This window comes from Chelmon rostratus, chromosome 11 (assembly GCF_017976325.1).
Source record: "Chelmon rostratus isolate fCheRos1 chromosome 11, fCheRos1.pri, whole genome shotgun sequence".
Lineage (NCBI taxonomy): Eukaryota > Metazoa > Chordata > Actinopteri > Chaetodontiformes > Chaetodontidae > Chelmon > Chelmon rostratus.
The window spans coordinates 17,255,496-17,326,815 of record NC_055668.1 but is presented as its reverse complement, the minus strand read 5'-3'; the positions used below and the strand labels follow the sequence as shown (position 1 = coordinate 17,326,815).

At 42.0% G+C, this 71,320-nt stretch overlaps 5 protein-coding genes across 6 annotated transcripts in view; all 5 read right to left on the bottom strand.

Annotated features, from left to right (window-relative positions):
* LOC121614065 (carbohydrate sulfotransferase 15-like) overlaps nucleotides 1-3,495 on the bottom strand; it is a 12,347-nt gene extending 8,852 nt beyond the window's left edge. Inside the window, exon 1 of the mRNA XM_041947836.1 lies at nucleotides 3,368-3,495. The gene's annotated coding sequence lies outside the window, so the exon portion shown is untranslated. The remainder of the gene's footprint in view (nucleotides 1-3,367) is intronic.
* A 3,495-nt stretch (nucleotides 3,496-6,990) lies between these two features.
* Nucleotides 6,991-14,769, bottom strand: LOC121614291 (carbohydrate sulfotransferase 15-like). Its single transcript, XM_041948106.1, has 7 exons — nucleotides 14,425-14,769; nucleotides 13,290-13,629; nucleotides 10,719-10,856; nucleotides 9,375-9,543; nucleotides 9,040-9,196; nucleotides 7,440-7,587; nucleotides 6,991-7,267 (listed from the first exon to the last, which is right to left on the bottom strand). Exons 1-7 carry the CDS (start codon nucleotides 14,767-14,769, stop codon nucleotides 7,077-7,079), a joined length of 1,488 nt encoding a protein of 495 aa, XP_041804040.1. The 3' UTR covers nucleotides 6,991-7,076.
* A 9,261-nt stretch (nucleotides 14,770-24,030) lies between these two features.
* On the bottom strand, nucleotides 24,031-34,694 carry LOC121614242 (carbohydrate sulfotransferase 15-like). The gene is made up of 7 exons (XM_041948058.1): nucleotides 34,608-34,694; nucleotides 33,489-33,828; nucleotides 32,357-32,500; nucleotides 30,465-30,633; nucleotides 30,129-30,285; nucleotides 25,953-26,100; nucleotides 24,031-25,780 (listed from the first exon to the last, which is right to left on the bottom strand). Exons 1-7 carry the CDS (start codon nucleotides 34,641-34,643, stop codon nucleotides 25,590-25,592), a joined length of 1,185 nt encoding a protein of 394 aa, XP_041803992.1. The 5' UTR covers nucleotides 34,644-34,694; the 3' UTR covers nucleotides 24,031-25,589.
* A 5,704-nt stretch (nucleotides 34,695-40,398) lies between these two features.
* On the bottom strand, nucleotides 40,399-51,930 carry LOC121613576 (carbohydrate sulfotransferase 15-like). 2 transcript variants are annotated; one of them, XM_041947039.1, is made up of 8 exons: nucleotides 51,810-51,930; nucleotides 49,530-50,064; nucleotides 48,383-48,722; nucleotides 47,355-47,498; nucleotides 45,463-45,631; nucleotides 45,128-45,284; nucleotides 42,545-42,692; nucleotides 40,399-42,372 (listed from the first exon to the last, which is right to left on the bottom strand). In XM_041947039.1, exons 2-8 carry the CDS (start codon nucleotides 49,914-49,916, stop codon nucleotides 42,182-42,184), a joined length of 1,536 nt encoding a protein of 511 aa, XP_041802973.1. In that variant the 5' UTR covers nucleotides 49,917-50,064; nucleotides 51,810-51,930; the 3' UTR covers nucleotides 40,399-42,181. The 2 variants fall into 2 exon arrangements, with proteins under 2 accessions (XP_041802973.1, XP_041802974.1); XM_041947040.1 differs by having other exon boundaries at nucleotides 51,806-51,895.
* A 2,046-nt stretch (nucleotides 51,931-53,976) lies between these two features.
* LOC121613578 (carbohydrate sulfotransferase 15-like) lies at nucleotides 53,977-69,635 on the bottom strand. Its single transcript, XM_041947042.1, has 8 exons — nucleotides 69,534-69,635; nucleotides 60,040-60,567; nucleotides 59,265-59,604; nucleotides 58,228-58,371; nucleotides 57,415-57,571; nucleotides 57,044-57,200; nucleotides 56,143-56,290; nucleotides 53,977-55,970 (listed from the first exon to the last, which is right to left on the bottom strand). The coding sequence occupies exons 2-8, from the start codon at nucleotides 60,400-60,402 to the stop codon at nucleotides 55,780-55,782; spliced, it is 1,500 nt and encodes a 499-aa protein (XP_041802976.1). The 5' UTR covers nucleotides 60,403-60,567; nucleotides 69,534-69,635; the 3' UTR covers nucleotides 53,977-55,779.
* Nucleotides 69,636-71,320: the final 1,685 nt, after the last annotated feature.

Here is a 71,320-nt window from a genome sequence, read left to right as displayed (position 1 = left end):
CTAAAGACTGAAGAGGACACCAAGGGTAGGAGGACTAATTACAGACAAGACATAGCTATGGGACAAGAACTCAGCATCAAATTGAGCTAGGAAAAAACTAAAGTTACAAACAAAACTAATAGGACCAGCGAGAGAAAAGGGCTTACTGACAGAGACTGAGACAACAAAGGCATTAGATGCCTTTGTTGTTCTAATGACACGTTAACATGACTGATCTGGTATCAAAGCCTGAATGAGACGTTTCTCATGTTATTGGTGTAATGTGTCTGGTTGTGTCTTGGTCAGATTATCTGAAATCTTAAAGATCTGAGGCTATGCAACTACGAGCATAGTACCATCTACAGTACTTTCATGTGTTGTGTTTCTATCTTCTCCTATGTAGCCACTGTATTGGCAAATTTTTTCTCCTGTATTACTCTACAGTCTCCGAGGCTACAATAGCTCAGACTGGCTGCATTTCTATACTGAAAGAAAGAAAGTAGTTAGAAAGTAGAGGACTGACATATCCATCCACAGAGCCATGCTGCCAGTGTGGCTGAAAACCTTACACAAATATAATACTAAGACAAAATTCCCAAATGCACACAGATGTCTGTTTCTTTTCACAGTGATTTCAAGCCTCACTAATGAAAGTGGGGCCTAACAATGGTAATGCTGGTTTAGACAGTTTTTCAGTCTGTTCAACACCAAGTCACAAATCATAACATGTTTTAATGGATATTGATGGTCCCCAAATATTTATTCCTAATCAGTTTGTCAGGCCAAACTTTTCCACTTCTGGGAAATAAATTTCGAAAATAAATGTGCAGGTCGCTGTGGAAATTAGACAGCACAGCTATGCTTGGAAAGGATGATTGTTTTCCCCATTTTGAACACTTTCAGACTGGAAGGGAATTTGTCGAATCTGTGTGACTGGGTAAAACCATTTGATTTTATTCACAGACTGTTTTTATTGCTAACGACACTGTGACGTCAAGACTGCAAGAGCTGCGATTTCTGAAAATCTATTGCAGTTGAAATAAACCCAGGTCTTTTTTCTAGATCATTCACCTTCTCATAAAACCCACTCCTCTGCTGTTTGTGTATTTCATCAAACCACGACTGCAAGTTTTTCCCCATAAAAAAAACAGCTAGAAATTATATGTTTTGTGATCAATATTTTGAAAAAGTTGCCCACCCTCTTTTTCTTTTTTCTGTATCTTTATCTGGGATTTTTAACATTGCTTATCATCTGTCAACAGGCCTACTGGATAAAGCACAAGCTGGAGTCACAGGTGAATGAGTGTACCAAGTCCAGAGAATTGATTTTGTTGCCACAAAAACTCCTTTTTAAATTTTAGATGAATAATGCATTTTCAATATCTGTGAGGAAGATATATGTTGCTGATGCTCATTTATTCACTCACATTCATGTAAAGGATGATGAATAAATGACTGGATGAATTGATTAATTTTCATGTTATAATAAACCCAGCCCCGGATAAGCGGAAGACAATGGATGGATGGATGGATGATCCAACCCAGTGGGATTTCATGACATGTAAGTTGATATCAACACGACATGTATTTGTATTGGCAGTATCAACTAAAGAGTGGAAAGCATTATACAGGCTAGCAGGAAGGAGGACAAAACAGCATCACCAAGTCATCAACATGCCTACTCGCTCACTGTGAATTCTCTGGACAATGACCTGTGTTAGTCACACACTCGCTTACACAGACTTTGTACTCGGGAGCAGGTGAGGTCAAGTCTGTTTAACGGCACTTGTGTTCACACATACAGCTGCTCCAGGTAATGTCTGGAAAATGAGTGTAGCAGTGCATGTGTGAAAGGGGCTACAGTTAGGCTACTGATATTTCAGATCCATGCTCAGGGCCAGATCCTAATTTGTACAAACCTCAGTAAGAGATTCAGTTAGTCAGGCGGACTAGACTAGATACATATTCAGCCAAAAAACGTTGTGAAAAAAGGCCAACTTCCCAGAGCCCAAAGTGATGTCCTTCAACTGCTTGTTAAAAACCCCAAATCATTTCAATTATTATCATATATAATTATTATCATATGTAATAAAAATTATGTTCAAGACGCTGTAACCAGCATTTGTCATTTGTCATTTGTCATTTGTCAGATGCCAGACGGGTTGTTGTGCATTGACTAGATTTGTTCATTGAAATTCTATTTGCCGTGCTAAATGCATGCTCTTTACTCTACGCTATTCTGCCATTTATTTTATCCCTCTCTATTTACTCCTCAGGACAAAATGATACCAGTCAGCCTCAGCTCATTCTATGCTGCCGACACCAAGACAACAAATAAACAGCAAATGAAAATCAACATACTCACAGAGGTCTTGCACAGACAAAATGCTACATGATGTCTGCATGATTCCAGTTCTGGTTAGCATCAACGTTATGAAAGAAAGATGATCCAATGCTCCCACAATATCAGTTAGAGAACAGTCGGCTCCATGAGCCAGCATTAAGTTTATTTACTTTATTGATCCCAAGAATGGGAAATTATTCTCTACTTTTAACCAATCACTGGGGAAACACACACACATGCAACATGCATCATGCGGTGAAACACACACAGGAGCAGTGGGCTGCAATCAAGTGCCTGGGGAGCATATTGGGGGGGCCGGCTAATGGAGGGGGAGGGAATACTCCACCACACACACATTTTTCTCCAACCTCTAGGCCACGGCTGCCACCCTCATTCAGTACACACACATACTGTCACCTCTCCTGAAACAGGTTTTAATCATGCCTTCATGTCCTGTCCTTCATGTGTGAACACACCCTGTCCCTGTACAGTATGTTCTGTGACTGAGACTTGGATGAATTCCAGCTCTGAGAAATGAGAGGCACCAATCGGACAAAAAGAAATAAAACATTCAAAAATTAACAAAGGAAGTATTAACGGAAGAAGTATGTTTTTGGTCCAGCTGCCTTGAAGGCACTTTTTTCAGGAACGAAGCTTTCCAAGTAGGCAGGTAAAAGCTCAATCAGTGATACAGCTAAGAATTTGTTATTCAACAAGCATTCAGAGAGAAGCTATGAAGCTGGTCAAAAATACAGTCGAAAGATGCTGAAGGACTTTGGAACTTGGCAGACTTCATCAATACTTGCCTGCTAGCTGTGCCCTGGAAATATTAAGTTAAATATAAAATATAAATCTGCTTGACTGGGCAGCTTCCAGATAGAACCGCCATGTTTCAAAGGAAGGTCAGTAAAGACATTCCCAGTGTCAAGAGGTGAGTCGTGAACTGCTTGTGGACATTTGTCCAATGAGCCCTGTAACACACATCTACCTTCCTACTGCACTGACGAAGAACTGGATACCCACAAACCATGAACACACACCTACCTGTGAAACAGCCAAACACTGGAGTCACCAATCACAGATGAAGTCTCACCGCTCCTCTGTTGTGAAGCAGGTCTCTTTTTTCGTTAACAACTGTTTGAGAGCTTTAGCACCAAGACAAGTGATACCAGACAAAGAAGATGAGTCCTATAGTGTTCAAGCTTATTTAGGGTGGAACATCGTTGTCAGTTTAGCACCGGCCTTCAAACAGGTTTTGTGACCAGTCTGCCCACGTGTCATCACTCTGTACATGCTGTTTCTCTGCCATTTATATTTAGACGTCAGATGAGCTGCTGACTGCTTTCATCTATGGTATGCGTTGCTTAATTGCACTGGAAGGCTCAGTCAGACAAATGAAATGTGACCAAGGTAACAATTTTGGAGGTGCTTTGTAGGAGCTGAATGCAGCTCTACTGGAAGTTGGTCCTGAGGCACTGGAAACCTGTCTTGCAGGAAAACAATGTGATTTTGTCTTGAACACACCTCATGCTGACGTGGATTTTCTGCTGCCCTGTCAGGGACCAGATTCTGACTGGATCAGGTTCAAATTCTGTTTCTCAACCTAATTCTTTATTCTTAACTGTATCATTTTTATCTTAAACATTCTAAGTCTCAGAAGAAGTCAGACTTTCTTCAGAAAATGCACAGAGTCTGAAATGAGAGTCGGAGACCAGAAGAGTTGTGTCCAGGGAGCTTTATTCTCTTTACAGATCACAAAGCCTGAGTATGCCCTGCCGAGCAAAACCGAAACATCTCCTTATATACTATTATTGGGGGCGTGGACACAAGGTCAGGCCACGTCCCCATATTCCCTTGTTCCCTCTCTCTCATCTTAATTCTACTGGTGTCTCATCAGCTGTTGTTTTCCCTTGGCACCCCTGACTTCTGTATCTATTGGAGTCTGATGGTTTCAGGACACCCCCCTATGTGTGAGCTGTCTTACTGTTGATGTTTTATTGGTGTCTGGGCAGGCCCTGGGTCTCCTTTTTTTTAAAAATAGAGCAAAACACAGGGCAAAGCAAAACAACAGAGGGCAAAGCAAGCCAGAGAGACCAGAAAGCACCCTAACTGAAAAATGACTCATTAGGTGAACAGAGACGTGCCTCTCTGAGATAAGGGTTTGCTTTGTCTAGTCCTGTTTCCAAAGTGTCCTCTTCATGCACCTGTGTTCCCAGGCTCCTCGTGCACCCCCACTCCCACACTCTGGAGCACAGGATAGACATTCGCACTGAACCAGAGCACAGGCATGCGCATTCCAGCCCTCAGATTGACACTACAATGCAAGTTCTGCTTGAGGACTGTGGGAACGACAGACAAGGCCTGTAAAAATGTTGTCAGCTCTACACTCTCACTCGGCTCTGTAAACCCAGTGATGCTTCCCTGCGGTCTTTGTTGAAAAAGGCTGCTTCAATCATAAACAGCCACTCTCACACAACTGACAACCTTAATGATCCAGAAATCTTGGAACCACTCACTCCTAATCGTCTCATCTCCATGAAGGTCACCACTGTGCTCTGTGAATGTTTTGGTGTTTGATGGGACTCTGGAGAGTGGATTTCTCCTGCTGCCTCCCTGTGCTACAACGGTGGTGGTGGAGCTCAGCAGTAGTGGCAAGTGAAGCTAAATGATGAGGCGATCCTGAGTCTGAACTGTTGTGGTCTTCTGGAATCTGGCAGGACTGGTAATTGCCAGAACAGGAAAGGACACATTTCATAGACTGCAAAAGTGATGACTGTTTATTGCTAAAGGTAGTGATAAAATTGTTGAAATTATTGTTTGAGTCTGTTTGTGGATGTTAAGTGACACTATCCCTATAGGAGGTTTTTTTTGTGATGAGAGGTTTGAAGGGAATGAAAAGGTCTGAAAAGGTGTGTTTTAAATAAAGAAAAATGCTTTATTTCATAAAAGCAACCATGGTGTGAGTTAACTTGCAATCATGTAACTCCTAAACAGGTTTAAAACAGTTTTGAAAATAGGCTGAACAGATTAAAGAAGGGACCGATAATCATCATTTGTTCAAGTGGTGTTTGTTAATACCCATTGAGTAATTTCATTCCCAGAGGGATTAAATATATATTGACTAGGTGTCTCTGTGTTATTTTAGTTGTTTTTACTGAAACAACGAAAACAGTGAGACTTTTTTTTTTGTCTTGAAAAAAAAAAAACGATTTCAAAGTGAACCTTTCGTCTCTGATGTGCTGGTCCCAGTGGTTACTGATATGTAGATACAGTCTCTATGCCACCCAGTAACTAATGCAGTAAATTAAAGCAGAGCACGGTGACAATAGACACAAGATAAAACACAACCAAGATCTGTGGGGAAGAGACTCAGAGAGTGTGTCAAAGGACACGTCTCAGGAGAGGAGATAGAATGACTGCCTCTCTTTCTTCATCCCTGCTGCTCCTGGAGCTCCAGCAGTCTGTCGTTATGGACGTAATGTTACCAAAAACTCAAGGTATGATAATACCTGGTTGAAAAGTCCACCATTGGATATTTATTGCATATTTAAAAGAAAGAAAAATGCCTTTTGTCAATAAATTAATTGTGTACAGTGTATTTTATTCATATTACAATTTGTTTATCAAAAAAAGTTTTTAACTTAAAGTGCGTGAGCTGTCCTTCTTTCATTAATATAAAAGTAGCCAGCCATGACCCAAACATATGCAAAAAATTGACATGAATCGTCTTTCATAATGAATGACTGAACCATGTAAAATTTCAAAACAGAAAGAATGCAGAAAGCAGTCAGTGGCAGTCCTTTTATAAAGTAGTTAAAAGAGCTGTTTCATCATGTGAACACATCCACAATCAGTTTATGTTCTGGCAGGTTTATGGGTTGAGGTTTTGGTTTGTTGACTATTCTTGGTACAGAACTGGGATCACTGTGACTAAAGTGTGGCCTTGATGTCTGAAATCCATCATTGTCCACGGCCTTAAGTCTTTGGATATATATTATGCCATGCATCTTATTATTTCACATTTTCTCTGGTTGCAAGTGTAAATTATTCATTATTTAAAAATTAATGGGACAGGAGATATTTTTCGATATAAAAGGTCAGATAGTGCCATCAGCACGTGATTTTCACCATAGCCTTGTCAGCAATAATAACATGAAAACGTCATCCAGATGTGTGGATTAGTGAATTTATGGGAATGTAACACTGTATTGAAGTTTATCAGCCAGGTCCTGCTGAGCAGTGGTATGATGATGATGTAGGAAGAACTCCGCTGATACAAGCTTGAGTTGAAGAGACCTTTATTAACAAGCAGTATCAGATCAGATGCCGGCCATCCGAGAGAGCTTCAGGGTCAGATCAGAAGACTCTGCCCTTAACATACAGACAACACAATATATGGCCTGACTGTTTATCTAACTCCACCCATACCTTTCCCATCTTAAAGACCAGATCATGATCTGGGCATTGTCCCACTGAGGAATGTTCTCCTTTGTGACAGTCTGTGTCTACATCTATAGTAAAAAGTCCTAATAGCCCCCTCTATAAACTTAACCTCCTCTGGTTTATCTTTTCCTTATCTGACCCTACGTGGCCTCACAAACCACAACTAAAAGTGGTCTCCATTCCAAACTTGAGTTTACCCCTGATCATGCTTGATCTGACAATATGTTTGATATTTGATTGATCTGATCATATACCTCAGTATTTTAAGGGTTTCATGTGTTCATTCACAGCCGTCCACACTCATATCCCTCTAGGGGTAACTCCACAGGAAGGCGCTGTCGTCCAACACACTGGCCAGTTTATGGTTGAAGGGCTGGTGAAATTCCCTGAGGAGGTCTCTGGTGGCTGGAAGCATAGGACCTAGTTCCCTGTCTGCCTTCCGTCGGCTGTTTGACACATGCTTTTTCATTACTTCTTCCTCCAGCTCCACTGACAGAGGACCTGCAGGGAGGAGGGGAGATGGGAGTCCAGTTCAATACAAAAGTCAAGACTTGAGGGAGAAACAACCAGATGAATACAGGACGCAGCCAGGAAGATATTGGCTGTTTTAGACTGATATTTTAAAGATCTTAATGTAGAAATTGTATGTTGCTGTAGCTTTTTGGACGCTTACTTAGACCAAGAAAATCAAAAGCTTTCTGTAATGTCGCTCTCTTGTCAGCTGCATAGTCCTCCAGTCGTAGAACTAGAATCTGGTCCCGATGGAAAACTGTCAGCCAGTCCAGTAAGAAGACAACGTACAACCCCACATGTAGCCTCAGCTGTGGAAAAAATAAAATAAAAAATTAAATTCAAGTCAACATTACAAATGTCCTGAGGTGAGAATATTTTGTCAAAGTAAACAGCAGACATACAGGCGTTGGACGAAATAGTGTAAACAATGTACGGAAATCCAAAGGGATAAAGCTGGGAATTTTTTTTTGTTTTTGTTGCTCTGAAGAGACCAAAATATTTGTGTCCAAATTGCAGGTGAATCAATCAATGAAAACATTGTTCAGTGTGTAGTGAACAGGTGCAAGAACTTCAGAACTGATACACACGGAAACAAACTGTCGGCTCATGACTGGTATAAAAACACTGTTTGATGTGCAGGGATGTTTCAGCATGCTGCAGGTCAGACCAGTGAATTTGTAGCTGCAACAACAATGACAGTTTTGTGACTTTAAGGTCTGAGTACTTCATGAAGTCATTGTTTAAAGGCATACTGTGCAGGATTCTGATTGTAAACATTCAAACTTGGCCCCTCTTCCCCAGCTCACCACCACCAGAAGTACACATCCCCTTCTGCTCATCCCCAACCACAGCTGCCACAGAATAGTGAACATAAGGCAGCAAGTCGAGAGCGGTGTACCTGACTACCTGCAGGAATTTGAATGAGGAGGTATTGCAAACATTTTCTCACTTAGGTGGCATGAAAATAACATAACGAGAAAAAAACAAGAAAATACAGGCAGAGGGCAGGGTCTCTGCAGATACACTGCCACACACTTCTAGTGGGTCACAAGTGATGATTGTGAGATCTTATTTTTGTGTCTCTTCATTGCTTTTAGGAAAACCCTGCATAGTATACCTTGACTGTCTGCTGATTGAATGGTAAAATGAACAGTGAAATATATTTAATCCAGATTCACTGACACCATGAGGCCTCAGGAGGGCAGCACAGTACAACACCAACTGAAACTAAACACGTGCTGTTTGTCTCAAGCAGAGCTTCATCTTCATCTCATCCAGAGCAGAAGAGTAAACAGAAACAATATAATGGTTCACTGAATGACTTTTGTTAGATTTGAGACAGATTCTGTCTTTGTTCTCAATGGTTTCAGGTCCAGCTGATTGTCACGTTTTACTGTCCTGAATCTCTCAGGATAACAGTGCTGTCATCTACATGTTGAGAATAGAGGTGACAACCGACTCATAACTGAGCTCATAACTCAGGTCAGTCCTGTGGGAGCACTGGCTGATGGAAAATATGCTGAAGGGTCTGAGGTGACATTGGGCACCTAGTTGGTCATGTTTGTCCCTGCACAGAACAAGACGCACAACAGTGCAGAAATATTCATTTACAACCACTTGTAGGACAGGTGCAAATTCCTAGAGAGGAAATTAGGTGTTTATCGTTGTGTATAACTAAATAGATTTGTACAAGTTGTAATTATTCGTATATATATTGATATCCAGACAGTTAAAAGTGAGAACATTTAATTTCATCTCACTGGCATGCCGCTGAAGAGGCTTCTGTTTTGGACACAGGAACGAAGTGACCGCCGAGACAGACAGGACTGAAACAACTGTACAGACTTCATGGCCTTCTGATGGAAGTCCTTTACTGACTCTTTGTCCGTCCTAAAATACAGGTAGTCAGAATAAAGCCTGGGAACAGAGTGAAACAGAGGTGTAAGCCACTTGGAAGTATGGAAGGACTATTCACTGGATGTACAATAGGAGTTATGAATTAAAACAAATGTGTGAAACCCCTTAGAAACAAAAGCAAAGCGAGTCAAATCTGTGTCTTTTCAGGCAGATGGGTGGATGCATTTCACCACAGTACCTCTCTACTGGATCTCTCAGGATGATAATGAGTTTGGCACCAGGCTGCAGTGTGTGGATGAAGTCCTGGGTCAGAAAAACAGGTTCTGCCTCCTTCCTGCCTCTGTTGTCCCACATAGTGGATGGACTGGCTTCAAATGTCAAGACATTGTTCATCTCAGTGCCACCTTCTGTAACAACAGTGTGTAGGAGTTAGGAGGATCTACTGGCAGAAATGTAATTGAATAATCAGAGATAGAGGGCCTTTCACTTTTAACATAGCAGGACGGGGAGGCAAGAGTATTCATTTGGTTGCAGTTTGCATCCTCCCTGTTAGATGCGACTAAACTCTCCACACTGGACCTTTAAGATGCAGGGAATAGCGCACACTCTCAGTTAAAGTTGAGTTTTACTAAAATATGCACGATATGATGCAAACACTCTCCTCTTTCAGGAACATCATGCCCTCCTGACCTTCACTTGAACAGATTTGTGACAGAGCAGGTGCAACTATTAAAATTTTAACTATCTGAACCCCACGTTTTCATGTTTTCATGAAATAATCGGCAATTTTACAACATTTATCATAGCCAGAAATTATGAAAACAGAAATTATCCTCGTATTGTCAAATTTCCAACAGTTCCTGAACTGATAATGACAAATGATAATTCATCAAGATCACTTTATTTGACATGTCTCATTTAAAAATAAATTGTTTGTGCTAACCATATTCTGTAAAAACATTCAATTCTGCACTCCTCAGGACAACTGAGAAGCCTTGAATGGTTATACTGAGACGAACAGTCAAGCGACAGCAATTCAGCTCAAAGTCGACTGAACTGAAGGAGGTGGAGATGAGGAGAGATTGTTTGTAGAGGCTGTAAAAGGCAAATATTTCACCATGCATAGCATGTGGTGCCTCATATTTTTTAAATGTTGGTAAAGCTCGCAGAATTCTTTTTTTTTTTTACAAATTTTGGAAAAAACAATTCAGCACCACAATTTGCATTCTTTTGTCCTTTTTACAATTTTACCTTTTTTGTCTGTGTTGTGCAACACAAAAGACATTTCTGAGTTCTCTTTACTTCTTGCCTAAATTGTTCTGTTTCCACAGAGATGCAGAACTTTGCAGGAAAAAATGAGTCAACATTGAGTAAAAATGTGACAGGAGCAAAAAACACATCTGAGCACCACTGTAGTTCTCCTGAGGCCAAAGCCACTTATGGAAAATCCATTGAAAATGAGCGAGGCCTGATAATAAAGGAAAGGGAGACAAGAAAAAGAAAAAGAGCTGCAACTTAAATCTTTTGACACTAACAACACCAAGTCATGCCCACCCTCACAAACACTTTCACATGTGTTCACCTGTTACGAACTGGGTTATGTGGTGGTCTCCAGATGAGTTTCTATTCATTTTTTCTTGGATGTGTTGGGCAGCCACATCAAACAGATCCAGGTAATCTTCCACAGGAAAAATGAAGCCATCTTTGGAATGGAAATGACCTGCATTCCCAAGTACACCAAAATATCACACATTGATTTCACATTTACAAAACCTGAGACCAGTGTAAATGGGGAAGATCACTTCTCAAACAATATGATGCTCAAAAACGTCTCACCACCCTAAATGACCAGCAGAGGGCAACAGAGCTGAATGACTTTTATTTAAGATTTGAAACCCAGGACTTCTCCTCTGAATGTGAGGAGGTCCTGAGGTCGATTTCAGCAACTGAGCAGGACCCAAAGCTGGTGATTCATCCTCATAGGGTCCAATCCATGTTCAGGTCTGTTTGCACTAAAAAGGCCACAGGACCAGATGAGATATCTGCTTTTCTGCTCAAATTCTGTGCAGAGGAGCTTACAACAGCTTGGTACTCCATCTTCCAGAGATCTGGGGATTCATACACCATCCCCAATCTCTGGAAAAAATCAGTAAACACTCCGGTTGCTAAAAAACTATGTCCTATTACTTCAGCCCTGTGGCTCTAACCTCCATTGTCATGAAGTGTGTCGAGAGGATGATGGTGACTCTGCTCAGGAGGGAAGTAGATACACACTTGGACTCCTTTCAGTTTGCCTATAAGCAGGGTCGAGGCACTTATGACACTGTTACAAGCGTCATTCATCTGGTCAGCAAACACCTTGACGACCCCAGAGCTTATGCACGTGTGTTGTTGTGATTTCAGCTCAGCGTTCAACACCATGCAGCCACACCTGCTTATGGGAAAACTGAAGGAGATGAATGTGAATTGTTACATTCTGAGGTGGTATCACTCCTTCCTGACACAGCGCACACAGCAAGTCAGGGTCAACAGCGCCCTCTCGGAACCAAGATTGATAAGCACAGGCGCCCCACAGGGCTGTGTCAGCTCCCCGGTCCTCTTCACATTGTACAAAAATGATTGTGTAACAACACACTCAGAGAACTTTATTATAAAGTTCTCTGATGACACAGCTATCGTCAGCTTGTTGCATGCTGACGGTAGCCCACTGGACTATTTCTAAGAAATAGAGGAATTTGTCCAGTGGTGTGACCAAAATCATCTTGTGCTGAATGTGGGAAAGACAGAGGAGATGATATTTGACCCGAAGTCCGTTGGGGACGACAGGCTGGTGGTCATTAAGAACCAACACATCAGTCAGGTGGGTTCATACAGATATCTGGGGGTCCATATTGACAACACACTCAGCTGGAAGGTACATGTTGGAAGCCTCTGCTCCAAACTCCAACAGCGTCTCTACTTTCTACGCAGACTATGGGTCTATGGAGTGGAGCAGAGGATCATGTTGCTCTTCTACCAGGCTGCACTGGAAAGTATCATCAGATACGGCAACCTGACGGTGCAGTCGAGGTCACAGATTGCAAGTCTGGTGCGGACTGCTATGAAGATTATAGGGGTCAGGAATCGTACTCCCCTCCAGTTGCTTTATGAGCAGTCCGTCACCAGACTGGCACAGAAAATTGTGTCTGACCCGACTCACATTTTACACCATAAGTTCCAGTTTCTACCTTCCGGCGGGAGACTCAGAGGGTGCCCAGAACCAGGCTGAACCGCTATAAAAACTAATTCCTGCCAACATCCATCAAAATGCAAAACAACCAACAGTACCTCTTAGTGCAATAAGACACATGGTGCAATAAATTCCTATCTGTGCAATATAATCTGTTTACATCTTTCTTGTATATAGGTGTGTATATGTATATATATACGTGTGTGTGTATTTATATATTTTTAATATACATATTAAATATATATATAATATTTTGTTTATATCCATATAAATATATATTTACTTCTGAGAAGTATGTCGCTGCTGTTTTTTACTTCTTGTTTGGTCATACTGTCTTGTTTGGTTCTCTCTTTTCTGTTTACACCTGTAAACTGCAGCTGGACGGAGTCCAGGAAAAATTTCCCCACGGGGACAATAAAAGTATATCTTATCTTATCTTATCTTATCTTGATTGTTTATGACTGTTAAATTATTATATGTTATTAGAAGCAAATAAATTGGGGTGGATTTCAGTGTGCTTGGAAGTCAGTTTAGGGATAATAGGTTCATAAACTGATGACTCCATTGTTTTTTGGTTTACTATACCAATAATTCAAAACTAGTTAATTCTGTTTATTTAGGTCCTGTAAGACAGAAGACATTACTTTTACAACTTGATTTATCTGATCTACAATCCAAACCCAAAAATATTCAATTCAGTAGATTGACATCTAAAGCTTTAAACCACAAAACATTTTTGATTGTTTTAAATTCTCATTTGAACGGTTATTTGTTGAACCTCTATTCTAAATTAGTGGATTCTCTGCAATCTTTTCTTTTCTTTTGGATACATTCAAATCTCAGTTATAGCCTCTTTCAATCCATCAGCTACAGAAACTTTTCATCAGAACATTTAAAAACAGCGTCCCTCTCCTGATGACTTACCGAAGCGTCTCCTGGCCCACCAGTGTGGTTCCTTTATGATGCTGGACTGGACCTCTGGATGCATTCGCAGCCTGGAGTACAGATCAGTTGTGCCACACTTTGGTTGGCCAATAATGTAGAAGTAAGGCAAGCAGCGCAAACGAAACAGTTTGCCGTCTCTGTGTTGTAAGTGCTTGTGGAACTTTGGCCTCATTTTGTCACATAAAGTCTTTCTGGTTGGTGAGCCAGGACAATAGTGGTTATTCCTGTATGGATCAGTGCTGCGTTCACTGGAGATCTCCTCATACCAGCAAGGGCTCTTGACACCGGGCAGGAAATGACGAGGAATTACAGAGAACAACTGCAGAGAGGAACAAAACAATATCAGACATGACAGAGGGTGGACACAATAACAGAAATTCTGTAAAATAGAGAGTAGTCCCTTTGTTAAATCATGATTTGGAAAAGGATATTATGTTCCAATTTTTGTCCCCGTTCGGTTTTTCTCAGACAACAGCAGCTATTTTCACCTTGAATTCAAATAATTTACATTGTATACAAGTGGTTGCAAGTTAATCAAAACATCCATAATTTAGGGCCACATGACATGATTTTGCAGCTTTGCAACTGATCATCACCTTCAGTATGAGGCCACTGTTAGTTGCTGTGAATTGCATTATTTTGCTTTGAAAACTTAGATATTCATATGTCTAACACTGACAGATGACACTAATTGTGATTCAACTTAATGACTGTAACACTGTAACTGATTTCCAGTGTACGTGTCAGAGCTCTTCTTGCTTTATGCCAAAAATTATGTAGGATCACATTGAAAAGTATGATGAGAACATGCACCAAACACAGGAGAATTGCAGGATATTAGCACATAGCAGTAAGAAGGGCCTGAGCAACACAAAGGAATACATATAACCGAACATTTACTTAACAGCCCTGTAAAAAACCATTACAGTGATTCAACACCTCTGTCACACACTGACATGACGAACTGCATGGTTGATTGGAAGGTGTTTGTTATTTGTCAGTCTCCTAGTGAATTACCATTTGCATACTTTTGCATATCACCATATTTTTGTCACTGCTGGTCTCGTGATGTGAAGCAAAAATTAATTACACCATTTTCCACAGACTTACGTACATGAGAGTCCATTTCAATGACATCCTTTTCATCAGGCACCTTCCTGGGTGTGTATTCCAGTTTGGAGTTAATGATCTCCACCAGCTGTTTCATGTCTATTAAATTGTTTTTAGAGGAAACTTCAGCTGCTGCTGTGTTTGACTGGACGACCCCAGGCCTGACCTGATCGGGTGAGGTGGTGAAGGGAAGTCTTGTCTTGTCCCATGTCAGGTTGTAGGAAGCCATGATGAGCAGCGTCAGTGTCAAGACCACCAGGAAGTAAACCACTCTGGCTTTTGAAAAAAACCTCCCCAGACAAGTCGATGACAACAGGAGTCCCCACTTATGATCCAGAGTTTCACACATGTTTGTTTGCCAACAGTAAAAAAAACATAGAAGCACCATAAACATGTACAAAAAGGATCAGGAAAATGATTCTTTCAGTGCTTCATCTAGAGGAGATTGTGTGTCTTGATGTGTCCATTCATCATAGCCTTTAATCTTCAGGTCATCATTTGTCTAATCACAGTCTCACATGCTCCCCCATCTCCAGCAGGGCCTCCTGGAAATCAGAAACACTTGTTAAAACCTGTGACTTCAGTTTTACTTTCAGCTCAATTGCAGTGGTGTAGTTTATTTTGAAGTATTTCAGTCATCTCCAAGAAAAGTGGGATGGACATTTTCAATAGTCTCTGGGGTGTCAGTATGTGAATTTCAGTCTAGACCCCCTTCTATACCACAAGTCACCTCTTTTTTTGGGGTCAGCTGCAGAGTGTGTGTGGTCTGCTGGATGGAGATCCCTGACTTTATGATGAGAGCTACGTATACAGCACATGCAAAGACAAACTCTACTGACACTTTCAAGGTCAGAAAAATCATTATTGTGTCATTCAATGAAATAATGAAGAATCAGTAGACAGAGATCGTCACTTTATATCGCAGAGGTCAACACTAAATGCTGCTCTGACATCTACAGTCATTAATTGTTCACCAAAGACATTAAGAATGGTGCTTCTTTGATTAATTTCTATTCCTTACCTTTATGTCTTATACTGCATTTCGATATTTTAATATTGCTTTTTATTCTGTTTGATGAAGTGGAAAGCCACAGCTCATTCTCAGAACAGCAGCCTCAGATTTCTTCTTAGTCAGAATGGTGATCCCCCACAGTACAGATAACGAACAATCAAGGGAAAAATGGCATGGGTACATTTTAAGCTTGTTATTTAAGTTATTAGGCCTATTAACACACCTATTAATGTTCGTTAAAAACTGTTATCAGAATTAACAGACTGAACTGGACTAACAGGAGTGCATATACATTTAGCCAGTTATTCTGGTGAGTATCAGCTGTGCTGGGTATTTGAATCAGTCAAGGCGCTGACCATCCAGCTGCGGTGCTGATCCGATGTCACTCGGGCCAAAAATCCGGACAAATGTCACTTTGATCAAGGAGCGACCGAATCTGCAGCTGATGCAGCAATGTGAACTCTGCTTGTTAACAAGAAACAAACAATAAGAAAGAAAGAAAGTAGTGACAGAACTGATGCTGCATTATTGATACTGTGGCACGTGTACCTGCATACAAGTTATGTGCATGCATGTTTATTAACACACAGATACTGTGAAATATATATATAACTCAGCTGAAGTGGCATTGCACTCAGTGGGAGCAGTTATTTGCCTTCCATTTCTTATGTTCTGCCATGTTTGGTAACCTGGGGTAAATTTGTCCTGTGATTGTCCTTTTTTGGTGGGGCAGCTGCCTTGTTCAACAGTAGCTCCCCCTGGTGTTAAAACAAGGAAGTGCAATACACTCAGGCAAAAGTTTCAAGCGCAGGCCATATTTCTATTCTATTTGTATTTCTATTCTGCCCTATGCCATTAGGAAGTGTTTTCCTTTGTGTTGTCTTTGTTCATGTCCAGGCCATGTTCATGGAAGTGTTTTCTAGTCTTGTCTTTGTTCCGTCCATCTCCATCTTTATTTATAAAGCACAGTTTAAATAAACTCAAGGTTTCCAAAGTGCTGTAAATAAATAAATAAATAAATAAAATAGGCAGTAAAAAAAGTAAAATACCTGTGCACATAAAATAAACAATCTAAGAGGTGATAAAAGCCAAGGAAAAGAGGTGCGTTTTAAGAAGAGATTTAAAAGTGGCCACGGAAGAGGCCTGCCTGATGTTCCTGATGTTCCCTTAGTTTATATTTCCTCGCCATGCCATGTTTCATGTAATTGTTTGTCCAGTGTCAATTAGTGATGTCGCGTTACCCTTCATTGTCAAAGAATCCTTGTCTTTTTAACTTTGCCATTGTCCTATGCCACGTTTTATGTAAGTTTGTTCCTTGTGTTATCTTTGTTCATGTCTGGGCCTCTTTTCATGTGTGTTTTTCCTTGGTTTGTCTTTGTTCGTGTCACGTTTTCATGTGAGAGTTTTTCTTGGTGTTGTCTTTGTTCTTGTCTTTGCCGCGTTCTTGTACATGTTTGTCCAGCGTCCATAGTATTGTCTATGTTCCCTAACCATGTCACAGCCCTCGTAAGTGTGTTCTAATATTGTCTTCGTCGAGCTATGCCACGTTCTTTGTCAGTGTTTGTTATGTTTTGTCTTCATTCTCTCTCTTATGCCCGTTTACCCTTGTGTTATTCCATAGTTTCCTGAGTTTTGGTTTTTCTTTAAATTGGTTAAACTGAACCAGCGCCCCCTTGTGTCTGCATTTGGGTTCACTCCCTGACATAACTAATATAAACCCAGGTCTCTTTCTTTCTCACCTGCAGCAGCCCAACACCTACGTCAGGATGCTATTTGTAGACTTTAGCTCAGCTTTCAACACCGTCATCCCAGACAAGCTGGCGCGGTGGGTCTGCCTGCGTTACTGTGCCACTGGATCAGAGACTCTCTCACCAACAGGCCTCAGGTGGTGAGAATAGGGAACACAACATCATCCCCTCTGACCCTCAGTACGGGCATGCCACAGGGTTGTGTGCTCAGCCCAGCCCTCTTTACTCACGACTGTGCTGCCATCCACCCCACCAACACAGTCGTGAAGTTTGTGGACGACACTACAGCAGTGGGTCTCATCTCAAAAAACAACGAGACCCACTACAGAGAGGTCACACACCAGCTCACCCAGTGATGTTCAGCCAACAACCTGGTGCTGAACACAGGGAAGACCAAGGAGGTCATTGTGGATTTCAGGAGGTCCAGAAAGACGGATCTCGCCCCCCTCCTCATGGACGGAGAAGTGGTGGAGCGTGTGGACAACATCATGTTCCTGGGCCTCCACATCACATCTGATCTCTCGTGGTCCATGAACACCTCCCGCATGGTGAAGAAGGCACAACAAAGGTTCTTCTTCCTCAGGAAACTGAAACGGGCTGGACTCTCCTCTCGGTTGCTCGTCAGCTTTTACAGGGCCACAGTTGAAAGTATCCTCTGCCTTAGTGTGACAGTGTGGTATGGCAGCTGCACAGCACAGGAGAGGAAACAACTGGCACGGGTGGTTAAAACTGCACAGGGCATCGTGGGCTGTCCCTTTCCTGACCTAGACTCTATATATGAAGGCCGGGTCAGGAAGCGGGCAAGATCCATCGCCACGGACCCCCAGCCATCCGGGCCACAGACTGTTTGTACCGCTTCCATCAGGAACAGGAACATCTGCACCACCATCAACAGACTGAGGGACAGTTTCTTCCCCAGAGCTATCACTCCCAGCAGCCCCTCACTGGAGTGAGAGACTGTGAGGACTATGAACCACCGCACACTGCAGTTTTACACCTTCACCTCCACCTTCGCCTGCACCTTCTGTGTAACTTAACTAAATGGTCCGCCATTTGCATTCAGTATTTACATTTTTGTATATTTCAGCTGCTGTTGGTAAATTTCATTGGTATATTTTATTGTTGTTTAGTATATTTTTATTGTCTTTCTATATTTTCACTTATGTTTTTTTAATTGCATTTACGAATACTTTTACTGCATGTTGGTTTATTTTATTCGAGTATCTTTATTTTATTTTTCTTATCTTGTTTCTAACATGGGGGTGGCAATGCAAATTTCATTGACATGTCATGCTCAATGACAAAGAAATCTTGAATCTTTTTTAGATAATTCACCTCATAAATCCCACTCGTCTGCTCTTTGTGTATTTCATCAAACCATGACTTCAAGTTTTTCCCCAACAAAATCAAACTAGAAATTAAATGTTGTGTAATCAATATTTTGAAGAAGTTGCTCACCCTCTTTCTCTTTTTTTCTGTATCTTTATCTGGGATTTTTAACAGTGTTTATCATCTGTCAACAGGCCTACTGGATAAAGCACTCGCTCACTGTGAATTCTCTGGACAATGACCTGTGTTAGTCACACACTCGCTTACACAGACTTTGTACTCGGGAGCAGGTGAGGTCAAGTCTGTTTAACGGCACTTGTGTTCACACATACAGCTGCTCCAGGTAATGTCTGGAAAATGAGTGTAGCAGTGCATGTGTGAAAGGGGCTACAGTTAGGCTACTGATATTTCAGATCCATGCTCAGGGCCAGATCCTAATTTGTACAAACCTCAGTAAGAGATTCAGTTAGTCAGGCGAACTAGACTAGATACATATTCAGCTAAAAAACGTTGTGAAAAAAGGCCAACTTCCCAGAGCCCAAAGTGATGTCCTTCAACTGCTTGCTTTATCCAACAGTGAAAAACCCCAAATCATTTCAATCATCACACAAAATAAAAATTATGTTCAAGACGCTGGAACCAGCATTTGTAATTTTTGTATGAAAAGTGCCCCCCCCCCCCCATCATATTATTCTGATGCCATATGTTTTGAACAATAGGATGTGATTTGGCACACAGCTAAATGCTAACATCAGTATGCAAACAAGCTCACAATGACAATGCTTGAATGGTGATGTTTAAAGGAAATCATTTTTGAATGAATGAAAAGTTGCAATTTTTACCTGATCATGGCACTATATGAAAGGTCAGGCAAAAAAAAAAAAGTCATTGCAATTCATCCTCTGGGGACCATGAACGAAAGTACCACATTCCAATGTAAGCTATCCAACATTTGTTGTGATTAAAAAAAAAAAAATGTGTGAACATTTTATGTTGATGCTACAAGAAAAGTCAGTGGATCTCTAAAGTCATTAAGATACAAATCATCTGGGATCCTTGAATGTCCGTCCAACTGTTTGTGTGCCATCCATGTAGCTGATGTTGAGATATTTCACTGAATAAAACTTTGAAAGAGGAAAAGTTAAGGGATCGCTAAAGTAATGAGAACTGATCGATCTGGTGCAATTTTTATAACAATCCATCCATAGCTGTTGAAGTACTCCACTCTGAATCACAGAAGTCAACCACATTGGTTCAGACAGTCCTTGTGGAAACTGATGCATAACATTGTGCTCAGGTGTGATAAAGGTCCATAATACCTGTAGCTTGTGTCTGTTACATGAACAAACCATGAAGCTCAGTATTTAGAATCAGTCCCAGCTTTGAAGATTCAACAGCCGTGTGTCAAATGTGGAATTCAACCTTTTGCACTGCTGATGAATATTAATAATTACTACTGTCAAACTACAGGCCTGTGTCTCATTCATTCTCATTCCAGGCCAACCTCCTTAAAAAAGATGACAGTTTAACAGTATATTAAAGCTTGGTAGCATTTACTGCAAATGCATGCTCTTTACCGTACGCTATTCTGCCTCCCTGTCTTGCACCATCTAATTTATCCCTTTGTATTTACTCCTCAGGACAAAATGATGCCAGTCAGCCTCAGCTCATTCTATGCTGCCAACACCAAGACACCAACTAAACAGCAAATGAAAATCAACATACTCACAGAGATTTTCCAAAGACAAAATGCTACATGATGTCTGCATGATTCCAGTTCTGGTTGACATCAACATTATGAAAGAAAGATGATCCAATGCAACCACAATATCAGTGAGAGAACAGTCGGCTCCATGAGCCAACATTCAGTACACATGTACACATACTGTCACCTCTCCTGAAACAGGTTTTAGTCATGCCTTCATGTCCTGTCCTTCATGTGTGAACACACCCTGTCCCTGTACAGTATGTTCTGTGACTGAGACTTGGATGAATTCCAGCTCTGAGAAATGAGAGGCACCAATCGGACAAAAAGAAATAAAACATTCAAAAATTAACAAAGGAAGTATTGACTGAAGAAGTATGTTTTTGGTCCAGCTGCCTTGACGACACTTTTTTCAGGAACGATGAAGAAGCTTTCCAAGTAGGCAGGAAAAAGCTCAATCAGTGATACAGCTAAGAATTTGTTATTCAACAAGCATTCAGAGAGAAGCTATGAAGCTGGTCAAAAATACAGTCGAAGATTGTGAAGGACTTTGGAACTTGGCAGACTTCATCAATACTTGCCTGCTAGCTGTGCCTCGAGTGAGGGCCCTGGAAATATTATAGGACTGTGAAAAAAATCAAAGACTGATATAAATCCTGCTTGACTGGGCAGCTTCCAGATACAACCGCCATGTTTCAAAGGAAGGTCAGTAAAGACATTCCCAGTGTCAAGAGGTGAGTCGTGAACTGCTTGTGGACATTTGTCCAATGAGCCCTGTAACACACATCTACCTTCCTACTGCACTGACAAAGAACTGGATACCCACGAACCATGAACACACACCTACCTGTGAAACAGCCAAACACTGGAGTCACCAATCACAGATGAAGTCTCACCGCTCCTCTGTTGTGAAGCAGGTCTCTTTTTTTCGTGAACAACTGTTTGAGAGCTTTAGCACCAAGACAAGTGATACCAGACAAAGAAGATGAGTCCTATAGTGTTCAAGCTTATTTAGGGTGGAACATCGTTGTCAGTTTAGCACCAGCCTTCAAACAAGTTTTGTGACCAGTCTGCTCACGTGTCATCACTCTGTACATGCTGTTTCTCTGCCATTTATATTTAGACGTCAGATGAGCTGCTGACTGCTTTCATCTATGGTATGCGTTGCTTAATTGCACTGGAAGGCTCAGTCAGACAAATGAAATCTGACCAAGGTAGCAATGTTGGAGGTGCTTTGTAGGAGCTGAATGCAGCTCTACTGGAAGTTGGTCCTGAGGCACTGGAAACCTGTCTTGCAGGAAAACAATGTGATTTTGTCTTGACCACACCTCATGCTAACGTGGATTTTCTGCTGCCCCGTCACGGACCAGATTCTGACTGGATCAGGTTCAAATTCTGTTTCTCAACCTAATTCTTTAGTCTTAACTGTATCATTTTTATCTTAAACATTCTAAGTCTCAGAAGAAGTCAGACTTTCTTCAGAAAATGCACAGAGTCTGAAATTAGAGTCGGAGTCCAGAAGAGTTGAGTCCAGGGAGCTTTATTCTCTTTACAGATCACAAGGCCCGAGTATGCCCTGCCGAGCAAAACCGGAAAACTGTGGGGTACATGTTATATACTATTATCGGGGGCGTGGACACAAGGTCAGGCCACGTCCCCATATTCCCTTGTTCCCTCTCTCTTATCTTAATTCTACAGGTGTCTCATCAGCTGTTGTTTTCCCTTGGCACCCCTGACTTCAGTATCTATTGGAGTCTGATGGTTTCATGGAGTCTGGTGGTCGGTACATTCTAGTAGATTCTATTTCCAAAGTATCCTCTTCATGCATCTGTATTCCGAGGGTCCTCTATTGGCTCCTCATGCACCCCCACTCCCACACTCTGGAGCACAGGATAGACATTCGCACTGAACCAGAGCACAGGCATGCGCATTCCAGCCCTCAGATTGACACTACAATGCACGTTCTGCTTGAGGACTGTGGGAACGACAGACAAGGCCTGTAAAAATGTTGTCAGCTCTACACTCTCACTCGGCTCTGTAAACCCAGTGACGCTTTCCTGCGGTTGAAAAAGGCTGCTTCAATCATAAACAGCCACCCTCTCACAACTGACAACCTGAATGATCCAGATATCTTGGAACCACTCACTCCTAATTGGGTTGGGTTGTTGGAGGAAGGAGTAGCTCCACAACATCATGATGGCAAACACCTAAGAGAAACATTCAACCAGGTGGCATAATGATGCTGTAATCCCTGTTGCTAGTCCTTAAATATGAGACTGCAGTGAAACAAGAGCTCGCAATGGATTATTGCTGCCAAATGAATAATTTCCATTCGAGAAATAAATGAAGAGCTACTAAAATCAACAGACGGCACTGTGGTATAAATAAAAAGAAAAACAGACCTTTAATATAGAAATTTCTTTCATTTTAAGCTAAAAGCTTCTGTAGCTAGAAGCTAAATGATGAGACGACCCTGAGTCTGAACTGTTACGTTCTTCTGGAATCTGGCAGGGCAAAGGCAGTGAAGACTGACTCATTAATAAATCAATATATCAGTTTAAAGCAGATGAAATACACATCTGCAGCAAATGAGGAAACAATAAGAGACTTAAAATCACAAATAGATAGACTTTAATAATGAACTATTCTGTAATATTTATGAACAATCACAGTCAGATGACAGAGGGAACCTCGTTCATGCCAATAAGTCGGGACACATCACTGCCCACAGAGATTATCTGTTAAATAAACATTTAGCAGAATCAGAAAGCCCTGAAGTGAAAATTTAAAAAATAAAGATTCAAGATTCAAGAGTCTTTATTGTCATTGCACATGTCAATGAAATTTTCATTGCAACCCCCATGTTAGATGGTAAGAAAGATAAGACTAGAAAGAGTGAATAAAATTAAGATAACTACAATAAAATAAAATAAACCAACATGCAATAAAAAAAAAAATATTCGTGAAGCAATTAAAAATATAACAGAATGAAAATATACTTAGGCAATAAAATATACTAAACAATAAACAATAAAATATGGAAGTGAAATGTGCAAACAGAATAAAATATACAAGCAGAATAAAATATAAAATATACACAGTGAAATGTACCGACAGAATAAAATATGCCAATGAAACTGAAATGTGCTGATATACTAAAATGTATATAATTATAGTATATGTGTGTACATAAAAGTCAAGTACACAGAAGGTGCAGGTGGAGGAAGAGGTGTAGGTGTAGGTGTAAAGTGCGGTGTGCAGTGTTCACAGTTCACACAGTCTCTCACTGCAGTGAGGGGCTGCTGGGGGTGATAGCTCTAACAGCTCTGGGGAAGAAGCTGTCCCTCAGTCTGTTAGTGGTGGTGCGGATGTTCCTGTACCGCTTTCCTGATGGAAGCGGTACAAACAGTCTGTGGCCCGGGTGGCTGGGGTCCGTGGCGATGGATCTCGCCCTCTTTCTGACCCGACCTTCATATATAGAGTCTAGGTCAGGGAGGGGGCAGCCCACGATGCCCTGTGCAGTTTTAACCACCCGTGCCAGTTGTTTCCTCTCCTGTGCCGTGCAGCTGCCATACCACACTGTCACACTGAGGCAGAGGATGCTTTCAATTGTGGCCCTGTAGAAGTTAACGAGCAACCGAGAGGAGAGTCCAGCCCGTTTCAGCTTCCTGAGGAAGAAGAGCCTTTGTTGTGCCTTCTTCACCAGGCGGGAGGTGTTCATGGACCAGGAGAGGTCAGATGTGATGTGGAGGCCCAGGAACCTGATGTTGTCTACACGCTCCACCACTTCTCCGTCCATGAGGAGGGGGGCGTGATCCGTCTTCCTGGACCTCCTGAAGTCCACAATGACCTCCTTGGTTTTCCCTGTGTTCAGCACCAGGTTGTTGGCTGAACACCACTGGGTGATAAAATCTCCTCAGAGAGCATTAGAGATGTCCGCTGGCTTATCTCTGTGAACAGACTCCCCGTTCGAGCTGTTGTCTCATGGAGTTGTTATGCGACAGAAAAAAAAAATCCCATGATTTACTGTTATGAAGATGTAACACAGCAGCACCTTCTCATGGACTGTTACAGAGCTCAGATGGTCTGGACTATGATGCAAAGCCACGGTCTGGTCTTTGACTTGAATTACACCTCAGACATGTATAGACTCTTGGAAGAAAAGATGCCTTCCCAGAAAAGGGCATTATTTCAACTGGTCATTGGCATTGTATGTACTTGACTGTGGAAAACCAGAAGTTCTATGATCATCCAACAGGCTGTAATGAGCATCAAACAGGTGCTGACTGACCTCAGACGGAGGAAAACCTTGGATACAGCACAGAACCTGCCATGGCACATATTCGACCTTTGATCTGAGAGAAATCTTCACACACTGAATTTGGAGATGAAATAACTGACGATTGAATATTCAGCACTTCAGCAAACTCAATTATTATTTTTATTCTTAACATTATTGTGTGTTGTTTTTTTCTGCATGTAAATTTTGCCTTTGAACCTTCAGCACTTTAGTAACTCTATAGATTTATCTATTGTATTTTTGGTATATTCTGCCTTGCATCTTTTTGTAATTATATTGAATAAATAAAGCTTCATTTAAAAGGCAAAGGCAGTGAGGTTAGTCAAAATCCAAAAAGGGTCATACACAAACAACACTGGAATCATGAGAAAACACTGGACAACAACACACATGGGAAGAAGATTATCTGGCAAGAGGGAAAGGGGAAAGACAAAGGGTATGTATAGGGAGGAGCAGGTGAACAGTCGGACACAGGTGCAACACACCAGGCTGATTAGGAAGGGTTGGAAACTTGACAGGAACTCCAGGAATGAACAGAAATCTACCAAAATAAAACAGGAAGTGAATCACATAACACAAACTTGAATTCCCAGAGCAATAAATATATATTTACAACCTGTGTGTGTTATTAGTTTTTTCGGAAAAAATACAGTGAGACTTTCTTCTCTCGTCTCTGACGTGCTGGTCCCAGTGGCTACTGATTTGTAGACACAGTCTCTATGCCACTGTGATCACTGTGATTAAAGTGTGGCCTTGATGTCTGAAATCCATTGTTGTCCACAGCCTTAAGTCTTTGGCTATACTGTATATTCACCGATGCATCTTGTTATTTCAAACTTTCTCTGGTTGCAAGTTTCAGTTAGTCATTATTTAATAATTAATGGGACAGGAGATATTTTTCGATATAAAAGGTCAGATCATAGTACCATCACCACATGATTGTCACCACAGCCTTCTCAGTAATAATAACATGAAAACATTATCCAGATGTGTGGATTAATACATTTATGGGAATGTAACAGTGTATTTTAAGGGTTTCATGTGTTCATTCACAGCCATTCACACTCATATCCCTTCAGGGGTAACTCCACAGGAAGGCGCTGTCGTCCAACACACTGGCCAGTTTACGGTTGAAGGGCTGGTGAAATTCCCTGAGGAGGTCTCTGGTGGCTGGAAGCATAGGACCTAGTTCCCTGTCCTTCATCCCCCGGTTGTTTTCCACACGCTGTTTCATCACTTCTTCCTCCAGCTCCACTGACAGAGGACCTGCAGGGAGGAGGGGAGGTGGGAGTCCAGTTCAATACAAAAGTCAAGACTTGAGGGAGAAACAACCAGATGAATACAGGACGCAGCCAGGAATATATTGGCTGTTTTAGACTATTATTGTAAAGATTTTAATGTAGAAATTGTATGTTGCTGTAGCTTTTTGGATGCTTACTTAGACCCAGAAAATCAAAAGCTTTCTGTAATGTCGCTCTCTTGTCGGCTGCATAGTCCTCCAGTCGTAGTACTAGAATCTGGTCCCGATGGAAAACTGTCAGCCAGTCCAGTAAGAAGACAACGTACAACCCCACATGTAGCCTCAGCTGTGGCAAAAAAAATAAAAATAAAATAAAATTTAAGTCAACATTACAAATGTCCTGAGGTGAGAATATTTTGTCAAAGTAAACAGCAGACGTACAGGTGTTGGACAAAAAAATGCAAACAATGTATGGAAATCCAAAGTTTTTTTTGTTTAAATTGTCCACCAATAAAGTGAAATATGCAATGCAAAATACCTGGACACCTTTTCGGTTTTGTTCTATGAACAATATAGCAAGCCTCAGTCTTTAACCATCATTTTCCCTGTTATGCACGTTACAGTAACTTCATCACAACATCATGTCAGGTAGGTAGGCTCTCAGGGAAACAAGGGTAGAACCCAAACGCAGACACGAGGGGGAGCTGGTTCAAATTAACAAGTTTAAGGTAACCAAAATGCAAAAGTCACGAGACTATGAATAACACTCACAAGGGTAGATGGGCAGAAGACAGGGAACAAAGACAACACAGGGAAACACTGAATAAACACATCCATAAAACGTGGCATGACTCATGGAAAAAGACAACAGTGAACAAACACTTACTAGAAACATGGTGTGGCTAAAGACCAAGTCAGATCACAAGAAACACATACATGGAGGATGGCATGGAAACAGACTACACCAGAGGATGCAGGAAGAACATTTACATGATTCGTGGCAAGACTAGGAAAACATACACAAGGAACGTGGCTTGGCTAGAGATGTAAACAACACGAAAGAAGCAATCTTATGAACTTGGCATGGATTGGGAACAAGGACAATACATAAACACTCTCAAGAGGCATGGCATGGCAAACAAACACTGGCAACACTCAAGACGCTGGACTTAGTGGCATAGGGCAATGGCAAGGATTCTCAGACAACAACCTGACAAAGACTGAAGGGAAGACAGAGGCTTAAATACACAAGGGAAGACAACTAATGACACACAGGTGAAACCAATCAGACAATAACAAAGGCGGGAAAACACAGGAAGTAAAGGAAAAGAAGAAACATATCATGACACAACAGACACTGTTCCAGTCATACAGTGGGCTCTGCAATCAACACTTTGATATGTGAGCTTTCAAAGCAACAACTACACAACAGACCAAAATATTCTGTCTCCAAATTGCTGGTGAATCAATCAATAATAACAATTTTCAGTGTGTAGTGAACAGGTGAAGAACTTCAGAACTGATACACACAGAAACAAACTGTCGGCCCGTCAAGCCAGGTGGGCGCTGTTCCTGAGTAGATTCAACTTCTCTCTTTCTTTTCGCCCTGGATCTCGTAACGTCAAGCTGGATGCCCTGTCACGCCTGTACGCCTCCTCCTCGGATCCGGAGTCTCCAGACCCTATTCTCCCTCCTACATGCTTCGTAGGTTTGGCGACATGGGAGATCAAGTCCGCCGTGCTTAGGGCACAGGCGCAACAGCCAGACCCAGGGTCTGGTTCCCCCAATCGTAAGTTCGTTCCAGACTCCGTCAGATCCCAGGTCCTCCAGTGGTCTCACTCCTCCAGACTGACATGTCACCCGGGCTTTAATCGTACGCTCCAGTTTCTCCGCCAGAGTTTCTGGTGGCCAAAGATGTACCGAGACACCCGCGAGTTCATTGCTGCTTGCTCCATCTGTGCCCGCGGTAAGGCTTCTCATCAGCCCCCTGCGGGGCTGTTACGCCCCTTACCCATCCCGAGCCGCCCGTGGTCCCACATTGCCGTGGACTTTGTCACTGGACTACCCCCCTCTGAAGGTAACACTGTGATCTTGACGATTGTTGATCGTTTTTCTAAGTCAGTTCATTATGTTCCTCTGCCTAAGTTGCCTTCTGCACTCGAGACTGCCAGTCTCTTGGTTAACCATGTGTTTAAGCTTCACGGGATCCCCCTCGATGTGGTTTCTGATCGGGGGCCCCAGTTTGCGTCACAGGTTTGGAGGGAGTTCTGTAAGGCAGTGGGCGCCACGGCGAGCTTGTCTTCCGGCTACCATCCTCAGACTAACGGCCAGACGGAGTGAGCCAATCAGCATCTGGAATTCGCTCTTCGCTGCGTGGCTGCGCATCACCCCGTCTCCTGGAGCTCCCAACTTCCCTGGGTGGAGTATGCTCATAACTCCCTCTCCTGCGCGGCCATAGGTATGTCACCCTTTGAGTGCTGCTTTGGTTATCAACCCCCCCTGTTTCCAGAACAGGAAACCGCTGTGGCCGTCCCCCTCGGTGCAAGAGCGGTCTGCCAGAGCTGCCCTGACTCGCTCGGCCGAGAGAAACAAGTGGCTGGCCGATGCGCACCGCATCTCCGCCCGGAGTATCGTCCGGGCCAAAAGGTGTGGCTGTCATCTCGGGACCTCCCTCTGGACGTTGAGTCACGTAAGCTCTCCCCCCGTTTTGTTGGTCCCTTCGAGATCCTGAAGGTTGTTAATCCAACCGCTGTGAAACTTAAGTTACCAGACTCCATGAAGGTCCATCCCACCTTTCACGTGTCTCTGCTAAAGCCGGTGTGTTTCAGCGACCTCAGCCCTCCGACCGTCGCCCCGTTCGTTGAGGGGGGGTACTGTGGCGGTTGGTATTTCCGGTGCTTTTATTGTGACATTCCACTTCCTGTGCTGTTGGTTGTGTGCGCTAACTTCACTCTTATGTTTCTGAGGCTCCCCTCCCCCCCTGCGGCGTCGAGGATTGATTGGACGCACCTGGATTCACTTCCGAATCAAGACGTCTATTTATACTCTGCGGAGACGCTCCTCGACGCCAGAGTATACTACTACTTCCCGTGGTACCAGTGGCTTCACGTCTCTCTCGTGGTAACATTATTGACTATTCTCCGGTGATCTTTTCGTGTGAAGTAATTGTTTGTCTCTCTTTTGTTTTCTTCCAGTGCCTCCCATGCCCACACAGCCCAGCACTCTCAGAAGCCTCTTTTTGTTGTTTGGATCTCGTTCACCATTTCACCGTTTGCCTCTTGTGTTTGACAATAAACCTTTGTTACACCTTCTCCGTTTCTGCTCCTGGGTCCCTCTCTAACTCCAGCGTCACAGTGACAGCCTTCATCTTCATCTCATCCAGAGCAGAAGAGTAAACAGAAACAATATAATGGTTCACTGAATGATTTTTGCTAGATTTGAGACAGATTCTGTCTTTGTTCTCAATGCTATCAGGTCCAGCTGATCTCTCAGGATAACAGTGCTGTCATCTACATGTTGAGAGTCGAGGTGATAACCAACAGAGCTCATAACTCGGCTCGGTCCTGTGGGAGCACTGCCTGATGGAAAATATGCTGAAGGGTCTGAGGTGAGACCGGGCACCTAGTTGGTCATGTTTGTCCCTGCACAGAACAAGACGCACAACAGTGCAGAAATATTCATTTACAACCACTTGTAGGACAGGTGCAAATTCCCAGAGAGGAAATTAGGTTTTGTGTTGTTGTGTATAACTAAATATAGGTGTAAAAGTTGTAATTATTCTTATGTATATTGATATTCAGACAGTTAAAAGTGAGAACATCATTCCCACATATTTCGATCTTTGGGATCCCTCCTCCAGAAATTACAGTTTCTGCATCTCAAGCTAAGGCACTCGCCTTCGCTTCACTAATGGCCCGATGACTCATTCTCCTTCAGTGGAAATCAGATAAACCCCCCTCTTTTATTAATTGGATTAAAGAAATGCTCTTTGTTGAGATATAGTCGGACTAATTGCTCTGGAAAATTTAGTGTGACATGGCGCCCTTTTCAATGAATATGTTAAAAACCTGAATCTATATTCAAATGTTTCCCTGTCCGTGTATGTGTAATGGAGGAATATCACTCTTTTTTATCTATTTATCCCTATGTTTCACATAAATATGCATAAATTGCATATGTTTACTTATTTAAAGATGTATTCATTCAATAATTATTATTGTTATTATTATTGTTATTATTTTGTTAGTATACAGTTTATATTATTTTTTCTGTCTTGACTTTTGGGGGTGGGAGGGGGGACATGTTTGTTTATAAATGAAAAACTATAAATAAAGCATTAAAAACTTTTTTTTAATGAACATAATTTCATCTCACAGGCTTGGAGCTGAAGAGGTTTCTGTTGTAGGCGCATGCACGAAGTGACCACTGAGACAGACAGGACTGAAACAACTGAACAGACTTCAGGGCCTTCTGATGGAAGTCCTCTACTGACTCTTTGTCCTCCTTAAAGTACAGGTAGTCAGAATAAAGCCTGGGAACAGAGAGAAACAGAGGTGTAAGCCAGTTGGAAATATGAATAGGACATTTTGCTGGATGGATAATAGGAGTTATGATTTAAAACAAATGTGTGAAACCCCTTAGAAACAAAAGCAAAGCGAGTCAAATCTGTGCCTTTTCAGGCAGATGGGTGGATGCATTTCACCACAGTACCTCTCTACTGGATCTCTCAGGATGATAATGAATTTGGCACCAGGCTGCAGTGTGTGGATGAAGTCCTGGGTCAGAAAACTGGGTTCTGTCTCCTTCCGGGGTCTGTTGTCCCACATAGTGGATGGACTGGCTTCAAATGTCAAGACACTGATCATCTCAGTGCCACCTTCTGTAACAACAGTGTGTAGGAGTTAGAGGGATCTACTGGCAGAAATGTCATTGAATAATCAGAGCTACAGGGCCTGTAACTTTTAACGTAGCAGGACAGGGAGGCAAAAGTATTCATTTGGTTGCAATCTGCATCCTCCCTGCTAGATGCTACTAAACTGTTATCATTGAACTTTGTTCACTTTAGATTTGCACTTTTTCACTGAACTCATGATATTTACTGGATGTTCTCATTTAATCAACAATGTCACAGTTTAGTTTGATAAGCAGGCCTCTGTAATCTGTCATGTTAGGTTTGTTGCAATAGATACACGCCTCAATGACACAATGACTCAACATTCACTCATCTTTTATATCACTTTTCAGTAAGTTCCCGTGAACAGTGGCTGGCCTGTTCATGTCAGAGATAACTGGCCAATGAGACTCGGTCCGTGCGGGTCCAACCTCTGTACGGGGCAGTACCAGCCCAAGAAGATAACTGTGAACCACATCCAGAAATCGGGGCTCCTTCTGACAGAGCTCCCCTGCGAGGAGCTCTGTCACTCTGAGTCCAGTGCTACCTTACTTTACATGTGACCTAAATAAATCCTATATCTGTGATCTGAAGATGTCTTCCGCTTGTTCTCGGGCTTCCAACTAAGGAATCGGGTTAACAAAACCCTCCACACTGGACCTTTAAAATGCAGGGAATAGTGCACAAACTCAGGCATAATAATGTAGAGTTAAAGCTGAGTGTAAAGTTGAGTTTTACTAAAACATGCATGATATGTTGCAAACACTCTCCTCGTCTAGGAACATTATGCCCTCCTGACCTTCACTTGAACAGAAAAACAGAGCAGTTTTTAACCATCTGAACCCCACGTTTTCAGGCATGTTTTCATTAAATTATTGCCAAACTTACAACATTTATCATAGCCAGAAATTAGAAAAACAGAAATTATCTTCATATTGTCAAATTTCCAACAGTTCCTGAATGAACGTTCTACTGACGCGTTCATCAGTAAAACTAACCAAATCTAACATTAAAATGGTGATAATTCATCAAGATCACTTTATTCAACATGTCTCATTTAAAATTTGGCCCAAAAAAAGTGTTTTTACTCACCACATCCTGTAAAAACATTAAATTCGGCACTCCTCAGGGCAACTGAGAAGCCTTGAATGGTTATACTGAGACAGACAGTCAAGTGACAGCAATTCAGCTCAAAGTCGACTGAACTGAAGGAGGTGGAGATGAGGAGAGATTGTTTGTAGAGGCTGTAAAAGGCAAATATTTCACCATGTATAGCATGTGGTGCCTCAAATTTTTTTAAATGTTGGTAAAGCTCACAGAATTCATTTTTTTCAATTTTTAGAAAAAAATGCAGCACTACAACTTGCGTTCTTTTCTCTTTTTTTATGATTTTACCATCTTGTCTGTGTTGTGCGACACAAAAGACATTTCTGAGTTCTCTTTCCTACTTGCCAAGATTGTTCTGTTTCCACAGAGATAAAAAAAGAGAGAAAAATGAGCCAACAGTGAGTAGAAATGTGACAGGAGCAAAAAACACATCTGAGCACCACTGTAGTGCTCCTGAGGCCAAAGCCACTTATGGAAAATCCACTGAGAATGAGGGAAAGAAGGAAGGAAAGGGAGTCAAAAAGATTGACAACTTAAGTCGTTTGAGAAGAACAATACCAAGTCATACCCACCCCCACACACCAACACTTTCACATGTGTTCACCTGTTACGAACTGGGTTGTGTGGTGGTCTCTGGATGAGTTTCTATTCATTTTTTCTTGGATGTGTTGGGCAGTCACCTCAAACAGATCCAGGTAATCTTCCACAGGAAAAATGTTTGAGAAGCCATCTTTGAAACGCTGAAAACCTGCACGCAGAAGTACACCGAAATATCACTCAGTATATACTCTTTTATACACTTCTTCACCAGAAAATGCATTTCTTGGGTTGTATAAACCCTAAATCAGGTTGAACTTGCAGGCGAGCAATTTATCTCAACAACTGGACATTTGCATACTGATACACTGAAATTTATTGTGCTCTTGATTTCTTGATTTATGATATTTGGAAGCCAATCTGAAAGAAATATTAAATTAAAAATCTCTAACATTGAAATAGAAAGGGTTTGGGAGACCAAATTTCTCGGGGTTGTAAACAATCATAAACTAAACTGGAAAAAACATGTTGAGTATGTAAAAGGGAAAATCTCAAAATCAATTGCAATCATGTACAAAACCAAAGACATGCTAAATTCCAAAAGTTTATATTTAATTGACTGTTCTCTCTCTTATTTAACTTATTGCATGGAATTGTGGGGATCTACGTTTAAAACTACAACTGATAAAATTGTGTTACAACAAAAACGAGCTATACGCATAACAAAACTGGTTGTTATGATCATACAAATCATACAAATTTTTTTTGTTCTTTTTTTTCTTTTGATGCTTTGAAGTATATATATGACTGAAATAAAACTAAAAACTGATGACTCCATTGTTTTTTGGTTTACTATACCATGAATTAACAACTAGTTAATTCTGTTTATTTAGGTCCTGTAAGACAGAAGACATTACTTTCACAACTTGATTTGTCTGATCTTCAATCCAAACCCAAAAATATTCAATTTAGTAGATTGACATTTAGAGCTTTAAACCACAAAACATTTTTGATTGTTTTAAATTCTCATTTGAACGTTTTTTCGTTGAACCTCTATTCTAATTTAGTGGATTCTCTGCAATCTTTTTTCTTTCTTTTTGATGAATTCAAAACTCAGTTATAGCTATCTTTCAATCCATCAGCTACACAAACTTTTCATCAGAACATTTAGAAACAGCGTCCCTCTCCTGATGACTTACCCAAGCGTCCCCTGGTCCACCAGTGTGGTTCCTTTATGATGCTGGACTGGACCTCTGGATGCATTCGCAGCCTGGAGTACAGATCAGTTGTGCCACACTTTGGTTGGCCAATAATGTAGAAGTACGGCAAGCAGCGCAAACGAAACAGTTTGCCGTCTCTGTGTTGTAAGTGCTTGTGAAAGTTTGGCCTCATTTTGTCACATAAAGTCTTTCTGGTTGGTGAGCTACGACAATAGTGGTTATTCCTGTATGGATCAGTGCTGCGTTCACTGGAGATCTCCTTATACCAGCAAGGGCTCTTGACACCGGGCAGGAAATGGTCAGGAATTACAGAGAACAACTGCAGTGAGGAACAAAACAATATTAGACAAGACAGAGGGTGGACAAAAAACAGAAAATAGAGAGTAACCCCTTTGTTAAATCATGATTTGGAAAAGGATATTATGTTTCCATTCTTGTCCCCCTTTGGTTTTTCTCAGACAACAGCAGCTATTTTCACCTTGAATTCAAATAATTTACATTGTATACAAGTGGCTGCAAATTAATCAAAATATCCATAATTTAGGGCCACATGACATGATTTTGCAGCTTTGCAACTGATCATCACCTTCAGTATGAGGCCACTGTTAGTTGCTGTGAATTGCATTATTTTGCTTTGAAAACTTAGATATTCATATGTCTAACACTGACAGATGACACTAATTGTGATTCAACTTAATGACTGTAACACTGTAACTGATTTCCAGTGTACGTGTCAGAGCTCTTCTTGCTTTATGCCAAAAATTATGTAGGATCACATTGAAAAGTATGGTGAGAACATGCACCAAACACAGGAGAATTGCAGGATATTAGCACATAGCAGTAAGAAGGGCCTGAGCAACACAAAGGAATACATATAACCGAACATTTACTTAACAGCCCTGTAAAAAACCATTACAGTGATTCAACACCTCTGTCACACACTGACATGACGAACTGCACGGTTGATTGGAAGGTGTTTGTTATTTGTCAGTTTCCTACTGAATCATCATTTGCATACTTTTGCATATCACCATATTTTTGTCACTGCTGGTCTCGTGATGTGAAGCAAAAATTAATTACATTTTTCCACAGACTTACGTACATGAGAGTCCATTTCAATGACATCTTTTTCATCAGGCACCTTCCTGGGTGTGTATTCCAGTTTGGAGTTAATGATCTCCACCAGCTGTTTCACGTCTATTAAATTGTTTTGAGAGGAAACTTTAGCTGCTGCTGTGTTTGAATGGACGACCCCAGGCCTGACCTGAATGGGTGAGGTGGTGAAGGGAAGTCTTTTCTTGTCCCATGTCAGGTTGTAGGAAGCCATGATGAGAAGCGTCAGTGTCAAGACTATCAGGAAGCAAACCACTCTGGCTTTTGAAAAAAACCTCCCCAGGAGAGTCGACAACAACTTCACCCACTTATGAGCCAGAGTTTCACACATGTTTGTTTGCCAACAGTAAAAAAAACATAGAAGCACCATAAACATGTACAAAAAGGATCAGGAAAATGATTCTTTCAATGCTTCATCCAGAGGAGATGGTGTGTCTTGATGTGTCCATTCATCATAGTCTTTAATCGTCAGGTCATCATTTGTCTTATTTTCTTACATGCTCCCCCATCTCCAGCAGAGCCTCCTGGAAATCAGAAACACTTGTTAAAACATGGCACACAGCTTTTTCATGTGACTTCAGATTTACTTTCAGCTAAACTACAGAGGTGTAGTTTATTTTGAAGTATTTCAGTCATCTCCAAGAAAAGTGGGATGGACATTTTCAATAGTCTCTGGGGTGTCAGTATGTGAATTTCAGTCTAGACCCCCTTCTATACCACAAGTCACCTCTTAAACATTTGAGGTCAGCTGCAGAGTGTGTGAGGTCTGCTGGATGGAGATCCCTTACTTTATGATGAGAGCTACGTATACAGCACATGCAAAGACAAACTCTACTGACACTTTCAAGGTCAGAAAAATCATTATTGTGTCATTCAATGAAATAATGAAGAATCAGTAGACAGAGATCGTCACTTTATATCGCAGAGGTCAACACTAAATGCTGCTCTGACATCTACAGTCATTAATTGTTCACCAAAGACATTAAGAATGGTGCTTCTTTGATCCTAATTCCTATTCCTTACCTTTGTCTTATACTGCAAACAATACTTTCCATATTTTAATGTTGTTTTTTTATTCTGTTTGATGAAGTGGAAAGCCCGTTCTAGCTTTGTTGTTTTCAAAAGCACATCAATGAATACAACTGTTACTCTGACCTAATTGTCTTACTGCCTTTGCCTTTGCATTTCCACAAACTGGAGAGCAAACAGCAATGGATATTGACTGAGATGAAAACCCATCATCAAAATCAGGCTGATTCAAAGTAAAAACCTGCACTCATCATTGCATTAGATGCCTTTGTTGTTCTAATGACACAAAATGTTAACATGACTGATCTGGTATCAAAGCCTGAATGAGACGTTTCTCATGTTGTTGGTGTAATGTGTCCGGTTGTTTCGAATGTGACTTGGTCAGATTATCTGAAATCTTCACGATCTGAGGCTACGCAACTACGAGCATAGTACCATCTTTCATGTGTTGTGTTTCTATCTCCTGTATTACTCTACAGTCTCCGAGGCTACAATAACTCAGACTGGCTGCTTTTCTATACTGAAAGAAAGAAAGTAGTTAGAAAGTGGAGGACTGACTGACATATCCATCCACAGAGCCATGCTGCCAGCGTGGCTGAAAACCTTACACAAATATAACAATAAGACAAATTCCCATATGTGCACACACACGTCTGTTTCTTTTCACCTCTACAGTGATTTCAAGCAACCTAACAATGATAATTTTGGTCAGACAGTTTTTCAGTCTATTAAACACCAAGTCACAAATCATAGCAATTGGATGTTTTAATGGATATTGATGGTCCCCAGACAATTATTCCTATTCAGTTTGTCAGGCCAAAGTTTTCCACTTCTGGGAAAGAAATTTCGAAAGTAAATGTGCAGGTCACCGTGGAAATTAGACAGCACAGCTATGCTTGAAAACAATGACTTTTTTCCCATTTTCAAGACTTTCATCATCATTATGGCAAAATATTGACTTTGCAAAAGGTATTCCATGAAATAATGTGCAGACTGGAAGGGAATTTGTTAAATCTGTGTGACTGGGTAAAACCATTTGATTTTATTCACAGACTGTTTTTATTGCTAACGACTTGCATGCTCTTTACACTACGCTATTCTGCCTCCCTGTCTTGCACCACCTAATTTATCCCTCTCTATTTACTCCTCAGGACAAAATGATGCCAGTCAGCCTCAGCTCATTCTATGCTGCCAACACCAAGACACCAACTAAACAGCAAATGAAAATCAACATACTCACAGAGGTTTTCCACAGACAAAATGCTACATGATGTCTGCATGATTCCAGTTCTGGTTGGCATCAACGTTATGAAAGAAAGATGATCCAATGCTCCCACACTATCAGACATACTGTCACCTCTCCTGAAACAGGTTTTAATCGTGCCTTCATTTCCTGTTCTTCATGTGTGAACACACCCTGTCCCTGTACAGTATGTTCTGTGACTGAGACTTGGATGAAATCCATCTCTGAGAAATGAGAGGCACCAATCAGACAAAAAGAAATAAAACATTCAAAAATTAACAAAGGAAGTATTAACTGAAGAAGTATGTTTTTGGTCCAGCTGGGAACTGCCTTGAAGGCACTTTTTTCAGGAATGATGATGAAGATTTCCAAGTAGGCAGGAAAAAGCTCAATCAGCGATACAGCTAAGAATTTGTTATTCAACAAGCATTCAGAGAGAAGTTATGAAGCTGGTCAAAAATACAGTCGAAAAAGATGCTGAAGGACTTTGGAACTTGGCAGACTTCATCAATACTTGCCTGCTATCTGTGCCTCGAGTGAGGGCCCTGGAAATATTATAGGACTGTGAAAAAAATCAAAGACTGATATAAATCCTGCTTGACTGGGCAGCTTCCAGATACAACCGCCATGTTTCAAAGGAAGGTCAGTAAAGACATTCCCAGTGTCAAGAGGTGAGTCGTGAACTGCTTGTGGACATTTGTCCAATGAGCCCTGTAACACACATCTACCTTCCTACTGCACTGACAAAGAACTGGATACCCACGAACCATGAACACACACCTACCTGTGAAACAGCCAAACACTGGAGTCACCAATTACAGATGAAGTCTCACTGCTCCTCTGTTGTGAAGCAGGTCTCTTTTTTCGTGAACAACTGTTTGAGAGCTTTAGCACCAAGACAAGTGATACCAGACAAAGAAGATGAGTCTTATCGTGTTCAAACTTATTTAGGGTGGAACATCGTTGTCAGTTTAGCACCGGCATTCAAACAGGTTTTGTGACCACTCTGCCCACGTGTCATCACTCTGTACATGCTGTTTCTCTGCCATTTATATTTAGACGTCAGATGAGCTGCTGACTGCTTTCATCTATGGTATGCGTTGATTAATTGCACTGGAAGGCTCAGTCAGACAAATGAAATGTGACCAAGGTAGCAATGTTGGAGGTGCTTTGTAGGAGCTGAATGCAGCTCTACTGGAAAACAATGTGATTTTGTCTTGACCACACCTCATGCTGACGTGGATTTTCTGCTGCCCCGTCACGGACCAGATTCTGACTGGATCAGGTTCAAATTCTATTTCTCAACCTAATTCTTTAGTCTTAACTGTATCATTTTTATCTTAAACATTCTAGGTCTCAGAAGAAGTCAGACTTTCTTCAGAGTCTGAAATTAGAGTCGGAGTCCAGAAGAGTTGAGTCCAGGGAACTTTATTCTCTTTACAGATCACAAGGCCCGAGTATGCCCTGCCGAGCAAAACCGGAAAACTGTGGGGTACATCTTATATACTATTATCGGGGGCGTGGACACAAGGTCAGGCCATGTCCCCATATTCCCTTGTTCCCTCTCTCTTATCTTAATTCTACAGGTGTCTCATCAGCTGTTGTTTTCCCTTGGCACCCCTGACTTCAGTATCTATTGGAGTCTGATGGTTTCATGGAGTCTGGTGGTCGGTACATTCTAGTAGATTCTATTTCCAAAGTATCCTCTTCATGCATCTGTATTCCGAGGGTCCTCTATTGGCTCCTCATGCACCCCCACTCCCACACTCTGGAGCACAGGATAGACATTCGCACTGAACCAGAGCACAGGCATGCGCATTCCAGCCCTCAGATTGACACTACAATGCAAATTCTGCTTGAGGACTGTGGGAACGACAGACAAGGCCTGTAAAAATGTTGTCAGCTCTACACTCTCACTCGGCTCTGTAAACCCAGTGACGCTTCCCTGCGGTTGAAAAAGGCTGCTTCAATCATAAACAGCCACCCTCTCACAACTGACAACCTGAATGATCCAGAGGTCCGTTTCACAAAGCAGGTTTACTGAAAACTCCGAGTATGTTAACCCTGAAATGAGGGAAACTCTGAGTTTTCCGTTTCACATAGGAAGGTAAGTCAAACCAGAGAAAGAGGGGTAACTCAAGCCTGTTTCACAGACAGAGGTAAGTTAAACTCTGAGTCAGTTACCGCAGTAACTGACTCTATGAACCTAACCTGGTCGGGACCAGGTTTTACTCAAGGAACCTCGAGTTTCTCTGTGTCTCCGCCCTCTTTCAACCACACACCGTATTTCACTTCCTCATTCATTCATTAAGTCGGCAGACGAGTTTTGGCATAGTTCTGCCGTCTGTTATTAAAAAAAATCATTAAAAATATCAGTCAGTGGAAGTCCATTAGGCACAGTAGGTGGCGACTTTTTTCGTTAACATGGCATGTTAACGTCTTTTGATCATGATCCCGTGGATGAAGGTGCAGCGATACTGCGCAGAGAATTAAATATTTGTGGGGAGATAGTTATCAGACCACGATGTTCTTGCTTTTCCAGACAGTTAGGTTTTAGGCCACCACCCCTTCTTCGTGCATCTGCCTTCTTTCTGTTAGCTGAGTAAAAGTCTGTGTTAGTTTAAATATAGGCTTAATTATTTAACATAACATGATATAGATGAGAACACTGTTTTTTCATTTTTAAATTTTATTTCATTCGTTAACAAAAAACAAAACATTATATGAACACAATAAAACCAATTTTACAATGAAAGGGAGCCACTTAATATTTACTTTACAATGTAAAACATGATCAAAATGAGGTAGCTTCCTCCATGAGATCATGCCGAGGTCTTACCTGTTTGAACAATGTTTTTATATTTCATTTTAAGCTGCTGCCAAGTGCGCGTCTCCCCCGCTTCTCCACCTAAATGAAATAAATTAATAGGCAACCATTCAAGCAGTTTTGCCCTGTAATATTATTGTGATTTCAAAGGACTACATTTATACTCACGCATTGACCCGAGCAGCAATGTTCTCGCCGTCTCCCTCTCCTTCGCAGCTGCAGCGGTGTTGGACTTCCGTCTAAAAACGTGTTCATACTCGCTGTATGAGCGCATTAAAATGTCTAATTTCCAGTGGCGTGAAGTAGGCAGCCTTCCGCTTCCCCGTTGCCATGGTGACTCCTCAAATCGGGGTTCCATTGATGCTGTCTTTTTAAAGTTGCGGTGCACGCGCTTAACTCGAGGTGAACCTACTCTGAGTTAATCAAACTAACTCAAATCTGCTGTTGTGGAATCGAAAACTCAGAGTTTCCTATCTCAGAGTAGATCAACTCAGAGTTCAGGGTTACACTCAGAGTTTGTTGAACCTGCTTTGTGAAACGGACCCCAGATATCTTGGAACCACTCACTCCTAATTGGGTTGGGTTGTTGGAGGAAGGAGTAGCTCCACAACATCATGATGGCAAACACCTAAGAGAAACATTCAACCAGGTGGCATAATGATGCTGTAATCCCTGTTGCTAGTCCTTAAATATGAGACTGCAGTGAAACAAGAGCTCGCAATGGATTATTGCTGCCAAATGAATAATTTCCATTCGAGAAATAAATGAAGAGCTACTAAAATCAACAGACGGCACTGTGGTATAAATAAAAAGAAAAACAGACCTTTAATATAGAAATTTCTTTCATTTTAAATCGGGTGAATGTTTCAATTGTGTGTTAAGTTCTGTAATATTTATTAACAATCACAGTCAGATGACAGAGGGAACCTCGTTCATGCCAATAAATCAGGACACATCACTGCCCACAGAGATTATCTGTTAAATAAACATTTAGCAGAATCAGAAAGCCCTGAAGTGAAAATTTAAAAAATAAAATCTCCTCAGAGAGCATTAGAGATGTCCGCTGGCTTATCTCTGTGAACAGACTCCCCGTTCGAGCTGTTGTCTCATGGAGTTGTTATGTGACAGAAAAAAAATCCCATTATTTACTGTAATGAACATGAAACACAGCAGCACCTTCTCATGGACTGTTACAGAGCTCAGATGGTCTGGACTACGATGCAAAGCCACGGTCTGGTCTTTGACTTGAACTACAACTCAGTCATGTACAGACTCTTGGAAGAAAAGATGCCTTCCCAGAAAAGGGCATTATTTCAACTGGTCATTGGCATTGTATGTACTTGACTGTGGAAAACCAGAAGTTCTATGATCATCCAACAGGCTGTAATGAGCATCAAACAGGTGCTGACTGACCTCAGACGGAGGAAAACCTTGGATACAGCACAGAACCTGCCATGGCACATATTTCGACCTTTGATCTGAGAGAAATCTTCACACACTGAATTTGGAGATGAAATAACTGACGATTGAATATTCAGCACTTCAGCAAACTCAATTATTATTTGTATTCTTAACATTATTGTGTGTTTTTTTTTCTGCATGTAAATTTTGCCTTTGAACCTTCAGCACTTTAGTAACTCTATAGATTTTTCTATTGTATTTGTGGTATATTCTGCCTTGCATCTTTTTGTAATTATATTGAATAAATAAAGTTTCGTTTAAAAGGCAAAGGCAGTGAGGTTAGTCAAAATCCAAAAAGGGTCATACACAAACAACACTGGAATCATGTGAAAACACTGGATAACAACACACATGTGAAGAAGATTATCTGGCAAGAGGGAAAGGGGAAAGACAAAGGGTATGTATAGGGAGGAGCAGGTGAACAGTCGGACACAGGTGCAACACACCAGGCTGATTAGGAAGGGATGGAAACTTGACAAGAACTCCAGGAATGAACAGAAATCTACCAAAATAAAACAGGAAGTGAATCACATAGCACAAACTTGAATTCCCAGAGCAATAAAATATATATTTACAACCTGTGTGTGTTATTAGTTTTTACGGAAAAAATACAGTGAGTTACAGATTTGCAGACGCAGTCTATATGCCACTGTGATCACTGTGATTAAAGTGTGGCCTTGATGTCTGAAATCCATTGTTGTCCACAGCCTTAAGTCTTTGGCTATACTGTATATTCACTGATGCATCTTGTTATTTCAAACTTTCTCTGGTTGCAAGTTTCAGTTAGTCATTATTTAATAATTAATGGGACAGGAGATATTTTTCGATATAAAAGGTCAGATCATAGTACCATCACCACATGATTGTCACCACAGCCTTCTCAGTAATAATAACATGAAAACATTATCCAGATGTGTGGATTAATACATTTATGGGAATGTAACAGTGTATTTTAAGGGTTTCATGTGTTCATTCACAGCCATTCACACTCATATCCCTTCAGGGGTAACTCCACAGGAAGGCGCTGTCGTCCAACACACTGGCCAGTTTACGGTTGAAGGGCTGGTGAAATTCCCTGAGGAGGTCTCTGGTGGCTGGAAGCATAGGACCTACTTTCTTGTCCTTCACCCCCCGGCTGTTTGCCACACGCTGTTTCATCACTTCTTCCTCCAGCTCCACTGACAGAGGACCTGCAGGGAGGAGGGGAGGTGGGAGTCCAGTTCAATACAAAAGTCAAGACTTGAGGCAGAAACAACCAGATGAATACAGGACGCAGCCAGGAAGACATTCGCTGTTTTAGCCTGATATTGTAAAGATTTTAATGTAGAAATTGTATGTTGCTGTAGCTTTTTGGATGCTTACTTAGACCCAGAAAATCAAAAGCTTTCTGTAATGTCGCTCTCTTGTCGGCTGCATAATCCTCCAGTCGTAGAACTAGAATCTGGTCCCGATGGAAAACTGTCAGCCAGTCCAGTAAGAAGACAACGTACAACCCCACATGTAGCCTCAGCTGTGGCAAAAAAAAAAATTCAAGTCAACATTACAAATGTCCTGAGGTGAGAATATTTTGTCAAAGTAAACAGCAGACGTACAGGTGTTGGACAAAATAACTTAAACAATGTATGGAAATCCAAAGGGATAAAGCTGGTTAAGTTTTCAATGTTTAAATTGTCCACCAATAAAGTGAAATATTCAATGCAGAATACCTGGACACATTTTTGGTTTTGTTCTATTAGCCTCAGTCTTTAACCATCATTTTCCCAACAACAACATCATGTCAGGGAGGTAGGCTCTTAGGGAAACAAGGGTAGAACCCAAACGCAGACACGAGGGGGAGCTGGTTCAAATTAACAAATTTAAGGTAACCAAAATGCAAAACTCAAGAGACTATGAATAACACTCACAAGGGTAGATGGGCAGAAGACAGGGAACAAAGACAAAACAGGGAAACACTGAATAAACACTTACTAGAAACGCGGCGTGTCTAAAGACCAAGATCACAAGAAACACATAGGAAGAACATGTCCATGATTCGTGGCAAGACTAGGGAAACATACACAAGGAACGTGGCATAGACAAGAACAAAGACAACACATGGAAAAACACCCACGTAGTGGCATAGGGCAATGGCAAGGATTCTCACACAACAACCTGACAAAGACTGAAGGGAAGACACAGGCTTAAATACACAAGGGAAGACAACTAATGACACACAGGTGAAACCAATCAGACAATAACAAAGGCGGGAAAACACAGGAAGTAAAGCAAAAGAAGAAACATAACATAAACCTTCAAAATAAAACAGGACGTGACAAAACAGACTGACAACACAAAAGGAGATTCTTCAACAAAAAACATGGATCATGACACAACAGACACTGTTACAGTCATACAGTGGGCTCTGCAATCAACACTTTGATATGTGAGCTTTCGAAGCAACAACTACACAACAGACCAAAATATTTGTCTCCAAATTGCAGGTGAATCAATCAATGAAAACATTGTTCAGTGTGTAGTGAACAGGTGCAAGAACTTCAGAACTCATACACACAGAAACAAACTGTCGGCTCATGACTGGTATAAAAACACTGTTTGATGTGCAGGGATGTTTCAGCATGCTGCAGGTCAGACCAGTGAATTTGTAGCTGTAACAACAATGACAGTTTTGTGACTTTAAGGTCTGAGTACTTCATGAAGTCATTGTTTAAAGGCATACTGTGCAGGATTCTGATTGTAAACATTCAAACTTGGCCCCTCTTCCACAGCTCACCACCACCAGAAGTACACACCCCCTTCTGCTCGCCCACAACCACAGCTGCCACAGAATAATGGACATAAGGCAGCAAGTCGAGAGCGGTGTACCTGACTACCTGCAGGAATTTGAATGAGGAGGTATTGCAAATATTTTCTCACTTAGGTGGCATGAAAATATCGTAATTAAAATGTCTAATAATGTGCCAGGTAACAGACAGCAGTCAACAAGCCGACAGCAACATTAGCTACTTGTTTTTGTGTCCAGACAGGAGAATTGAGGGCAGCCTACCAAACATCTGAAACAGACAACACAGATCACAGCGTCGCCCTTGTCACCACCTGTTTATTGGCTGGGGGCTACACACCCACTGCCCAAAGGTTGCAGCCAAAAGATGACCTGATAACAGCAAAATGAGAACAAAACAAGAAAATACAGGCAGAGGGCAGGGTCTCTGCAGATACACTGCCACACACTTTTAGTGAGTCACAAGTGATGATTGTGAGAGGTTATTTTGAGTCTCTTCGTTGCTTTTAGTAAAACCCTGCATAGTATACCTTGACTGTCTTCTGATTGAATGGTAAAATGAACAGTGAAATATATTTAATCCAGATTCACTGACACCATGAGGCCTCAGGAGGGCAGCACAGTACAACACCAACTGAAACTAAACACGTGCTGTTATTCTCAAGCAGAGCTTCATCTTCATCTCATCCAGAGCAGAAGAGTAAACAGAAACAATATAATGGTTCACTGAATGATTTTTGTTAGATTTGAGACAGATTCTGTCTTAGTTCTCAATGGTTTCAGGTCCAGCTGATTGTCACGTTTTACTGTCCTGAATCTCTCAGGATAACAGTGCTGTCATCTCCATGTTGAGAATAGAGGTGACAACCGACAGAGCTCAGAACTCGGCTCAGTCCTGTGGGAGCACTGCCTGATGGAAAATATGCTGAAGGGTCTGAGGTGACATTGGGCACCTAGTTGGTCATGTTTGTCCCTGCACAGAACAAGACGCACAACAGTGCAGAAATATTCATTTACAACCACTTGTAGGACAGGTGCAAATTCCCAGAGAGGAAATTAGGTGTTTGTCGTTGTGTATGATTAAATATAGGTGTAAAAGTTGTAATTATTCTTATTTATATTGATATTCAAACAGTTAAAAGTGAGAACATTTAATTTCATCTCACAGGCTTGGAGCTGAAGAGGCTTCTATTGTAGGCGCATGCACGAAGCGACCACTGAGACAGACAGGACTGAAACAACTGTACAGACTTCATGGCCCTCTGATGGAAGTCCTTTACTGACTCTTTGTCCCTCCTAAAAAACAGGTAGTCAGAATAAAGCCTGGGAACAGAGAGAAACAGAGGTGTAAGCCACTTGGAACTATGGAAGGACATTTTGTTGGACATATAATAGGAGATATTAATTAAAAGAAATCCGTGAAACCCCTTAGAAACAAAAGCAAAGCGAGTCAAATCTGTGTCTTTTCAGGCAGATGGGTGGATGCATTTCTCCACAGTACCTCTCTACTGGATCTCTAAGGGTGATAATGATTTTGGCACCAGGCTGCAGTGTGTGGATGAAGTCCTGGGTCAGAAAACTGGGTTCTGTCTCCTTCCGGGGTCTGTTGTCCCACATAGTGGATGGACTGGCTTCAAATGTCAAGACACTGATCATCTCAGTGCCACCTTCTGTAACAACAGTGTGTAGGAGTTAGAGGGATCTACTGGCAGAAATGTCATTGAATAATCAGAGCTACAGGGCCTGTAACTTTTAACGTAGCAGGACAGGGAGGCAAAAGTATTCATTTGGTTGCAATCTGCATCCTCCCTGCTAGATGCTACTAAACTGTTATCATTGAACTTTGTTCACTTTAGATTTGCACTTTTTCACTGAACTCATGATATTTACTGGATGTTCTCATTTAATCAACAATGTCACAGTTTAGTTTGATAAGCAGGCCTCTGTAATCTGTCATGTTAGGTTTGTTGCAATAGATACACGCCTCAATGACACAATGACTCAACATTCACTCATCTTTTATATCACTTTTCAGTAAGTTCCCGTGAACAGTGGCTGGCCTGTTCATGTCAGAGATAACTGGCCAATGAGACTCGGTCCGTGCGGGTCCAACCTCTGTACGGGGCAGTACCAGCCCAAGAAGATAACTGTGAACCACATCCAGAAATCGGGGCTCCTTCTGACAGAGCTCCCCTGCGAGGAGCTCTGTCACTCTGAGTCCAGTGCTACCTTACTTTACATGTGACCTAAATAAATCCTATATCTGTGATCTGAAGATGTCTTCCGCTTGTTCTCGGGCTTCCAACTAAGGAATCGGGTTAACAAAACCCTCCACACTGGACCTTTAAAATGCAGGGAATAGTGCACAAACTCAGGCATAATAATGTAGAGTTAAAGCTGAGTGTAAAGTTGAGTTTTACTAAAACATGCATGATATGTTGCAAACACTCTCCTCGTCTAGGAACATTATGCCCTCCTGACCTTCACTTGAACAGAAAAACAGAGCAGTTTTTAACCATCTGAACCCCACGTTTTCAGGCATGTTTTCATTAAATTATTGCCAAACTTACAACATTTATCATAGCCAGAAATTAGAAAAACAGAAATTATCTTCATATTGTCAAATTTCCAACAGTTCCTGAATGAACGTTCTACTGACGCGTTCATCAGTAAAACTAACCAAATCTAACATTAAAATGGTGATAATTCATCAAGATCACTTTATTCAACATGTCTCATTTAAAATTTGGCCCAAAAAAAGTGTTTTTACTCACCACATCCTGTAAAAACATTAAATTCGGCACTCCTCAGGGCAACTGAGAAGCCTTGAATGGTTATACTGAGACAGACAGTCAAGTGACAGCAATTCAGCTCAAAGTCGACTGAACTGAAGGAGGTGGAGATGAGGAGAGATTGTTTGTAGAGGCTGTAAAAGGCAAATATTTCACCATGTATAGCATGTGGTGCCTCAAATTTTTTTAAATGTTGGTAAAGCTCACAGAATTCATTTTTTTCAATTTTTAGAAAAAAATGCAGCACTACAACTTGCGTTCTTTTCTCTTTTTTTATGATTTTACCATCTTGTCTGTGTTGTGCGACACAAAAGACATTTCTGAGTTCTCTTTCCTACTTGCCAAGATTGTTCTGTTTCCACAGAGATAAAAAAAGAGAGAAAAATGAGCCAACAGTGAGTAGAAATGTGACAGGAGCAAAAAACACATCTGAGCACCACTGTAGTGCTCCTGAGGCCAAAGCCACTTATGGAAAATCCACTGAGAATGAGGGAAAGAAGGAAGGAAAGGGAGTCAAAAAGATTGACAACTTAAGTCGTTTGAGAAGAACAATACCAAGTCATACCCACCCCCACACACCAACACTTTCACATGTGTTCACCTGTTACGAACTGGGTTGTGTGGTGGTCTCTGGATGAGTTTCTATTCATTTTTTCTTGGATGTGTTGGGCAGTCACCTCAAACAGATCCAGGTAATCTTCCACAGGAAAAATGTTTGAGAAGCCATCTTTGAAACGCTGAAAACCTGCACGCAGAAGTACACCGAAATATCACTCAGTATATACTCTTTTATACACTTCTTCACCAGAAAATGCATTTCTTGGGTTGTATAAACCCTAAATCAGGTTGAACTTGCAGGCGAGCAATTTATCTCAACAACTGGACATTTGCATACTGATACACTGAAATTTATTGTGCTCTTGATTTCATTTTCATTGTGAATTCTGAGTCAGAGATTCATGTTGCAAATTCATCTAGTTGTATGTAGTTCAAGAAAGTCTCTGCAGATACACTGCCACACAATTTTAGTGAGTGACAAGTGATGATTGTGAGAGGTTATTTTGAGTCTCTTCGTTGCTTTTAGTAAAACCCTGCATAGTATACCTTGACTGTCTGCTGATTGAATAGTAAAATGAACAGTGAAATATATTTAATCCAGATTCACTGACACCATGAGGTCTCAGGAGGGCAGCACAGTACAACACCCACTGAAAGTAAACACTGTGCTGTTATTCTCAAGCTTACGTAACAAAGACTGTGGCAAGGACGAACGGGGAAGACAGGCTCGGGTGAATCGCCAACGGACAAAGACACACTGGCACAAGACAAGGGAGACGCAGACTATTTAACACGTGGAGGGTAATCAGGAACAGGTGGAAACAATGGGTAATCAGGGCGGACACACGGGACACATGAGGAAGGGCAAGTGCTCTGAAACGAGAGGAGAGTTAGACCTTCAAAATAAAACAGGAAATTACAAGACAAAAAAACCCCATGACGAGACAGACCTCACCGCGGTGTGACACTTTTTGATGAATTCAAACCTCAGTTATAGCCTCTTTCAATCCATCAGCTCACAAACTTTTCATCAAAACATTTAGAAACAGTGTCCCTCTCCTGATGACTTACCCAAGCGTTTCCTGGTCCACCAGTGTGGTTCCTTTATGATGCTGGACTGGACCTCTGGATGCATTCGCAGCCTGGAGTACAGATCAGTTGTGCCACACTTTGGTTGGCCAATAATGTAGAAGTACGGCAAGCAGCGCAAACGAAACAGTTTGCCGTCTCTGTGTTGTAAGTGCTTGTGAAAGTTTGGCCTCATTTTGTCACATAAAGTCTTTCTGGTTGGTGAGCTACGACAATAGTGGTTATTCCTGTATGGATCAGTGCTGCGTTCACTGGAGATCTCCTTATACCAGCAAGGGCTCTTGACACCGGGCAGGAAATGACGAGGAATTACAGAGAACAACTGCAGAGAGGAACAAAACAATATTAGACATGACAGAGGGTGGACAAAATAACAGAAATACTATAAAATAGAGAGTAGTCCCTTTGTTAAATCATGATTTGGAAAAGGATATTATGTTTCCATTCTTGTCCCCCTTTGGTTTTTCTCAGACAACAGCAGCTATTTTCACCTTGAATTCAAATAATTTACATTGTATACAAGTGGCTGCAAATTAATCAAAACATCCATAATTTAGGGCCACATGACATGATTTTGCAGCTTTGCAACTGATCATCACCTTCAGTATGAGGCCACTGTTAGTTGCTGCAAATTGCATTATTTTGCTTTGAAAACTTAGATATCCATATGTCTAACACTGACACATGACACTAATTGTGATTCAACTTAATGACTGTAACACTGTAACTGATTTTCAGTGTACGTGTCAGAGCTCTTCTTGCTTTATGCCATAAACATGGCAAAATTATGTGGGATCACATTGAAAAGTATGATGAGAACATGCACCAAACACAGGAGAATTGCAGGATATTAGCATATAGCAGTAAGAAGGGCCTGAGCAACACAAAGGAATACATATAACCTAACATTTACTTAACAGCCCTGTAAAAAAAACCATTACAGTGATTCAACACCTCTGTCAGACACTGACATGACGAACTGCATGGTTGATTGGAAGGTGTTTGTTATTTGTCAGTCTCCTAGTGAATTACCATTTGCATACTTTTGCATATCACCATATTTTTGTCACTGCTGGTCTCGTGATGTGAAGCAAAAATTAATTACACCATTTTCCACAGACTTACGTACATGAGAGTCCATTTCAATGACATCTTTTTCATCAGGCACCTTCCTGGGTGTGTATTCCAGTTTGGAGTTAATGATCTCCACCAGCTGTTTCACGTCTATTAAATTGTTTTGAGAGGAAACTTTAGCTGCTGCTGTGTTTGAATGGACGACCCCAGGCCTGACCTGAATGGGTGAGGTGGTGAAGGGAAGTCTTTTCTTGTCCCATGTCAGGTTGTAGGAAGCCATGATGAGAAGCGTCAGTGTCAAGACTATCAGGAAGCAAACCACTCTGGCTTTTGAAAAAAACCTCCCCAGGAGAGTCGACAACAACTTCACCCACTTATGAGCCAGAGTTTCACACATGTTTGTTTGCCAACAGTAAAAAAAACATAGAAGCACCATAAACATGTACAAAAAGGATCAGGAAAATGATTCTTTCAATGCTTCATCCAGAGGAGATGGTGTGTCTTGATGTGTCCATTCATCATAGTCTTTAATCGTCAGGTCATCATTTGTCTTATTTTCTTACATGCTCCCCCATCTCCAGCAGAGCCTCCTGGAAATCAGAAACACTTGTTAAAACATGGCACACAGCTTTTTCATGTGACTTCAGATTTACTTTCAGCTAAACTACAGAGGTGTAGTTTATTTTGAAGTATTTCAGTCATCTCCAAGAAAAGTGGGATGGACATTTTCAATAGTCTCTGGGGTGTCAGTATGTGAATTTCAGTCTAGACCCCCTTCTATACCACAAGTCACCTCTTAAACATTTGAGGTCAGCTGCAGAGTGTGTGAGGTCTGCTGGATGGAGATCCCTTACTTTATGATGAGAGCTACGTATACAGCACATGCAAAGACAAACTCTACTGACACTTTCAAGGTCAGAAAAATCATTATTGTGTCATTCAATGAAATAATGAAGAATCAGTAGACAGAGATCGTCACTTTATATCGCAGAGGTCAACACTAAATGCTGCTCTGACATCTACAGTCATTAATTGTTCACCAAAGACATTAAGAATGGTGCTTCTTTGATCCTAATTCCTATTCCTTACCTTTGTCTTATACTGCAAACAATACTTTCCATATTTTAATGTTGTTTTTTTATTCTGTTTGATGAAGTGGAAAGCCCGTTCTAGCTTTGTTGTTTTCAAAAGCACATCAATGAATACAACTGTTACTCTGACCTAATTGTCTTACTGCCTTTGCCTTTGCATTTCCACAAACTGGAGAGCAAACAGCAATGGATATTGACTGAGATGAAAACCCATCATCAAAATCAGGCTGATTCAAAGTAAAAACCTGCACTCATCATTGCATTAGATGCCTTTGTTGTTCTAATGACACAAAATGTTAACATGACTGATCTGGTATCAAAGCCTGAATGAGACGTTTCTCATGTTGTTGGTGTAATGTGTCCGGTTGTTTCGAATGTGACTTGGTCAGATTATCTGAAATCTTCACGATCTGAGGCTACGCAACTACGAGCATAGTACCATCTTTCATGTGTTGTGTTTCTATCTCCTGTATTACTCTACAGTCTCCGAGGCTACAATAACTCAGACTGGCTGCTTTTCTATACTGAAAGAAAGAAAGTAGTTAGAAAGTGGAGGACTGACTGACATATCCATCCACAGAGCCATGCTGCCAGCGTGGCTGAAAACCTTACACAAATATAATAATAAGACAAATTCCCATATGTGCACACACACGTCTGTTTCTTTTCACCTCTACAGTGATTTCAAGCAACCTAACAATGATAATTTTGGTCAGACAGTTTTTCAGTCTATTAAACACCAAGTCACAAATCATAGCAATTGGATGTTTTAATGGATATTGATGGTCCCCAGACAATTATTCCTATTCAGTTTGTCAGGCCAAAGTTTTCCACTTCTGGGAAAGAAATTTCGAAAGTAAATGTGCAGGTCACCGTGGAAATTAGACAGCACAGCTATGCTTGAAAACAATGACTTTTTTCCCATTTTCAAGACTTTCATCATCATTATGGCAAAATATTGACTTTGCAAAAGGTATTCCATGAAATAATGTGCAGACTGGAAGGGAATTTGTTAAATCTGTGTGACTGGGTAAAACCATTTGATTTTATTCACAGACTGTTTTTATTGCTAACGACTTGCATGCTCTTTACACTACGCTATTCTGCCTCCCTGTCTTGCACCACCTAATTTATCCCTCTCTATTTACTCCTCAGGACAAAATGATGCCAGTCAGCCTCAGCTCATTCTATGCTGCCAACACCAAGACACCAACTAAACAGCAAATGAAAATCAACATACTCACAGAGGTTTTCCACAGACAAAATGCTACATGATGTCTGCATGATTCCAGTTCTGGTTGGCATCAACGTTATGAAAGAAAGATGATCCAATGCTCCCACACTATCAGACATACTGTCACCTCTCCTGAAACAGGTTTTAATCGTGCCTTCATTTCCTGTTCTTCATGTGTGAACACACCCTGTCCCTGTACAGTATGTTCTGTGACTGAGACTTGGATGAAATCCATCTCTGAGAAATGAGAGGCACCAATCAGACAAAAAGAAATAAAACATTCAAAAATTAACAAAGGAAGTATTAACTGAAGAAGTATGTTTTTGGTCCAGCTGGGAACTGCCTTGAAGGCACTTTTTTCAGGAATGATGATGAAGATTTCCAAGTAGGCAGGAAAAAGCTCAATCAGCGATACAGCTAAGAATTTGTTATTCAACAAGCATTCAGAGAGAAGTTATGAAGCTGGTCAAAAATACAGTCGAAAAAGATGCTGAAGGACTTTGGAACTTGGCAGACTTCATCAATACTTGCCTGCTATCTGTGCCTCGAGTGAGGGCCCTGGAAATATTATAGGACTGTGAAAAAAATCAAAGACTGATATAAATCCTGCTTGACTGGGCAGCTTCCAGATAGAACCGGCATGTTTCAAAGGAAGGTCAGTAAAGACATTTCCAGTGTCAAGAGGTGAGTCGTGAACTGCTTGTGGACATTTGTCCAATGAGCCCTGTAACACACATCTACCTTCCTACTGCACTGACGAAGAACTGGATACCCACGAACCATGAACACACACCTACCTGTGAAACAGCCAAACACTGGAGTCACCAATCACAGATGAAGTCTCACCGCTCCTCTGTTGTGAAGCAGGTCTCTTTTTTTCGTGAACAACTGTTTGAGAGCTTTAGCACCAAGACAAGTGATACCAGACAAAGAAGATGAGTCTTATAGTGTTCAAACTTATTTAGGGTGGAACATCGTTGTCAGTTTAGCACCGGCCTTCAAACAGGTTTTGTGACCAGTCTGCTCACGTGTCATCACTCTGTACATGCTGTTTCTCTGCCATTTATATTTAGACGTCAGATGAGCTGCTGACTGCTTTCATCTATGGTATGCGTTGATTAATTGCACTGGAAGGCTCAGTCAGACAAATGAAATGTGACCAAGGTAGCAATGTTGGAGGTGCTTTGTAGGAGCTGAATGCAGCTCTACTGGAAAACAATGTGATTTTGTCTTGAAAGCACCTCATGCTGACGTGGATTTTCTGCTGCCCCGTCACGGACCAGATTCTGACTGGATCAGGTTCAAATTCTGTTTCTCAACCTAATTCTTTAGTCTTAACTGTATCATTTTTATCTTAAACATTCTAGGTCTCAGAAGAAGTCAGACTTTCTTCAGAGTCTGAAATTAGAGTCGGAGTCCAGAAGAGTTGAGTCCAGGGAGCTTTATTCTCTTTACAGATCACAAGGCCCGAGTATGCCCTGCCGAGCAAAACCGGAAAACTGTGGGGTACATCTTATATACTATTATCGGGGGCGTGGACACAAGGTCAGGCCACGTCCCCATATTCCCTTGTTCCCTCTCTCTTATCTTAATTCTACAGGTGTCTCATCAGCTGTTGTTTTCCCTTGGCACCCCTGACTTCAGTATCTATTGGAGTCTGATGGTTTCATGGAGTCTGGTGGTCGGTACATTCTAGTAGATTCTATTTCCAAAGTATCCTCTTCATGCATCTGTATTCCGAGGGTCCTCTATTGGCTCCTCATGCACCCCCACTCCCACACTCTGGAGCACAGGATAGACATTCGCACTGAACCAGAGCACAGGCATGCGCATTCCAGCCCTCAGATTGACACTACAATGCAAGTTCTGCTTGAGGACTGTGGGAACGACAGACAAGGCCTGTAAAAATGTTGTCAGCTCTACACTCTCACTCGGCTCTGTAAACCCAGTGACGCTTCCCTGCGGTTGAAAAAGGCTGCTTCAATCATAAACAGCCACCCTCTCACAACTGACAACCTGAATGATCCAGATATCTTGGAACCACTCACTCCTAATTGGGTTGGGTTGTTGGAGGAAGGAGTAGCTCCACAACATCATGATGGCAAACACCTAAGAGAAACATTCAACCAGGTGGCATAATGATGCTGTAATCCCTGTTGCTAGTCCTTAAATATGAGACTGCAGTGAAACAAGAGCTCGCAATGGATTATTGCTGCCAAATGAATAATTTCCATTCGAGAAATAAATGAAGAGCTACTAAAATCAACAGACGGCACTGTGGTATAAATAAAAAGAAAAACAGACCTTTAATATAGAAATTTCTTTCATTTTAAATCGGGTGAATGTTTCAATTGTGTGTTAAGTTCTGTAATATTTATGAACAATCACAGTCAGATGACAGAGGGAACCTCGTTCATGCCAATAAATCAGGACACATCACTGCCCACAGAGATTATCTGTTAAATAAACATTTAGCAGAATCAGAAAGCCCTGAAGTGAAAATTTAAAAAATAAAATCTCCTCAGAGAGCATTAGAGATGTCCGCTGGCTTATCTCTGTGAACAGACTCCCCGTTCGAGCTGTTGTCTCATGGAGTTGTTATGTGACAGAAAAAAAAATCCCATTATTTACTGTAATGAACATGAAACACAGCAGCACCTTCTCATGGACTGTTACAGAGCTCAGATGGTCTGGACTACGATGCAAAGCCACGGTCTGGTCTTTGACTTGAACTACAACTCAGTCATGTACAGACTCTTGGAAGAAAAGATGCCTTCCCAGAAAAGGGCATTATTTCAACTGGTCATTGGCATTGTATGTACTTGACTGTGGAAAACCAGAAGTTCTATGATCTTCCAACAGGCTGTAATGAGCATCAAACAGGTGCTGACTGACCTCAGACGGAGGAAAACCTTGGATACAGCCTAGAACCTGCCATGGCACATATTCGACCTTTGATCTGAGAGAAATCTTCACACACTGAATTTGGAGATGAAATAACTGACGATTGAATATTCAGCACTTCAGCAAACTCAATTATTATTTGTATTCTTAACATTATTTTGTGTTTTTTTTTTCTGCATGTAAATTTTGCCTTTGAACCTTCAGCACTTTAGTAACTCTATAGATTTATCTATTGTATTTTTGGTATATTCTGCCTTGCATCTTTTTGTAATTATATTGAATAAATAAAGTTTCGTTTAAAAGGCAAAGGCAGTGAGGTTAGTCAAAATCCAAAAAGGGTCATACACAAACAACACTGGAATCAAGTGAAAACACTGGATAACAACACACATGTGAAGAAGATTATCTGGCAAGAGGGAAAGGGGAAAGACAAAGGGTTTGTATAGGGAGGAGCAGGTGAACAGTCGGACACAGGTGCAACACACCAGGCTGATTAGGAAGGGATGGAAACTTGACAAGAACTCCAGGAATGAACAGAAATCTACCAAAATAAAACAGGAAGTGAATCACATAACACAAACTTGAATTCCCAGAGCAATAAAATATATATTTACAACCTGTGTGTGTTATTAGTTTTTACGGAAAAAATACAGTGAGACTTTCTTCTCTCGTCTCTGACGTGCTGGTCCCAGTGGTTACTGATTTGTAGACACAGTCTCTATGCCACTGTGATCACTGTGATTAAAGTGTGGCCTTGATGTCTGAAATCCATTGTTGTCCACAGCCTTAAGTCTTTGGCTATACTGTATATTCACTGATGCATCTTGTTATTTCAAACTTTCTCTGGTTGCAAGTTTCAGTTAGTCATTATTTAATATTTAATGGGACAGGAGATATTTTTCGATATAAAAGGTCAGATCATAGTACCATCACCACATGATTGTCACCACAGCCTTCTCAGTAATAATAACATGAAAACATTATCCAGATGTGTGGATTAATACATTTATGGGAATGTAACAGTGTATTTTAAGGGTTTCATGTGTTCATTCACAGCCATTCACACTCATATCCCTTCAGGGGTAACTCCAGAGGAAGGCGCTGTCGTCCAACACACTGGCCAGTTTACGGTTGAAGGGCTGGTGAAATTCCCTGAGGAGGTCTCTGGTGGCTGGAAGCATAGGACCTACTTTCTTGTCCTTCACCCCCCGGCTGTTTGCCACACGCTGTTTCATCACTTCTTCCTCCAGCTCCACTGACAGAGGACCTGCAGGGAGGAGGGGAGGTGGGAGTCCAGTTCAATACAAAAGTCAAGACTTGAGGCAGAAACAACCAGATGAATACAGGACGCAGCCAGGAAGATATTGGCTGTTTTAGACTGATATTTTAAAGATCTTAATGTAGAAATTGTATGTTGCTGTAGCTTTTTGGACGCTTACTTAGACCAAGAAAATCAAAAGCTTTCTGTAATGTCGCTCTCTTGTCAGCTGCATAGTCCTCCAGTCGTAGAACTAGAATCTGGTCCCGATGGAAAACTGTCAGCCAGTCCAGTAAGAAGACAACGTACAACCCCCCACTTAGCCTCATCTGTGGGGAAAAATCAAATTAAGTCAACATCACAAATGTCCTGAGGTGAGAATATTTTGTCAAAGTCAACAGCAGACATACAGGTGGTGGACAAAATGATGTAATTCATATATGGAAATCAACTTTGAGGAATAAACCTGGTAATTTTTATTATTATTTTAAGATGTCAACCAATAAAGTTCAGTCTTTAACTGTCCTTTTCCCAGTTATACACGTTAAAGTAACTTCTTTACAACAACAGACACTGTTACAGTTATACAGTGGGCTCTGCAATCAACACTTTGATATGTGAGGAACAACTACACAGAAACAGTCGGCTCATGACTGGTATAAAAACATTGTTTGATGTGCAGGGATGTTTCAGCATGCTGAAGGTCAGACCAGCGTGGGATTTGATGGACATATTCAGTACAAATGGGGAGGACAAACACAGCAAGCAAATGCAATCCATATTTGTAGCTGTAATAACAATGACAATCTTATGACTTAGGTCTGAGTACTTCATAAAGTTATTGTTCAAAGGTATACTTTGTAGGTTACTGATTGTAAACATTCAAACTTGGCCCTAGTTGGTAAAATGTTCCACAGAACAAGGCACACGTGAGTGCAGTAATATTAATGTACAACCACTTGGAGGACAGGTGCAAATTCTCAAAGAGGAAATTAGGTGTTTGTTGTTGTGTATGAGTTGTTTTTGTTTTTATGTATATTGATATACAGACAGTTAAAAGTGAGACCATAATTTCATCTAACCGGCATGGCTCTGAAGAGGCTTCTGTTGTAGACACAGGAGCGAAGTGACCGCTCGGACAGACAGGACTGAAACATCTGTACACACTCTATGACCCTCTGATGGAAGTCCTCTACGGACTTTTTGCCACTCCTAGAGAAAAAGTAGTGAGAATAAAGCCTGGGAACAGAGAGAGACAGAGGTGTAAGCCAGTTGGAACTATGACAGGACATTTTGCTGGATGTACAATAGGAGTTTCTATTTAAAACAAATGTGTGTGTGCAATAATGAGAAATTACAGTGAGCCCCTTCGAAACAAAGCAAACTATTTCACCACAGAAAGTCAAATCTGTGTCTTTTCAGGCAGATGGGTGGATGGATTTCTCCACAGTACCTCTCCACTGGATCTCTAAGGATGACAATAAGCTTGGCACCAGGCTGCAGTGCGTGGATGAAGTCTTGGGTCAGAAAACTGGGCTCTGTCTCCTTCCTGTCTCTGTGAACATAGCTCCAGGCTCGGTTGTCCCACATAGTGGATGGACTGCCATCAACTGAAACATTGATTAAGACATTGAGTATCTAAGTGCAGGAGGAGGAGGGATCATTTTCAGAGGCTTTAAAATGTATAGCATGCGGTGCCTCAGTTTTTTAAAATGTTGGTAAAACTCGCAGGCACAAAAGAACTGCTTGGGGTTCAAGAGGTTAAAATGAAGACTGTCATTTCTGATCAGTAACCATGCAAAATCGCAAAAGGAGTTTGTTTCACTCCAGTTAGCAAAGCCAAGTCAGCAGAACCTTTTAATTCATCTTCTTTTTTTATTCATTATTCTTCTTTTCTTCCTCGATAATTTTCAGAGAATAAAATCTACAAAACCAAGTTAATGTTAAGTGTTGCCTTTTAATGTTCAATGCTATTACACTCCTAAAAATACAATTTCTCTAATTAATTGTGTATTATTTATTCTCTGTACCTCAAGTAAGTGGAGTTGCCTTTTTAGACACTTTGAAATATCTAGAGAAGCATCTGAGCACCAGTGTAGTGCTCCTGAGGCCAAAGCCTCTCATGGAAAATCCGTTGAGAATGAGGGAAAGAAAGAAGACAGAAGGAAGGAAAGGGAGACAAAAACAACTGCAACTTAAATTTTTTGACACGAACAATACCAAGTCATACCCACCCCCACACACCAACACTTTCACATGTGTTCACCTGTTACGAACTGGGTTATGTGGTGGTCTCCAGATGAGCTTCTATTCATTTCTTCTTGGATGTGTTGAGCAGCCACGTCAAACAGATCCAGGTAATCTTCCACAGGAAAAATGTCAGAGAATTCATCTTTGAAACGCCGAAAACCTGCATGTACAGTACAAGTACACCAAAACATCATTCATTATATATCAACACAGGTCACAGGTCAACACGGAAAGTTCAAGTTTAAATCATCACATTTACAAAACCTGAGACCAGTGGAAATGGGGGACGACAAGAAATCCACGATCTGGAAGATCTTGCAGCACTGTCTGGAGTCATCACTTCCCAAACAATATGATGATTGTTTATGACTATTAAATTATTCTAATGTTGTTAGAGGCCAATAAATTGGGGTGGGTTTCAGTGAGCTTAGAAGTCATTTTATGGATAATAGGTTCATAAACTGATAACTCCATTTTTTTTTTTTTGCTTTACTAGACACAATCATTAACAACTAATTAATTTTGTTTTCGGTCCTGTAAGATACATAGTTTATTTCCAAGAGGAGTACGAGTCACTGGGACAAGTTTCTCGCATAAAACAGACATCTCATCAGAGTTGCTACTAAAATGGGGATGAAAATCATGATTATTTTCTTTGTCCTTTAATCTGCCTATTTTCTCAATGAATCGGTCAACAACACATTAGAAATCAGAGAAAAATGCACAATATCCTAGCATGACATCAACAAATGTCTGACCTACAGTCCAAACCCAAAAATATTCAATTGACTGAATTGACAATTATTGTAAGACCGGGAAAAGACGAAAATTCTCACCTTTGTCAGCTTTAAACCATAAAACATTGTAATTGTTTTAAGTTCTTGTTTGAAGGTCTAAATAACTTTGAACCTCTATTCTAAATTAGTGTATTCTCTGCCATCTTGTTTCTTTCTTTGGATGAATTTGATCCTCAGCTATAACTCTTTCAATCCATCAGCTCACAAACTTTTCATCAGAACATTTAGAAACAGCGTCCCTCTCCTGATGGCTGACCGAAGTGAGTCCTGGTCCACCAGTGTGGTTCCTTTATGTTGCTGGACTGGACCTCTGGATGCATTTTCAGCCTGGAGTACAGATCAGTTGTGCCACACTTTGGTTGGCCAATGATGTAGAAGTACGGCAAGCAGCGCAAACGAAACAGTTTGCCGTCTCTGTGTTGTAAGTGCTTGTGGAAGTTTGGCCTCATTTTGTCACATAAAGTCTTTCTGGTTGGTGAGCCAGGACAATAGTGGTTATTCCTGTATGGATCAGTGCTGCGTTCACTGGAGATCTCCTCATACCAGCAAGGGCTCTTGACACCAGGCAGGAAATGACGAGGAATTACAGAGAACAACTGCAGTGAGGAACAAAACAATATTAGACAAGACAGTCTAACATAATTCTAATTGCTATTCATCTTTGTGACTCCACCACTGTTACTGTGATTTTCATTATAATTGCTGTAAATGCTCTTGCTTTACACCATAAACACGGCACAATTTTGTAGGATAACATTGAAACACAAAGAGAAACGTGTAGCCTAGTATTTACTTAACCGGCCTGAAAACTTTGGCTTTAAAACCATTACACTGCTACACCTCTGTCAGTCTCAACAAACAGTGGCCATGATGAACTTTACCAAACAGGCATTTATCTGCTGGCTGATTATACAGTGTTTGTTATTTGTCAGTCTCTGACTCAATCATCATTTGCCACCATATTTTTGTCACTGCTGGTCTCGTGATGTGAAGCAAAAATTAATTACACCATTTTCCACAGACTTACGTACATGAGAGTCCATTTCAATGACATCCTTTTCATTGGGCACCTTCCTGGGTGTGTATTCCAGTTTGGAGTTAATGATCTCCACCAGCTGTTTCATGTCTATTAAATTGTTTTGAGAGGAAACTAAAGCTGCTGCTGTGTTTGACTGGACGACCCCAGGCCTGACCTGATCGGGTGAGGTGGTGAAGGGAAGTCTTGTCTTGTCCCACGTCAGGTTGTAGGAAGCCATGATGAGAAGCGTCAGTGTCAAGCCCATCAGTAAGCAAACCACTCTGGCTTTTGAGATTGTCCTCAGGCGAGTAAGTGACAACAGGGATACCTGCTTATTACCCAGTGTTTCAGCCATGTTTGAAAAGTCAAAAAACATAGAAGCACAATACGCAGGTACAAAAAGGATCAGGGAAATGATTCTTTCAATGCTTCATCTAGAGGAGGTTGTGTGTCTTGATGTGTCCATTCATCATAGTGTTTAATCTTCAGGTCATCATTTGTCTTCATATCTTGCATGCTCCTCCATCTCCAGCAGGGCCTCCTGGAAATCAGAAAAGCTTGTTTAAACCTGGCACACAGCTTTTTCATGTGACTTCAGATTTACTTTCAGCAAAACTGCAGCGGCGTAGTTTATTTTGAAGTTTTTCAGTCATCTCCAAGAAAAGTGGGATGGACATTTTCGATAGTCTCTGGGGTGTCAGTATGTGAATTTCAGTCTAGACCCCCTTCTATACCACAAGTCACCCCTTAAACATTTGAGGTCAGCTGCAGAGTGTGTGTGGTCTGTTGGATGGAGATCCCTTACTTTATGATGAGAGCTACGAATACAGCAGATGCAAAGACAAACTCTACTGACATTTTCAAGGTCAGAAAAATTGTTATTGTATCATTCAATGAAATAATGAAGAATCAGTAGACAGAGATGGTCACTTTATATCGCAGGGGTCAACACTAAGTGTTGCTCTGACATCTGCAGTCGTTAATTGTTCACCAAAGACACGAATGGTGCTGCTTTTGTAGTGTCAATCTGAGGACTAGAAGACAAGATTGTGCCTCTCTGCTCTGTGCTCAGGATCATGGGGGAGTTGGGCGCATGTAGAGGACCAAGAAGATTGTTGTTGAGGATCTTTGTACATATACTCCACTGGAGTCTACTAACTTTTATTTGTGATCACTTAATGAATCATATCTCTGTATATCCATCCATCCATTCTCTTCCACTTATCCGGGGCCGGGTCGCGGGGGCAGCAGTCTAAGCAGGGAAGCCCAGACTTCCCTCTCCCCAGACACTTCCTTCAGCTCTTCCGGGGGGACCCCAAGGTGTTCCCAAGCCAGCCCAGCGACATAGTCCCTCCAGCGTGTCCTGGGTCTTCCCCGGGGCCTCTTCCCGGTGGGGCATGCCCGGAACACCCTCCCAGGAAGGCGTCCAGGAGGCATCCGTTGAAGATGCCCGAGCCACCTAAGCTGGCTCCTCTCGACGTGGAGGAGCAGCTAAGGGAGCGCCCCGCCACCCTGAGGAGGAAACTCATTTCAACCGCTTGTATCCGAGATCTCGTTCTTTCGGTCATGACCCAAAGTTCATGACCATAGGTGAGGGTAGGAACATAGATTGACCGGTAAATCGAGAGTTTTGCCTTTCGGCTCAGCTCCTTCTTCACCACGACGGTACAACGGCCGCATTACTGCTGCCGCCGCACCGATCCGCCTGTCAATCTCACGCTCCATCCTTCCCTCACTTGTGAACAAGACCCCAAGATACTTGAACTCCTCCACTTGAGGCAGGAGCTCTCTTACAACCCAGAGGGGACAAGGCACCCTTTTCCGGTCGAGAACCATGGCCTCGGACTTGGAGGTGCTGATTCTCATCCCAGCCGCTTCACACTCAGCTGCAAACCGCCCCAACACATGCTGGAGGTCCTGGTTCGAAGAAGCCAACAGGACAACATCATCCGCAAGGGAGTCCAACATGCACTGGGAACAAGTCTGACTTACTGCCGGCAATGCGAACCAAGCTCCTGCTCCGGTCATACAGAGACCGGACGGCCCGTAGCAAAGGGCCCCGGACTCCATACTCCCGAAGCACCTCCCACAGAATGCCATGAGGGACACGGTCGAATGCCTTCTCCAAGTACACAAAACACATGTGGACTGGTTGGGCAAACTCCCATGAACCTTCGAGCACCCTGCAGAGGGTGTAGAGCTGGTCCAGTGTTCCACGGCCAGGACGAAAACCGCGTTGTTCCTCCTGAATCCGAGGTTCGACTATCGGCCGAATTCTCCTCTCCAGTACCCTGGAATAGACGTTACCAGGGAGGCTGAGAAGTGTGATCCCCCTGTAGTTGGAGCACACCCTCCGGTCCCCTTTTTTGAATAGAGGGACCACCACCCCGGTCTGCCAGTCCAGGGGCACTGTCCCCAACTGCCACGCGATGTTGCAAAGGCGTGTCAACCAAGACAGCCCGACAACATCCAGAGACTTGAGGTACTCAGGGCGGATCTCATACACCCCCGGTGCCTTGCCACCGAGGAGCTTCCGAACTACCTCGGTGACCTCAGCCTGAGTGATGGATGAGCCAACCTCTGGGTCCCCAGCCCCTGCTTCCTCTACGGAAGGCGTGGCAATGGGATTGAGGAGATCCTCAAAGTACTCTTTCCACTGCCCGACAATATCCCCAGTCGAGGTCAACAGCTCCCCACCTCCGCTGTAAACAGTGTTGGCAGGGTACTGCTTCCCCCTTCTGAGGTGCCGGACAGTTTGCCAGAATATCTTTGTGGCCGACCGATAATCCTCCTCCATGGCCTCCCCGAACTTTTCCCATACCCGAGTTTTTGCTTCAACAACTGCCTGTGCCGCAGCACGCTTGGCCTGCCGGTACCCGTCAGCTGCCTCAGGAGTCCCACGAACCAACCACGCTCGATAGGACTCCTTCCCTAACCCTAACCCTAACCCTTACTTCCGGTGTCCACCACCGGTTTTTGGGATTGCCGCCATGACAGGCACCAGAGACCTTACGGCCACAGCTCCGAACAGCTGCGTCCAAAATGGAGGTGGAGAACATGGTCCATTCGGACTCAATGTCTCCAACCTCCCTCGGGATTTGGTCAAAGCTCTCCCGGAGGTGCGAGTTGAAAACCCCTCTGACAGAGGGTTACACCAGACGTTCCCAACAGACCCTCATTAGCCGTTTGGGCCTGACAAGTCTGTCCAGCTTTCTCCTTTGCCAGCGGATCCAACTCAACACCAGGTGGTGATTAGTTGACAGCTCAGCCCCTCTCTTCACCCGAGTGTCCAAGACATACGGCCGAAGGTCAAATGACACGACCACGAAGTCGATCATTGACCTTCGGCCTAGAGTGTCCTGGTGCCACGTGCACTGATGGACACTCTTATGCTTGAACATGGTGTTCGTTATGGACAAACTGTGACTAGCACAGAAGTCCAATAACAGAACACCGTTCGGGTACAGATCGGGGAGGCTGTTCCTCCCAATCACTCCCCTCCAGGTTACACTGTCGCTGCCTACGTGAGCGTTGAAGTCCCCCAGTAGAATGACAGAGTCCCCAGTCGGAGCACGTTCCAGCACCCCTCCCACAGACTCCAAGAAGGGTGGGTACTCTACACTGTTGTTCGGCCCGTTGGCTGAAACAATGGTGAGGCACCTGTCCTCAACCCGAAGTCATAGGGCAGCAACCCTCTCGTTCACCGGGGAAAACTCCAACACATGGTGGCTAAGGTGGGGAGCTATAAGCAAGCCCACACCAGCCCGCTGCCTCTCACCACGGGCAACTCCAGAGTAGAAGAGAGTCCAGCCTCTCTCAAGGAGTTGGGTTCCAGAACCCAGACTGTGCGTGGAGGTGAGCCCGACTATCTCTCGCTGGTGCCGCTCAACCTCCCTCACGAGCTCGGGCTCCTTCCCCCCCAGCGAGGTGACATTCCATGTCCCCATTGCCAGATTCTGAGTCCAGGGATTGGGCCGTTGAGGCCCTGCCCACGACTGCTACCCAAATCCCACCGCATCGGCCCCTTCTGATCCCTCCTGCGGGTGATGGGCCTACTTACCTTTATGTCTTATACTGCATTTCCAGATTTTAATATTGTTTTTTATTCTGTTTGATAAAGTGGAAAGCCTGTTCTAGCTTTGTTTCAAAAGCATATCAATGAATAATACTGCTCTCTGGCCTAATTGTCTAAACGCCTTTGCCTTTGCATTTCCACAAATCGAGCCTTTAGACCTGCCTGTGTTTCTATCTTCTCCTATGTAGCCTCTGTACTGGCAATATTTTTCTCCTGTATTACTCTACAGTCCCCGAGGCTACAATAGCAATAGCTCAGACTGGATGCATTTCTATACTGAAAGGAAGAAAGTAGTTAGAAAGTAGAGGACTGACTGACATATCCATCCAAAGAGCCATGCTGCCAGCATGGCTGAAAAACTTAAATATAACGATAAGCCAATTTCCCCACATGCACATACACGTCTGTTTCTCACCTCCACAGTGATTTCAAGCCCCACTAATGAAAGTGGGGCCTAACAATGATAATGTTGGTCAGACAGTTTTTCAGTCTGTTCACCACCAAGTCACAAATCACAGCAATTGGATGTTTTAATGGATATTGATGGTCCCCAGACAACTATTCCTAATCGGTTTGTAAGGCCAAAGTTTTCCACTTCTGGGAAAGAAATTTTGAAAGTAAATGTGCAGGTCGCCGTGGAATTTAGACAGCACCTATTTTGGACACTTTCATCATTATCGCCAGGTCAAAATATTGACTTTGCACAAGATATTCCATGAAACAATGTGCAGACTGGAAGGGAATTTGTTGAATCTGTGTGACTGGGTAAAACCATTTCATTTTATTCACAGACTGTTTTTATTGCTAACGACACCGTGACGTCAAGGCTGCAAAAGCTGCGATTTCTTAAAATCTACTGTCACTTGTCATGATCCGTGCTTTCCATGTACGTTTTATGTCGAAGGTTTTCTTTTGTTCTGTCATGATCCATGTTTGTCACGCCTGTTTTATGTTGAAGATTCTCCTTTTGTGTTATCATAGTCTGTTTTGTCACATCCTGTTTTATGTTGAAGATTCTCCTTTTGTGTTATCATAGTCTGTTTTGTCACATCCTGTTTTATTTTGAAAGTTCATGTTATGTTTCCTTGTTTGCTTTACTTCCTGGGTTTTCTCACCTGTGTGATTGTCTGATCTGTTTCACCTGTGTGTCATTAGTTGTCCTCCCTTGTGTATTTAAGTCCATGTCTTCCCCCCAGTTTTTGTCAGGTTGTTGTCTGAGAAACCTTGTCATTGCCTTATGCCATTAGTAAGTGTTTTCCTTTATGTTGTCTGTGTTCATGTCCAGAGGCCACGTTCATGTCAGTGCTGTCTAGTCTTGTCTTTGTTTATGTTTCCTCGCCATGCCATGTTTCATGTAAGTGTTTGTCCAGTGTCAGTTAGTGATGTCTGCGTTGCCCTCCATTGTCAGAGAATCCTTGTCTTTGTAACTTTGCCATTGTCCTATGCCACGTTTTATGTAAGTTTGTTCCTTGTGTTATCTTTGTTCATGTCTGTGCCTCTTTTCATGTGTGTTTTTCCTTGGTTTGTCTTTGTTCATGTTCATGTCACATTTTCATGTGAGAGTTTTTCTTGGTGTTGTCTTTGTTCTTGTCTTTGCCGCGTTCTTGTACATGTTTGTCCAGCGTCCATAGTATTGTCTATGTTCCCTAACCATGTCACAGCCCTAGTAAGTGTGTTCTAATATTGTCTTCGTCGAGCCATGCCACGTTCTTTGTCAGTGTTTGTTATGTTTTGTCTTCATTCTCTGTCTTATGCCCGTTTACCCTTGTGTTATTCCATAGTTTCCTGAGTTTTGGTTTTTCTTTAAATTGGTTAAACTGAACCAGCTCCCCCTTGAGTCTGCATTTGGGTTCACTCCCTGACATAGTTAATATAAACCCAGGTCTCTTTCTTTCTCACCTGCAGCAGCCCAACACCTACGTCAGGATGCTATTTGTAGACTTTAGCTCAGCTTTCAACACCGTCATCCCAGACAAGCTGGCGCGGTGGGTCTGCCTGCGTTACTGTGCCACTGGATCAGAGACTCTCTCACCAACAGGCCTCAGGTGGTGAGAATAGGGAACACAACATCATCCCCTCTGACCCTCAGCACGGGCATGCCACAGGGTTGTGTGCTCAGCCCAGCTCTCTTTACTCACGACTGTGCTGCCATCCACCCCACCAACACAGTCGTGAAGTTTGTGGACGACACTACAGCAGTGGGTCTCATCTCAAAAAACAACGAGACCCACTACAGAGAGGTCACACACCAGCTCACCCAGTGGTGTTCAGCCAACAACCTGGTGCTGAACACAGGGAAGACCAAGGAGGTCATTGTGGATTTCAGGAGGTCCAGAAAGACGGATCTCGCCCCCCTCCTCATGGACGGAGAAGTGGTGGAGCGTGTGGACAACATCATGTTCCTGGGCCTCCACATCACATCTGATCTCTCGTGGTCCATGAACACCTCCCGCCTGGTGAAGAAGGCACAACAAAGGCTCTTCTTCCTCAGGAAACTGAAACGGGCTGGACTCTCCTCTCGGTTGCTCGTCAGCTTTTACAGGGCCACAGTCGAAAGTATCCTCTGCCTTAGTGTGACAGCGTGGTATGGCAGCTGCACAGCACAGGAGAGGAAACAACTGGCACGGGTGGTTAAAACTGCACAGGGCATCGTGGGCTGTCCCCTTCCTGACCTAGACTCTATATATGAAGGCCGGGTCAGGAAGAGGGCAAGATCCATCGCCACGGACCCCCAGCCATCCGGGCCACAGACTGTTTGTACCGCTTCCATCAGGAACAGGAACATCCGCACCACCACCAACAGCCCCTCACTGGAGTGAGAGACTGTGAGGACTATGAGCCACAGCACACTGCAGTTTTACACCTTCACCTCCACCTTCGCCTGCACCTTCTGTGTACACACACGCTTAACTAAATGGTCGGCCATTTGCATTCAGTATTTACATTTTTGTATATTTCAGCTGCTGTTGGTACATTTCATTGGTATATTTTATTGTTGTTTAGTATATTTTTATTGTCTTTCTGTATTTTCACTTATGTTTTTTTTAATTGCATTTACGAATACTTTTACTGCATGTTGGTTTATTTTATTCAAGTATCTTTATTTTATTTTTCTTATCTTGTTTCTAACATGGGGGTGGCAATGCAAATTTCATTGACATGTCATGCTCAATGACAAAGAAATCTTGAATCTTTTTTAGATAATTCACCTCATAAATCCCACTCCTCTGCTCTTTGTGTATTTCATCAAACCATGACTTCAAGTTTTTCCCCAACAAAATCAAACGAGAAATGAAATGTTGTGTTGTAATCAATATTTTGAAGAAGTTGCTCACCTTCTTTCTCTTTTTTCTGTATCTTTATCTGGGATTTTTAACAGTATTTATCATCTGTCAACAGGCCTACTGGATAAAGCACTCGCTCACTGTGAATTCTCTGGACAATGACCTGTGTTAGTCACACACTCGCTTACACAGACTTTGTACTCGGGAGCAGGTGAGGTCAAGTCTGTTTAACGGCACTTGTGTTCACACATACAGCTGCTCCAGGTAATGTCTGGAAAATGAGTGTAGCAGTGCATGTGTGAAAGGGGCTACAGTTAGGCGACTGGTATTTCAGATCCATGCTCAGGGCCAGATCCTAATTTGTACAAACCTCAGTAAGAGATTCAGTTAGTCAGGCGAACTAGACTAGATACATATTCAGCTAAAAAACGTTGTGAAAAAAGGCCAACTTCCCAGAGCCCAAAGTGATGTCCTTCAACTGCTTGCTTTATCCACCAGTGAAAAAAAAAAACCCAAATCATTTCAATCATCAGATAAAATAAAAATTATGTTCAAGATGCTGTAACCAGCATTTGCAATTTTTGTATGAAAAGTGTCTCCCCCCCTCAAATTGTCATCGGCCACTTTTTCATTGAAGTTTTTTTCATATTATTCTGATGCCATATGTTTTGAACAATAGGATGTGATTTGGCACACAGCTAAATGCTAACATCACTACGCTAACAAGCTCACAATGACAATGCTTGAATGGTGATGTTTAAAGGAAATCATTTTTGAATGAATGAAAAGTTGCAATTTTTACCTGATCATGGCACTATATGAAAGGTCAGGCAAAAAAAAAAAAGTCATTGCAATTCATCCTCTGGGGACCATGAACGAAAGTACCACATTCCAATGTAAGCTATCCAACATTTGTTGTGATTAAAAAAAAAAGAAATGTGTGAATATTTTATGTTGATGCTACAAGAAAAGTCATGATACCTGTAGCTTGTGTCTGTTACATGAACAAACCATGAAGCTCAGTATTTAGAATCAGTCCCAGCTTTGAAGATTCAACAGCTGTGTGTCAAATGTGGAATTCAACCTTTTGCACAGCTGATGAATATTAATAATTACTTCTGTCAAACTACAGGCCTGTGTCTCATTCATTCTCATTCTAGGCCAACCTCCTTAAAAAAGATGACAGTTTAACAGTATATTAAAGCTTGGTAGCATTTACTGCAAATGCATGCTCTTTACCCTACGCTATTCTGCCTCCCTGTCTTGCACCATCTAATTTATCCCTTTGTATTTACTCCTCAGGACAAAATGATGCCAGTCAGCCTCAGCTCATTCTATGCTGCCAACACCAAGACACCAACTAAACAGCAAATGAAAATCAACATACTCACAGAGGTCTTGCACAGACAAAATGCTACATGATGTCTGCATGATTCCAGTTCTGGTTGGCATTAACGTTATGAAAGAAAGATGATCCAATGCAACCACAATATCAGTGAGAGAACAGTCGGCTCCATGAGACAGCATTCAGTACACACACATACTGTTACCTCTCCTGAAACAGGTTTTAGTCATGCCTTCATGTCCTGTTCTTCATGTGTGAACACACCCTGTCCCTGTACAGTACTTTCTGTCACTGAGACTTGAATGAATTCCAGCTCTGAGAAATGAGAGGCACCAATCAGACAAAAGGAAATAAAACATTAAAAAATTAATGAAGGAAGTATTAACTGAAGAAGTATGTTTTTGGTCCCGCTGCCTTGACGACACTTTTTTCAGGGTTAGCGATACAGCCAAGAATTTGTTTGCATTCAGAGAGAAGCTATGAAGCTGGTCAAAAATACAGTCAAAAGATGCTGAAGGACTTTGGAAGTTGGCAGACTTCATCAATACTTGCCTGCTAGCTGTGCCTCAAGTAAGGGCCCTGGAAATATTAAGTTAAATATAAAATATAAATCTGCGTGACTGGGCAGCTTCCAGATAGAACCGGCATGTTTCAAAGGAAGGTCAGTAAAGACATTTCCAGTGTCAAGAGGTGAGTCGTGAACTGCTTGTGGACATTTGTCCAATGAGCTCTGTAACACACATCTACCTTCCTACTGCACTGACGAAGAACTGGATACCCACAAACCATGAACACACACCTACCTGTGAAACAGCCAAACACTGGAGTCATCAATCACAGATGAAGTCTCACCGCTCCTCTTTTGTGAAGCAGGTCTCTTTTTTTCGTGAACAACTGTTTGAGAGCTTTAGCACCAAGACAAGTGATACCAGACAAAGAAGATGAGTCTTATAGTGTTCAAACTTATTTAGGGTGGAACATCGTTGTCAGTTTAGCACCGGCATTCAAACAGGTTTTGTGACCAGTCTGCTCACGTGTCATCACTCTGTACATGCTGTTTCTCTGCCATTTATATTTAGATGTCAGATGAGCTGCTGACTGCTTTCATCTATGGTATGCGTTGCTTGGAATTGCACTGGAAGGCTCAGTCAGACAAATGAAATGTGACCAAGGTAGCAATTTTGGAGGTGCTTTGTAGGAGCTGAATGCAGCTCTACTGGAAGTTGATCCTGAGACACTGGAAACCTGTCTTGCAGGAAAACAATGTGATTTTGTCTTGACCACACCTCATGCTGACGTGGATTTTCTGCTGCCCCGTCAGGGACCAGATTCTGACTGGATCAGGTTCAAATTCTGTTTCTCAACCTAATTCTTTAGTCTTAACTGTATCATTTTTATCTTAAACATTCTAAGTCTCAGAAGAAGTCAGACTTTCTTCAGAGTCTGAAATTAGAGTCGGAGTCCAGAAGAGTTGAGTCCAGGGAGGCCTGTAAAAATGTTGTCAGCTCTACACTCTCACTCGGCTCTGTAAACCCAGTGATGCTTCCCTGCGGTTGAAAAAGGCTGCTTCAATCATAAACAGCCACCCTCTCACAACTGACAACCTGAATGATCCAGATACCTTGGAACCACTCACTCCTAATTGGGTTGGGTTGTTGGAGGAAGGAGTAGCTCCACAACATCATGATGGCAAACACCTAAGAGAAACATTCAACCAGGTGGCATAATGATGCTGTAATCCCTAGTGCTAGTCCTTAAATATGAGACTGCAGGGGCGCCAGCGAGCCGCAATGGAGTGAGACGCGCTTTTGTGAGCTCCTGCAGAATCTCCATTATTATCATATATTACAAGACATCTGCGCTCAAAACTATAAATTAAATGTGATAACTGTGTAATTAAAACTATTCGGCGACGTCAGTGGGCTGCAGAATTGACGTGGATGGCAGCAAATCTCCGAAAATATAAATACGAAGGTCGGCCCAACACGAGGCCTAAAACCTCATCCGCTAACAGTCCAGACAAATCCGACCTGACCTCACTTGCACCTGAAGTAAGTACAGGCATGGACACCGCAACGATCAAAGCTGACATTCTTTCTTCACTGAGAAAAGATATAGCGACTGTTATCAGAGAAGAATTGAAGAGTGCGCTAGCAGAGGATTTTGAATCGTTGAAGAAGGAAATAAAAGATGTAAAAACTGAGATAGCTAACGACACAACCGCTATGCGTACAGAAGTGGAGCATGTAAAAGCTAATGTGAAGGCTGTCGAGCTCGGGCTATCAGAGTGGTCTGATGAAGTTGTATCGATGCAAACCACTGTAACAGACCTCAGGAAGCAAGTTGAAGGACTAAAAGAAAAGTGTGAGGACATGGAGGGCAGGATGAGGAGAGGAAACATCCGGATCACGGGTGTAGCTGAAGAGCCGGGTTCGAGCTCTCCAACCGCGGTCTCCAAACTCCTCAAAGAAGTGCTACACCTGGACAGAGAGATATTAATCCAACGGTCACACCGCAGCCTGACACAAAGAAGACCCGGAGACAAGCCACGTGTCATTATTGCGAAGCTACACAACGAGGGAGATGCCAT

Coding starts and splice junctions, on each gene's coding strand:
- LOC121614291 (XM_041948106.1), bottom strand. CDS start 14,769: ATGTGTGAAACTCTGGATCATAAGTGGGGACTCCTGTTGTCATCGACT. Junction 9,544..10,718: donor CATAACCCAGTTCGTAACAG/GTGAACACATGT, acceptor CTGTTGTTACAG/AAGGTGGCACTGAGATGAAC. Junction 7,268..7,439: donor TTTTGATTTTCTTGGTCTAA/GTAAGCGTCCAA, acceptor TCCTCCCTGCAG/GTCCTCTGTCAGTGGAGCTG.
- LOC121613578 (XM_041947042.1), bottom strand. CDS start 60,402: ATGTTTTTTGACTTTTCAAACATGGCTGAAACACTGGGTAATAAGCAG. Junction 57,572..58,227: donor CATAACCCAGTTCGTAACAG/GTGAACACATGT, acceptor TCAATGTTTCAG/TTGATGGCAGTCCATCCACT. Junction 55,971..56,142: donor TTTTGATTTTCTTGGTCTAA/GTAAGCGTCCAA, acceptor TCCTCCCTGCAG/GTCCTCTGTCAGTGGAGCTG.
- LOC121614242 (XM_041948058.1), bottom strand. CDS start 34,643: ATGAAAAAGATGTCATTGAAATGGACTCTCATGTAC. Junction 30,634..32,356: donor CACAACCCAGTTCGTAACAG/GTGAACACATGT, acceptor CTGTTGTTACAG/AAGGTGGCACTGAGATGATC. Junction 26,101..30,128: donor ACCTCTTCAGCTCCAAGCCT/GTGAGATGAAAT, acceptor TTTTTGCCACAG/CTGAGGCTACATGTGGGGTT.
- LOC121613576 (XM_041947039.1), bottom strand. CDS start 49,916: ATGTTTATGGTGCTTCTATGTTTTTTTTACTGTTGGCAAACAAACATG. Junction 47,499..48,382: donor GTGGACCAGGAAACGCTTGG/GTAAGTCATCAG, acceptor TTCTGCGTGCAG/GTTTTCAGCGTTTCAAAGAT. Junction 42,373..42,544: donor TTTTGATTTTCTGGGTCTAA/GTAAGCATCCAA, acceptor TCCTCCCTGCAG/GTCCTCTGTCAGTGGAGCTG.